At 39.2% G+C, this 72,089-nt stretch overlaps 1 protein-coding gene across 1 annotated transcript; it reads left to right on the plus strand.

Moving 5' to 3' along the window:
* The first annotated feature begins 8,918 nt into the window (after positions 1-8,918).
* Tmem26 (transmembrane protein 26) lies at positions 8,919-53,413 on the plus strand. Its single transcript, XM_051186856.1, has 6 exons — positions 8,919-9,270; positions 25,822-25,900; positions 31,125-31,238; positions 34,696-34,916; positions 49,484-49,560; positions 52,779-53,413. Exons 1-6 carry the CDS (start codon positions 9,059-9,061, stop codon positions 53,192-53,194), a joined length of 1,119 nt encoding a protein of 372 aa, XP_051042813.1. The 5' UTR covers positions 8,919-9,058; the 3' UTR covers positions 53,195-53,413.
* The last annotated feature ends 18,676 nt before the right edge of the window (positions 53,414-72,089 follow it).

Below are 72,089 nucleotides of genomic sequence, written 5' to 3' on the forward strand. Positions count from 1 at the left end.
TATTCTAGATACGGTATGACATTTACTAGCCGCTGCCCATGTGTCTTCAGTTTTAACTGGTTTTTTGGGGAGTCTCCCAGTCTGGTTTTTTTTTTTTTTTTTTTTTTTTTTTTTTTTTGTTGCTTTAAGAGCCTTATGGGTTTTGAGAAGGATACTCTTCAAGAAATCCCTCAATTTGACTCTGGTGTGTTTCTTACAGTGACACTCATTCAGCAGCATGGATGGCAGTATAACTAACCACCAATGCTATTAACCTTGACCTTGGTGTTCACAGAATTTTCTTATCTGTCCCTGGTTTGATTTCCTTAATGACTGTAAAAGGGACAAAACTATCACTTTCAGCTTTGTTTTACAACAAAGGACCGTGAGACAGCATCAAGTGCTTTGAAATACCAGTTGCCCCATAGATCTCTGACTACCTCCTTGAAGTTACATATAGGAGAATAGAAGCCAATATCATCCAGTGCTTTCCAGTGTGACTCATCCTCGTGCTCCTATAATTAGTTGCATTCATTGTTCAATGATCCATGCTTTCTTTATACTATAGTATAAGCATCTTCAGAAAAATCCACATCAGAATAGCCAACCAAGCAAGTAATAAGTGGTGAACTATATAACTGAATATCTTGATTTAAATACATGTTTAAAATGAAATTTCCTTCTTATAGCTGTTATTTTTGTGTACTCAAACCTTATGTGCCTCAAGATTATTTTTATTTTATATATGTGTTTTTTTTTTGCCTGCATGTATGTCTGTGTATCATGCATATAAAGTGTTCACAGATGCCAGAAGAGGAGGTTACACTTCCTAGAAATGGGATTACACATGGTTGTTACAGACTACATGGCCTACCTACCACTAACTCACTTCCCTGCATTCTGGAGGCTAAAGATCCCAGACTAAGGACTAAAGTCTGTCATGTTTGGTTTGTTATGATGTCTTTCTTCTTAGCATGCAGAGAGAGCTACATTCTTATTTTTACTTTCATGCTCTTTCTTTCTGAAGCTAATTCTTCTGGAATCTATGGGCCCCGATTTCCTTTTATCTTAAGGGTAATGGTGAGATTAGATTAATGCCTAGATTGTGGTGGCTCTGCCCTTATGGATGTGTTATTTTCCAAAATCTGGAATTACTTATGATGCTGTTTGAGCAGTGGGGCCCTACCTCATCTCCCTTGCATGGGTTTGGTGTGTTGTACAATGACTAGGCATGGGAATTTCTCTGTTTCACTCTCCTGCTATCTGTAATTCAATGATACCCTACCATATCCTTCAGAAAGTAGACAGCTTATTAGGCCTATGACCCTGCCACAGCTTGGGATTTTCTCAGCACCAAGAATTATAAGTCACAAATTCACCATTGTGTGAACTAACCAAGACAAGGTTTTGTTCTAACCTTGTCTTTAAGATGATTATATTTTTAAAGACTTTATATTTAAAACTGCTCCTGAAGAAACCACACGTAGGGAACTGAAACAAGGCACTGTTTCTCATCATGTACAAAGACATGAACATGAAGCCTGGGATTTTGATGTTATTGTAGAAAAACCTGGAAACACTTAAGCATGTAGACCCAGGCAAATACTTTTTGAGTAAGACACAAACACATTTTAAAAAATGGAAAAAATACTGACAAGAGATTGAGACAAATTTAAGTCTTTGCACAACAGAAGAAACGATATACAGAGAGTAAATGGGCTATAGAAAGGGTTTCTTCCAGATTCTCATCTAACATAGACTGAACATCCAGAATTTTTAAAGAACTCAAAATATTTAAAATGCAAAGAGCATACAACCCAACCAATAAAAAGGCAATGAACCAAACAGATAATTCGAAGGAAGTACAAATGGCCAATGAATAAATGAAAAAAAAAAATGTTAGTATCCTTAGCCATTAGGGAAAGGCAAATTGAAATTGCATCACAATTCCATATTACTTCAACCAGTAAAGTTTTCATGGGGAGAGTGAAAAAATAAGGAGTGCTAGTAAGGGTGGAGGAGAGGACCCTCATGCACTGTTGGTAGGAATGTTAACTAGCTTGGCCACCCTGAAAATCAATATTGAGGATTCTCAGTGTCCTAAAAAGAAGCCCTATTTTATCACTTCTGAGTATATATCTGAAACACCTACACTCGCTCTGCATCTGCAGATCATGACACTGGTAAGTGTAGCTCAGATGCCCTCCAACAGACTGCAGAGCTATGTTTACCATGAAGAAGAACTAATCAATGCCATTTGCAAGAAAAATCATGGAACTGGAGATCCATGGAAGCCATCCCCAGAAAAGACAATCATCGTTAAGTTTTCTCTTATGTGTTGAATGTAGGAAAGTAATAAAAGATGGCAATCAAGTAGGAAGAGAACTATTAGGAAGAGGAAGTAGGTAAAGGATGGGGGAGTGGGTAGAAAGAAGGGAGAGTAATGGCGTGTGTCCTCAACCATGTTGTACATGAGTCTGAAGGCATCACACTGAACCTACTATTGTGTATGATTGTTATAAGCTGAGCCAACACAAGGGCAAGGACAAAAGATGACTTATTTCTAAATAGAGTTACATTCTGAGACACTGGGAGCACTGAGATAAATATAACACAGGAGGGAGCACAATTCATCTATAACAGATCCAGGGTTCAAATGTAGCTATATGGATCTGGAAGCTAATTAAACCACTCAGCTGTTCTGGGATATATGTGTGTCCCTAGAGTAGCCAAAACCCCAGCAAGTTTAGGGTTCCTTATCACAAAAGATAGGGCAGGATTTTGTCTGAATGATGGTCTTGCTTTACTTGACAGAATGCAATATTAAGCTCCCATTCTCACAGGGAAGACACCCATTGGTCTATTATTTACCTCCCACAAGAAGCTGGCCTTACAAGAAAACTCAGCCATAAAGCCTTTGGGGAATGCATTATATGCATGCCTTGTGTGCTGTTTATTCAACCCTTTTGATAACTCTATTTGTTTATTTAGCAAATATTTGCTAAGCACTTATATTCTGAGCATGTTTTCTAAGCACCTCTTAAAATACTAACCTATTTAATCCTAACCATAGATAGGAAGGAGTCATCAGACATCTAGTGAAATATTGCTTCTGCCTCTGGAGTGGGTGTGCCACCAATGCCTAACTCAGGCACAACACTTAAGAAAGAGGAGATTCAAGAGTTGAAAAAGGCCAGCAGAAGTTAGACATATCTAGATACTTATCCAGATTTTAGATTTTTCTCCCTCACTAGCTTTTAGAGTGCCTAGGCCCTCCTCTATGTGTCTACCAAGCTACACATTTTAGGATAATAAATAAACATATGTGTTTTATGTTCTGGTTTGTGAACCAGGAACTAAGACTACCTTTAAAATGACAAAAATGTGTCTTAAACCTAGAAGAATAGAATAGAGACGATTCTGGAAAGCACAGGAGGTCGGGGAAGGGATTCTAAGGAATTTCGGGCAGGCACAAAAATGTGTAGGACCATTAAGCAGAGAAACCAGAGAAAACAAGACAGACTGGGACAGTGAAAGGGTCCAGCAACTCCTCTGAGAATCCTAGAGAAGCTGACCATACACTATAACTTGCAAAAGCACACAACAGTGGTGCTCAGTTTGCTCAGTGGCTCTATCAAGAGCAGTGGAAATGGCTGCCACTCATCTCTGCCTCCTTCCTCAAGGGTGCTGCCAGTGATTCCCTCAAAGTAATAGGAGCAGATCTCTAAAGGAGGGGGCAGGGGCTTGGTCTTTCATTAAGTTAAGCTGTATAAGAGACCAGATAGAAGTATCACAGGTGAGCAGATGCACATCTTCTCTGAAGCCACAGCCGGTATGAGGGGTGCGGGGAGAAACATGGCTTGGATCATATCTATGAAGCCCCTACTCTAGTCATTGTTGCCTGCCTCTCTTCATTGTATGCTGAAAGGAAGCGGATCTGACAAGTGTTTCATGCCCTTCTGTCTGGAACCACAGCTCATGCAAAGGGCAAACAGCAAATGGAGTGTACATGCACACGAGTGTGTGTGTGTGTGTGTGTGTGTGTGTGTGTGTGTGTGTGAATTATCTTTGTCATTGTTGTGGTAAAATATCTGACATAAGTTACTTAGGAAAGAAAAAGGTTGTTTTGGCTCACTGCTTAGGGGATAAGTGTATCAAATTGGGGGCCGGGGAGGGGGAGATCTGGCAGAAGGACAAAAGACAGCTGCCAGGAAGCAGAGAGAGAGAGAGGAAGGCCAGAGCTTGGCCATTCTCTTTCTTTTCCCTGTGTATTCAGTCTGGGATCTAAGTCTACAAGGTTGTGTGCCTAGTGTGTCATTATTCTCTCTTTTCTTATACAGCTTTGGAACTGCCTTAGCACACACACTCAAAGGTGTGTTTCTAGATGGTTTAAATTAATTACTTTAATTGTGAAAACTCATCATCATCACAACTTACTCCCGTCATAGATTTTCAAACGTGACAAGCAAGAGAACATCCTCAGATTGTTTGAGAATATATCAACTACAAAACACTGACAGTGAGACATTGGATTGAATAATGTGAGCAACCGAAGGAAATAAGGCTGTAAGTAACATTATTAAGGACAGTTTAAAAGGTGTTAGAATTCACCAAGCAAGAACAAGCCAGTGTTTAAAAAAATAAGATATCAATTCACAATTAATAACTTGACAAAATTCACTGCTGAAGTTTAATAATAATCAAAAAACAAACTTAGACACCCTGGAGATGAATTTTAGAAACACTGTCAGAATATAGATGAAAAAGACAAAAGGAAATGGAGAAGACATTTGTTCAGTTTACTTTTTGCTGCTATGAAAAAAAGAAAGAAAGCAAATTAAAAGAACCACTGACTGAAAACTACCAGAGGAGGAAAGGGAAGAAAGACACTCTTTGGCTCTGAGGTTATATATAGTCTGTAAAGAGAAGCCAAGTCAGGAACTCAAGGCAGGAACCTAGATGTAGGAACTGAAGCAGAGACCATGGAGGGATGCTGTTTACTGATGCCTCCTCTGGATTACTCAGCTGACTTTCTTTGACAGCCCAGGCCCACCTGCCCAGTGATGGCACTGCCCTCAGTGGGCTGGCCATCCAATCAGTAATCATGAACACATACTACAGACTAATCTGATGGCAGCAATTCCCTGACCCCCTCTTCTTAGGTATATCAATTTAAGAACTGACTCTAACTATGACCACATTCTAGAAGAAGGCAGTATATGCAATGGAGACATTACCTAAGAACTGTTAGGAGACTGGACCTAGCTAAAGTGGAGGAATGTAAAGTATGTTTGAGAAATGTGATTGTAGCCACCAGAAACAGCAACAGTAAAAGGTGTTGCTTGAGATTAATTCCTCTGGAAAATAGGTATACACTTCTATATAGTAATTGACTTTTTTCTATCATTGTCTAACACATGCAGACACACACTTATGTATCAAAATGATAACTGAATAGTATGAACAAGTAGTTAAGGGAAGAGTGGAGATTACCACCCCAGAGGAGTGTGACATCTGACACCAACCTCTCCCTTTGGTAACCTCTGGATGGAGAGGTTTCCTTGGACTGTATCTCCACTGCAAACACACAGATACCTTCACAATCATATACCAGGGTGTAGACAGCATGAGGCAGGGACACCTGTATCATGACAAGTATTCTATGTTAGCATGTAAACACAGATATGTAGGTTCTCCATGTGTTAGCCAACATACCTGCTATCCTCCCACTAAGCCCATGTTGGAGGACCCAGAATACTGCACTAAATATTGTGTAGGGATGGCCAGTAACTAAAGAGTAGCCAACTGGTAGTCTATGCAGTGCTGGAGATATAACCTGATTAGTAAGTTTTCCATCACTGTGACAAAATACTCAACCTGAATAATGGAAGGGAAGAATGATGAATTTTGGCTCATGGCTTCAGAGTTTTCATTAGTGGTTGGCACACTCCATTTATCTTGTCCCATGGCAAGGCAGATGCCATGTTAAAAACAGAATAGAGAAGATTCATGTTACCCATTTCAAAGATGGCAGGAAACAGAGGGCAGGCTGTCTGGAGACAAGATACACCTTCAAAATCCCAACTCCAGTGACAGTTCAAATCAGGCCCAAGTTTCTGCCATCTCCACAACCTCCCAATAGTCGATCCAGTTATGAGTCCATACACAGATTAACCCATCATTTAAGATGGAGCCACTCTCATCCATTCACTTATCAGCTATACCATCAACTAAGTACTGGACCTTTAAATACATGAACCTCTGCTGTAATATTCCAAATGTAATCAATAACTCCTGGTATCTAGAGTTAAAGGAAGTTCATAGAATCTCTTTCCAGCTTCAAATATTTGGCTGGAAACTAACACGGTCAGAGTTGCTGGGCAAAGATCCACAAACTGCAACTCTCAGATCTCTGGTGCCACTCAAGTCCACAGCTGGCCTCCAGCTCTCCTCGCCTGTTCTTGGTTTTCAGGGATTCTACTACCACTTTAGAGCATGCATTCCCTTCCAACGGCTTGGAACAGGCTTTCTTGAAACTCAAATGGCAGTAATAAAGAAAACAAAGCCTGAGAAAGATCAGGATTCACTTGGCATTCAGAAATGATGGGGGTGGTGGTGCCTGCTGGTGGATACAGTGGAGTGGATGGAAGCTGGCTGGCTGGTGTGTGTGTGTTGTGTGTGTAACAACAACGGGCACCAAAGGGGCTGGGTATTAACACTGAGAATTCCCACCCCCAATTATATGGAAATTTAAAACCGCTTAATGTTTTAATCACTTAAAAGGGTTATTGGAGAGCTCCACATATTTCTCAAAGTCTCTTCTCTATTTAGATGGTATTTGAGGGAAAAAAAAAAAAAAAAAAAAAAAAAAAAAAAAGGAAAGAGAAATTTTCAACTGTCTTTGATGACAGTTTTGTCTTTCAGATCCAGACAATGGACTGCACACAATTCAAACTTTCAAAATCAGAACCAATAAAATCTTTAGAAGACATTGCATGGATGTCCCTTGTTGCATGTCCCATCTGGAAAGCTCTTGTGGGACACATGTAGGACAGAGAAGTCCCTGTCACTAAGAGACTGACTGTTTCTGTCAGCCAGTGTTTGATTTCCCCCTCTTGAGCAAGGGAAACTTCACACCAGAGAAGGCCAACTCTGTAGATATGGATACAAACACTGCCCCTTTACACTCAAAAGGCCAACTCTGTGTTGCTGAGGATCAGGATACAGTATCCCTTTATGCTCAGGTGTGATCACAATTAAAACAAATTATTCAAGCTACAAATGACCAAACACTGTAGGACCCAAGCTAGGCTTAGGAAGAAAGCCAGTCATGTAATTAAATCCAACTCTTTGTAACATTGGATCTAAAGCCCCATGGTCTTTAAGCCCCAAGGTCACCTAAATTAAGTCCTGATGCTTTCTAATAAGTTATTCCTGACATTTAAAGACTTTTCTAACACTCTTGCTGATCTGGTCTAGTCTCCATGGAGTGTCTCTCTCCAGGAAGCCATAGTAAATACAATTTATTTGGCTCCAGGGAGATTATCTTGGTCTTTGCTGAATGGTTTGACAAGCCTCAGAATGCTGTGGCTCTCTCTATCCTTTCCAGTTTTCCTTGTCTCGATCCTTAAAGAGCAGTGACACCCTTAGTCTTGGCAGTACTCTCCACATTCACCATCTATGAAGAGATAGGTGCTTAGTATGGGTCTTTCTCTGATAACATCCTGTAGCCTTTTCTTTCCATGTCACTTGTATGGACAAGAGAGCACCCTTGCTTCACAGTACTGTGACTATCATTCTTGAAACCATCTTTGTAATCAAACAGAAGGAGTTAGCACCACAGAGCTTTGAAGGCCCTAGGTAAATCTGGCAAGCTTGCCAATAACCTCATTCATTTTATTATTCTTACAATTGTCTTCCAGCTGCATAGCCTTTCAATTTACAAACAACACAACTCTTCTACATCGATTTCAGCGAGATTTTGAATCCAATTAAAGGAAAAAAACCACTGCAAAATAAATAATAATAAAAGCTTGGAGGACATTAAATGAGGAAACAAAATTCATGCAGGGTTTTGGAGCCCTGACTTTAGTTCCCTTTCTTTATGATGCTTGGAATTTATTAACTTATAGATCTTCATCACAAGAGTTCTAGATCCCAAACAACTACTTCCCCTACCCCTCCTCCTTCTATCCCTCCTGCCTCCTCCCTTTCGCACCTCCCATCCCCCATGCATGGTAAGTGTTTCAAGACTAAGCTAAGGCTACAGCCTTCCCTTAATTTTTTCGATCATGGTTTCATACTGTAGACCAGGCTAGCCTAGAATTCGCAGCAATCCTCCTGCCTCCACCTCCTGGAGTACCAGCGCCACCAGCTTTGAATAAGTATGCCAAGGCACTGAATGAGATGCTGGGAAAGACCAGTCCTTCTGATTGTTTCTGGTCCCTGCAAGTTTCAATTCTTCAAACTGGGCAAACACTTCATTTCTAAAACTGCTTGGACAGCAGATTCTTTGGTTCTCCTGAGTCCCAGATTCGCGAGTCACCAAGAGGGCCGATTGTGCTCCGCTCAGTGCGGGAACTACCCAGAGAACAGTTGTGTAGGAAAGCAAAGAGAGAGTATGTGCTATGCCCCCCTCCCCTTTCAGCCCTAGAGCACCTTGACCCTTAGCTGAAATCCCTTTGCTCAGAGTGGAGTGGAGGGCGTTCCTGTTGACTCCCTGCTGTCCTGGGGGTGGGGAAGAGGACAAGGATGGAGGCTGGCCCCCAGCATCCGCAGGAGGATGGGCAGAGCAGCAGGCAGAAAGACGCCCGGTTGAGCCTGGGTAGTGCAGCCTCAGATGCCTAAGAGTCCAGCAGCCAGGGGAAACTGGATTTAGCTTCGCTCTTTGAAGAGTTCTCTGGAAGTTGGAGGGGCGGGGCGAGTAGCTCTCTTCTGTCCTACCGGAGTCCTGCGCGGGAGTGTGCGGAGGAACTCGGCCTGCAGTCTCAGTCCCAGTGCTGTCCAGCTTCTGTCCCGCTCCTGAGCAGGGGTGAACTCCGGGTGCTGCCTACGGGGTCGGCAGGGCGCAGGCTCCGGGATGGCAGAACGCACCGGCAGGATGCAGGGGCTGGTTTTGCTCAAGGCCCTGGTCACTAGGCTGCTGTTCGTCTTGCATTCTCTGGTTGCTGTCTGGAGAGTGACCTGGGTGAAGAAAGAGCACCGTTATTGGCTGCTGGCCCTGCTCAACCTCTTGCTGGTCCTGGAGACAGTGCTCACTCTCAAGTTCAAGCGTGGCAGAGGTTACAAATGGTGAGTGTCCTGGAAAAGGAGGGTGCACAGGGTCGCGGGCATTGTTCATCATGGTCCTAGCAGGTGACACCAAAGCCCTTGTCCCAGCAGTGTGTGGTTTCCCGGCTAGCATTAGGGCCGGTTGGTTCTCTGCTGAGCCTGCCAGCAGCACGTGGGACGTGGGTGCATCTTTTGGACAAGTCAGTGGTATGTTGGGCCCCAGCACAGCGCTGGGAAGGCTGATCCAGCTAAAACTGTCTTCATTAGAGGAGGGGAGGTAATCTCAGAGTGCACTGCTTTCTAAGTTCCAGTGTGAGACCGACCCTGGACCAGTCCAGCATGTACGTGCAAGAGTGGGGATACCTTGCCGGATGTGATGAACCTTGCAGAGCTGAGCGCTCCCAAGTGTCCATTGCACAGTGCCTTCCCCCGTCGCCCCCCCCCCAGCCTCCACCTTTGGTTTTAGCCTCTTCCTTTCTTTCTAGCCCTCAGTGTGCCTGTGGTTTTAGCCATTTCCAATTCCTTCCAACCCCAAACATCCCTGGTTCTCCAGGGTGATACTAGTGTCAGGTGTTTGGGTTTGGTGGCTTTGGAGCTTGGCAATCTACCTCACTAGGCATGGTTTGTGCTGGAGATTCTATAAGAAGGACCAGCAGTGGTTCATTCAGTCTTAACCTCAGCGTGGGAACTCAGGGTTCCGCTGGTGGTTGTATTTCCTCCTATAGGCTGAATGCAAGTGAAAAGGGTTGACACAAAAATTGCTTGGACATTTGCAGAGAGCACCCCCAGCCACCAACCCTTACCTTCCAGGACAGTTCCATCTCAAACTTCTCCAAGTTAGGCTTTTTTTCCTCAAGGAAGGAGATGGTGATAGGAGTTTATTATGAATTGCATGCATTTTGCGGTTGTATACTAAGTGCAGAGAGGTTGTATATTTCATAGTCACTGTGGAAAAAAATGGGCTACCTTTGAAGATGATGTGAACATGAAAGAATTGTCAATGCTCAAGTCCTTGGAGGGCCCAGGACAGCTAAGAGAGCATCCCCCTTCTCACCAACAGTTTGTTAAGCATGAGGCATTTGTGGTAATTTTGCATCTGACTTCTTGACATCACAAAGAAGAATGCTATTTTCTTCCTAATAGAAGTCTTATAAACGGGAGAAAGAAAAGGGGAGAAATGTTTTGTCACCCACATATCCTAATGATAGATAAATTTGAGGTGTTTTTGTCTTTTTCTTTTTCTTAGTTGTAATACACTAGAGTAGACATATCTTTCACTGCAGGAGGAAGTTCGAGCCACAAAACTGTCCAGTGTGAAATAGTCCTGACACCAACCATGAGCGCTTCTGGGACAAATGTAGATCTCAGAAAGGAGCCACCTCAGCAAAACCTGAAGTAACCCCTTCCTCCCCAAAAGTAGGCCACACCATTCTGACTGTATGGAAATACCAAAGCTGATAAATATAGTAGGCCTTTTGTATGTATTTGTGATTCAGTCTGTCATGGCGCTTAACAACAAAAAAGGGAAAAATAATCTGGGCAAAATGTACATGGGTCAATGAGTCACATTAAAGGGTAACCAGAGTCAAGGTGTGGGCTGCAGAATTGGCCTTACAAATAGGGTGGATTGTGGGCATTCCTTCTTACTTACTGTGTGACCTCAAGGGAGCTGCTTAGTGTCTCCAATCTTTAGTTTCAGATCTGCTATTATGTATTTCACAGGTTGTTGGAGAATTATGTGAACTGATATGCGTTGATAGTTAAAGAATCATAAGTGGCTTTCTTTATATCCCAAGCCTTTTCATTTCTTTCATATTAAAATATTCTATATTAAAATATAGACACATTTTATTCTTGTGTGAATCAAAAAACTTTAGCAGAGGGACTAGTTAATAAAACACAGGTTCAGAGTGTAAAAACAGGGGGTAGGGGGAAACTTCAATTCCAACTACAGACCTCGGCTGTGTGTTGAGTATTACATCGCTGGTTCAAGAGAAAGTTTGCTGGCTTGATTTCCCAACTAGTATTTGAAAGTAAGAAGGGAGAAAAAACTGATGCATTTCTTTACTACAAAAGTCCAGGGACAAATGAGTGTTTGCAAAGCGGTGCAAATGGTCTGCTCTTAGTTCTGCACACTCCCCAGGCTACACTTGGATGTCACAGTACATAAGCTGTAAGCCAGCCTGCAAAGATGGTCATTTGCACTGTAGATAAAAACCACAAACTAGTAAGAGAAAAGTAAAATAATGGGCTTCAAAAAATATAAATGAAATTATCCTTGAAATAACATGATGACAATGGGAAAGGTTTTGATTTGGGGCCTATTTCATTCTAGGTTGGAGTTTTCTGAGAAAAACATAGCATAATCATTTTCTCTTTGAGAGTGTTAAGAACCATTTTCTATTCCAAATTGCTAGCAGATACAATCAAAGAGAGAAAAACAAACACTACAGTAATATATATGCTAATTATATACAGCGAAATACAAGGCATATTATCTATATGGGAAAATGGTAATTTTATATAGTTGTATGTGTAGATTCACGTGAACTGAGATAGAAAAATAGATAGGTAAGGTTTTGAACCATGGGCATTATTTCTATTTTGCAATCTGCCCATAGAACCAAAAGTATCTCTATGTAAAGAAATAGGCAAAAACATTAACTCTCCAACATATGTGTGGAAAATAAAGGTGAAAACACCCTGGTTTATATCAAAAGGTGAGTGATAAAATTGTGGTTTATAAATGCTGATACTATTGAAAAGGATGAGATAGATGTTAACCACTGTGGTAGAGGGCTACCCATTGTGTATCATCAGGTCACTACAGTTACAGACTTCTTGGTTATGGTTCATTTGTAACAAGGGTGGATTTGGAGAACTATACCTTTTCCAATTGGGAACACTTGTTACACCCACCAAAGAAGAAGGTGGAGGAGGAGGAGGAGGAAAGGAAGTGGCTGAATGAGAACAACTACAGAAAAGAAGAAAGAGGAGGAAGGGGGGGGGAGAGAAAAAAATATCATTTAACTCAATGTTTTCTTGATTTTTATTTTTTCAGTTATCTGGGAAACAATTCAACTGATCTAAGAATTGTCATTTAGGTAAAGTCGAAGCATACAAGACAGTGTTTCAGTTGATTTACAGCAAACAATGCTAGGGAGGCCATCTCAGCAGTAGCAGTCCTCACATGTTAAGAGATCAATAGAATCCAGTAGAGTCCAATCAATGGCTATGATGGACGAGAGTGAAGCAGAACAGCTCAAACTCACAGGCGGAAGTAAGCATACACACAAGGTGTAGAAATCCCATTGTAATGACTATTACATCCATGAACTTCCTTTGGACTATTCTAGGCTAATCTGAATATTATTCATTTTCGTTAACATTTAAATCTGGACCCTGGAACACTAAACCAGGGCTGGCACAAATCCTGGTACTACGATGGACAGTGAGGATTCAATTTCTTGATGTAGCAAGTATTCACATGTCTCCAAGGATATCCTCCCAGTCCTTTGGAAGGGAAAAGTAGAACTAGATGCTGAGCTCAGCTGCCCAGGGACAAGGAACATTACAACATCTCGATTATCTTGCCAGCTGGAACAGTTAATGCTGGAATCCTATAGAACCCAAAGGGCAGACCCACCAGAGACACACCCATAAGGAGCACCAGCGGAGCTTGCATGTCAGTCCCTGGGTATTCACATTACCTGCATCTTCACTTGTGTTTCTCCAAGATGGTTTAATTTTTTTTTTAAATTTTCAGTTGTCTGGGCAAAGATCCAATGGATCTGTGAATTATCATTTAGGTAAAATCAAATACAAGACAATATTTCGATTGCCTCCCAGCCAGTAGTGATGAAGTACTCCTCAGGGGATAGAGCAATTACCCAAGTTTGTGACAAGTTTAAAGCCTGTTCGCTTGGAAAGACGTAGTATCTGAGAAAAAAAAATCCCAAGTTGAAATTACTGGCAATAGTACAGAATGTTAAACATGGACCTTTCTTCATCAGAACATTAATAATGCAAAGGTTTTTGTGAGCCTCAGTTAGCAGATAATGACCTTTGTCACCTCTCCTTCCTCTTTCCTTTACATTTGATTAGGCAAAATTTTTTGTTTTTGTTTTTTTTTCTAGACAGTCCTATGTAGTCCTGGTGGCCTCTAACCTGAGGCATTCTTTCTTCCTTCTGAGTATAAACACACACACACACACACACACACACACACACACACACACACGCCAGCAAACCAGGTTTGACAATTATTTGCCTGGGAAGTAACAACAATATTATGCAAAGTACTATGGCCTGACAAAAGTAACAGGAACCAAAAACATTTTTAAATAAAATGTAGCATTTTGATTAAGTGCTCTAAAGTGTGAAATGATAGCCACCGTGAATCTTTAGCATTTATCAAGTTCTGAGGTCTGCTGGATTCTACATTGGTGGTCCCATCTAATCCAACAACCACTGCATTTTTTTTTTCCTCTCGCTCTCTATTTTCCCCATTTTCATATGGGAAACTTAGGCACCTTTTCACTCAGGCTCACAGACTTGGAAAGGAGGAGTGGGGGAGGGGTGGAGTCATGAAGACTGCCAGCTCTCATCTTGTTTGCTGCACTAATCTTCAACATTTCAGAGGAGTCAGGATGGGTGAGCAACAGCAGGAAGGAAAAGGAATTTGAGCTGCAGCAGGGTAAAAGGGTGAGCCCTGAATCTGGAGGGAGGAATACAAAGCCCAGCTGGGAGGGAGGACACTCCCAGTTATCAGGGAATGGAGCCTTGAGCCTCACCCTACATCCAAGCATGGTGGAAGTCAGCACTCACTAGATGTAGTAGATATGCTAATGTGGAAAATACGGACATAAACAGAAATAAACTTCTTCCTCAGTCACCTCACAATTTTAATGAAGGGAATGAGAAGTGCATACTTAATAAACTAATGAGCTAATATATAGAGTGACCTACTGACTGATAAATAGTGGACACCTGTGTGATGTGGATTAGAGGGAGAAATAGGCAGGTTCTACTCAGTAGTTGGAGGGGTACTTGGGTAAGCAGAGGTTTTCTAAGCAAAATGGTCTATATTTATGACTGTTGCTTTAAAGAAACACATGCTAAGGCAACTTGAAGAGGAGTCTACTTTGTCTTCTGCCCCCAGAAGTGGTCACAAGGGTGGGAAGCATGGCAGGAGGCCATGAGCATACTGGCAGGAGCAGGAAGCTGCAAACTTACCTCTTGAACCACAAAGGCACATCAGATAAGTAAACTGGAAATATTGCAAGCCTTTTAATCTCAAAGCTCACCCTCACTGACACTCTTCCCTCATCAGGGACACACCTCTTTAACTTCCTCAAACAGCTGCCTTGAACACTGGGACTAAGTATGCAAATGCCTCAGACTATAGGAGGTGTTTCTCATTTAAACCACCATAAGGGCCGGACATATTAGAATCATCCAGGGAGAAGAAATAATCAAAAGGGCATAATCTTTATGTACCTTAAAATTCTAATGACATGTCCCCCAAATGTGAGTCATTTTATTGGTATGTTCCTTTGGCAAAACAATTGTATTTGGTTTTCCCCTTCGTCTATGGCCTATCTAGTCTCATGTTCTTGGCTAACCAAGCAATGTGATCATAGTCATGGTATCTTTTCACAACAATAGAAATCCTAAAATAGGTTCCATCTCATGGAATGGGCTTTAAGTACAATCAGATGATATTGTTTATTTTCAGTCTCACTAATCATTAGGACCATAGACAGGATGAAATAGAGACCTTGGAAGGGAGACCCAGTGACTTCCATGTGGCCAACTTAGCCATGAAAGTTCTCTCAGAAAATAGAATGTGCTCTGCCTAATCTCAATCTCACTTGCTGTTCATATTTCCTGAAAGTTCTCTGGATTTTTAGTTCTTTCAGTAAAATTTCCATTGTGAGTCAGGTTTTCCAAGCCTGTGTGCAGTGAATTGTGCAAGTGTATTGAAGTACATAAAATTATCTTCCATATTTTCTGTTTCTTCTGGTGTGCTTGTCAGAGTATGCATGCTCTATCCTGAGCTTCAATCTCAGTATAGAAAAATGACTTAAGGTTATAGTGATTTTGGAAGCACACATTGAATATTGCCCTTCCAGTGGCTTTGTGTGTAAGAAGTACGGTTTTTCTGCCCGCCGTCAGTCTTTTCTGGCCGCCTCGCCAGCCCCAATTAACACACCGAGACTCTGTATTTGATATAATTCTGTTGGCCTGTTGCTAGTTTCTTATCGGCTAGCTCTGTCTCAATTATTAACCCATTTCTATGTATTTCCACATGGTTTCACCTACCGGGGAGTGGAGCAGGCATCTTGTCTCCCCAGCCTCTCCATCTTGACTCCTCCTTCCTCCTTCCTATTTCCTCCTTGTCTCCTAGCCCCTCCTATCTTCCTTTCCTATTGGCCAACAGTGCTTTATTCATTAACCAGTATGAGAAACATATACAGAATGGCATCTCCCATTGTGTGTGTGTGTGTGTGTGTGATTCAGTTCATGTCGAGGCTCAATCCTTGTCTTCCCTTACACTACTTCTGTGGTGGACTGTCAAGGTAAATCCAGTGTTCTCTTCTGTTATTTTATGATGGAGCGGGGACAGATGTAATAATTACATTTGAATTAGAGTAGCATATCAAGGAAATTGAAACACTGGCTGATGTCCAAACTTCATCCATGAGAATATACAATTGATGACTGTTAGAGCTGGAATCAAGGTGACTGACATCTTTTGATTTACTTTCTTGCCTTAGAGCAAAACAAAGAAAAAAATCAATATGGGTAGCTCAAATACATCAACACAAAAATATTACTACTTTTACATGCCATATGTTTCTCCTCACAGCAGTGATGTTATTAGGTACATAGAATTAGGACAAATGTGAACTGCTTAAAATTTTTCTTTAGCAGTGAAGAATTCTCATTTACATCAAGGCTGTGCTCCTTGTGTGAGAACCACAACCTACTTTACAAATTCTCCTGAAGTGTTAGTATCAGGAGACTGAATACCCAGGTGCATCAACTGTGTTATTATGGAACCAGTGGTTTTTTTTTTTTTTAAATCATAATGTAGTACCATAAGAAGTTGTTGCCTAAAGGTCACATAGAAATGATATTTAAGATACAGGAAATTGCTCATGCAAAGTGGCAGGGATGGTACTGACCTGGTTCCTTTTTTTCTGAATGTAAACTTATTACCCACATATGTATGTTTATGTATCTCCACTATGCATTTCGTATATAGGAGTTACACACACACACACACACACACACACACACACACACACACACATATATATATATATTACACAAGGGGATTACATTTTAATTATGGTTTATACTTTGGGCCCCACACAGGTACACGACATGTAATTGGCTCAACTTATACATGTATTACAGTAAAGATTAGTCATTCTCAAGAGAATGAAATCCCTCCTTAACTTGGACTATTAGCCCTGGTTGAATTATTTTAAATCCTCCTGCTTTCTATTTTCCTAGATATCCGTTTTGTCTTATATATACTTTGGTTCACCTAAATCAGTCAACTGATAACTTGGCTGTGCTATTCTTGGGCAGTCTCTGTTGATGATGATGATGAAGCTGAAAATTATGGGGTGATAATGGAGGTTATAACAGTCACTAGTCATAGAACACTGAGGACATATCAAACTTTTCACATAGCCATTATCTTCTGTAACCCTCAAATGATATTATAAATTCATTTCCCTCTTTTTAATGCTGTCTTAGTGTGACTATACTTTTGCACAATAAAGTGACTTGTCTAAGATAGTGACAATAAGCCAAAATTTCCATTTCATTGTCTCTTCTTGCTGTCAGGTATAGGATGTTTTCCATAAGGCAGAAAAGTTCATGCTAAACACATAGCTCACACATTCGTATGCAAACAGATGTTCTTCTAAATACTAAATATGTTATGAAGGAAAAAAAGATGAAACAGAAGTCCTAGGTGGCTTCAGTTCAGATCTCCAGGCAGACTCAACCTTCTCTAGAGAAAAGAATAAATATATTATCTACATGTAGAATGAAATAAATTATAGCTTACATATATAACATTCATATTATATTGTATGCTATCAGAGATCCCCAAAATCCCTATAATCACGACCAACTTAACCACGTATGCATTATTAAACAAACATTTATTCTCAATAAAAAACATTCCTCTTACAAGATGTTATAATGTTCTTGAAGGAATATAAGGTTTGTGCAGTTGTATGCACATGCTTGCAAAGTGACATGTGAAGACACACACACAAAAGACTCTCCAACTAATTATGGCCAGGGTACAGAAAGGCTGGAGAGCCAAGATACATTGGCACAGTCAGCTGTTGTCTGAGGGAAAAGAGAGACATAATGACACAGGTTGAGAAACTGTTATGACAGTGATCCTCAAGGCTCTTCTCAGAGCCAGTTCATGTAGAAATGTCATGATTTCCTCCGCCCAGAAATATTTTATGTGAAGAATTATACATGGGTCCCCAAATCAATTCATACTCTTCCTGTCCCTGGTTCAATTGTGAGACAAGATCCCGGAGTTCAGATGTCAGATATCTTTTTGTAATAAAGCTGGCCTTGCTTCAAACATGCTCTTTGGAATTTTGAGACTGAGTGTAGTATGGAGAGCACAAGTTTCTTTTCACACTTACATCATGATTTGGGAGTATGGTTGTTACTTTAAAAAATATTAACAATTAAGAATTTTAATATTCACCTCCAAAATAGTATCTCTTGATAAAACCTATGTGTGAGTAGATCTCAAGGAATAAAAAGTACAATGAATGATTTTTTTTTGCAAGGTGTAGTCTAAATCCTTTCAAAAATTCCTCTTTCCTCTGTCACTAGTGTCTGTATAGTAGACTTATATGGGACAAATTAAAAAAATCTATCATATGATTGATAGTCATTAAACTATGCCCAGTTTGATTCTTTAGAGGTTGTCATGAGCTTATGAACATTCAGTAATGGTTTCCCTTGCCTGTCAAAGACACAGGTACAGAGATCTGTGAGTAGGGGTGGAGGAGAAGGGTTTTACTTTAAAAAAAAAAATAATGGATGGTTGCTGGTGTCAAGACAGTGTCTTTCCAGGAGTTTAGAGGCTATCGTCCTGCAAAAGAATTGGACTTATTTATGAGATGCTACAGAAAGGCAGGTAAAGTACTAAGGTGTTGACAACCATAGATCCCCTGACACATGGAAGTCACACAGTCTGAAATCCACCAGAGAAACTAGCCTAATGATAAAGATGTGAAGAAATTCTGAAAGCACAACTCAGGGCCTCAAAGAAGGGAGATTAGCATAATTTCTTAATTTCCAAGGAAACAGTATTTCCAGAAATCATACTGAGCATATTTAAAGGGCTTTAATATCATATTTTGAAATTTGAATGTATGACCCTTGCAACTCCATTCTGTTTTGTACAGTGTACCATGAAGCGAAATAAAAATTAAATCTGTATTCAGATAGAAGTAATTTTTTAATATTATTTTTTGCTTTATTTAAATATCACACCACGTTCACATTTGTATATATGATTGGAAAGCCAGAAAAAAAGGAAAACTAATGTAACAAGTGATATTATGGTTAATTTCCCTCTATACATGTGTATGTAATGTTATATGTCTAAAAATTAATGGGTGTTACATTTTTCAATATGAACAATAATTGTCATTTTTAGAAAGAGCAAAATTGAATCCTAATTCTAGGCTAATGCTGAATCGAAATAAATAAAATCCATCCCAGCACTAAAGTGCTAAATGTCATGACATAATCATTTTATGAAAAGCATTATAATTTCTTGAAATGATTACTTTGTATGATAAATAGCATTTTGGTTTTAGTACAAAAATGAAAGGAAAAATTTCAGCAAGTACATCCTTTGAAGAACTCAGTACAGAGCTGGATGTAGTAGTACTTGCCAACAACTCCAACACTAGCAAATGGAGGACAAAGAAGCCAGAGTTTATTGTCAGCCTGAGCTATCTGATACCCTGCCTTAAAGAATGAAAAGAAAACAGGAAGTAAGAGAGCTCAGAGCAGTGTTCAGCAAGGTATAGATGTGCATATGGTTAAAAAATAAAGCCAAGTAAATTAATTTAGTAATCACAAATAATTACATTAGTGTACATAGGAAAAGACTATGGGGCATTTCTATGGAGAGAACGGGTATGCGGGAAAGAATCGTAAAGGAAATTATAAGTTATAAAACACATCTGAGCAAAATAGTTTGGTGCTAAAATAGCAGAACCTGGCAACTTTAATTTTCTGACTGTAATTGAGATTATAATATGCTTTCTGAGCTGGTTAGGTTCTCTGGTAGCATTAGTCATTAAGCAAGTTCCTTGGAATCCTAATTATTCCCAAAGCCATCAACACACACACACACACACATACACACACACACACACACACACACACACACACACACACACACACACAAAGTGCTATTATCTGTAAGCTCTTAAGAAAAATCACATGGGTTGATTAATTACACAGCCAAACATGGGGAAAGATTCAATTTATTAATTTTAAAATCCAAACTCTCCTTGGTTCCAAAACTAAATAGCGTTGATGACACAAAATCAAGAATACAGACCTGGACAGTAACTTGGCTCAATGGGTAAAGGCACTTGCTGCCAAGTCCCAGGACCAGAGTTCAATCCTCAGAATCCAAATGGTGGAATAAGAACCAACTCCATAAAGTTATCCTCTGACCTGCATACATGTATTGTATAATGTGTATATGCAAATACACAGAATAAATAAATTATAAAAGCATTTTAAAGGATACGTCAATCCTTCAAACTAACACAAGACAACTATCTTCTCAGGGTAAGACACTAAACTTTCATAAGAGCAGAAGAGAACAAACATTAGTTTCACTCAATAAAGTTTCTAATAATTTATGGTTTATTTCAAGAAAATATTTCTAATCAAACCAGGATATTCATCAAATCACTAAATGTTTGTGGGGATCCCACATGTGCCAGGCACTCTAAAGAGCAGAGGGTATTGTTTAGTTATGGGCAGATAGTCAAAATTGTGTTGCATTAAAATTTAGTATTACTTGGGGGAAGATAGATAACTAAATGATATCTGACATGTGAGTACTCACTAACATAAAGATGGAGTTTTTGGGAAGATAGATAACTAAATGATATCTGACATGTGAGTATTCACTAACATAAAGATGGAGTTTTTGTCCCATCTGGTCCCACAGCCATTTAGGCCCAAATAAACACACAAAAGCTTATATTAACTATAAACTGTTTGGTCGATGGCTCCAGCTTCTTAATTGGCTAGCTCTCTCTTAATTATTAACCTATTTTCGTTAATCTAAGTATTTCCACGTGATTTGATCTTACCAGAGAATGCCTGCCATGTCCTATCTTCCGGTAGCTACATGGTGTCTCCTGGTGGCTTTTCTCTGTCTCATCTCCCCAGAATTCTCCTTGTTGGGTTGCTCTGCCTATACCTCCTGCCTAGCCAATTAAAGTTTTATTCACAAGCCAATAAGAGAAACATATATACAGAAGGACATCCCCCATCACTAACACACATATGTAATTTTACATTTTGAAAACATGTGGAGAAAATACATGAAAGGAAATCTTGAGACTTGAGTAACATGTGAAAGGTTTCTTTTCTGAGAGTCTCTATATCCTCCATTGTTGACATAAACCAAGAGAAGGAAATATTCAGGCTGCATTGGGGGAGAAAGAATCCCAGAGAGACAGACATATACATGAAGGTCTGAGTCAGGGAGGCTATATGTCATCTCTAGCATTGGAAGAATATTGCAGCAGCTTGGTGAAGAAGAAAAGTAACACAGAGCAAGGGCATGTGGGCCCAGAGTGAGCCACATCTTGCACCTTAGAGCCTAAAATGAACAAGTCCACACGCTTCCCCACTTTGTAAAGGTCAAATGTGAAGTCAGCGGTTGTGGTGTTCTCAGCTACCAGCACCCTCTGATTCAAGCAGTTTGAAATAGTTTAGTTGTGAGAATCATGGTTTAAAAACAGAACTAGTCTTAATATATCTGGGAAAACATTATACTAAAATGAACTAAGTAATTGTTATGCATAGTCACCAATATGTAGCCATGGGTAAAATTTCCGAGCTGAGCCCAGGCAAGGCAGAAGAAATGTAATTGAGCATCTGAATATTGGCCACATGGGTCACATTGTCTCTCCTAACACTTTTAACCAGCTTATGTTTCAAAAAGTTTAAATAAATAAATAGCGCACACACATAAGATACCAACATGAAGGAAAGGAAGAAGTGGTATTCCAATTCAGTCTTCCAATTGTGATCATTTATAATGACAATTCTGCCTTAGACATAATGAGTCACTGGACGAGAAAAGCAGCTCAGTAGTCAAGAGAACTTGCTGTTCTTCCAGAGGACCCAAATTCAGTCCCTAGCCTCCACTTCATGCAGCTGAAAATCACATGTAACTCCAGTTCCAGGAGATCTGATGCTGTCTGCTGGCCTCTGTGGACACCTGCAAAAATGTGATGTATACATGCACATATACATAAGAATGAATATTAATCTTTAAAAAAAATAAATGGTGAGTAATAATTCTTCCAAGGTCACAGCTCTAAGAACATATTTGTGCCGGACTTGCATAAATAAAAGATCCATGTGCAAGTTAGTAGTTTCAGACTTTTTAAAAATACATTCACTTATTCTTTATTAATAAATACAAGTGTTTAAACAGTTAAACATTTGCTTGCAAACATTAACTGAATGCAAGACAATGTGGTATCTTGGAGATGAGAATATGAACAATAGGAGAGAGGGAAAGGTTGAGAAATACAGGGTCTGCCTTCAGAATGTTTGAATTCAGAAAGCTAGTCTAACATTCACGTGGCTGCAAAATAGTGCTATGTTCTCCGCAGGAACAAAGCAGGTCTTAAACACTGCCTGCCACACCCTGCCAATACAAGTCCAAATCAAATAGGCAGACAGGTACAGAATGCGTTTTCATTGTTTGGGCGTGTGTACTCACATTTAAAGGCATTCACATCCTCTCTTCAAGCTCAGTCAAACTAGGATGCTGTTTTAAACAGGGACCCACCATTTGTTTTAAGGGGCTGTGTGGATAGAGTTGAGTGAATTAAGTCCTCAATTTGATTATTTCTTCTCATCTCCTTCTTTATGCCAGATAACTCTACTAAAGAAGGGATGAAGAAGGGTAACCTCTCCCAAACTGTTTTTGCTTGAGCAGTACTGAGGCTGGGACCCAAAGTTTCAGGAAAGCCCTATATCATTAACCTAGTCCACATTTCTGTTCAGTTTGTTTTGTTCTGTCTTAAAAACACAGTAAGTTGGGTTACTGAGTCACTGATTTGGATGGGCTGTGGTGGGGTAAAGTGACACTAAGACAGATCCTGGAGTCCCTGACTATGGGATGAGGGAGGTTAGACTTTCTTCATTACACTATACAGAAAATCCTGAATCTTGAGTGTGTGTGTGTATGTGTGTGTGTGTGTGTGTGTGTTTACAGAGCCAATCTCCTAATTAGGGGACATATACTGAAATGGATATTTTTTCTAATTATAGAAATGAATCTAGCACATCAAAGATACTAATGTCATTGTTTTATTCTCAACTTCCTTTGAGAGCTAGTGCACGCTCAGCCTAATATTTCCCCAGATTGTTATTGTAATGATATTACTAGGCACCAGTCTCAAAATTAGTTTCAGATTCACAGTCTTTTGCTTCAGCCAACATCACTGTTTCCAAACATAAACAACTGACATAGTGCAGCTTACCCTTTGACCAGAATTCGCTTCCTTCCCCTTGTCACACAATGGCTCTTTCTCACGTTTCCTGTGGTATATAAGGTCAAATGGTTGATGGTTTCTTTCTTTTAAGAACATGCTCAACATGGGTTTTTGACATTTCCACACAGCTCAGATATCTTCCGCAGCAGATTTTAATAATATCTTGACCCATAACCTTTTGCTTTAAAATTGGTTTGGGCAAGAAATCAAAAGTAGGATAGTGTCTATATTAAATATTGATTTTTTAAAGAAAGAACTCTTTTATTTCCTTGCCCTTTCTTCAAAGAAAGTAAAAGAAGACAATAAAGGGGTTAATAACCTTTTAAAACTTCACCCAAATTTTTTCCTTTATCTTTATTCTTTGGCTTGTAATAGTATAGTTTGGGCAATATTAAACTCACAACTAAATATGTACTAAAACATTTTTAGTAAAATGAATTAACTTACAAATTTGACTTTTAGATACTCTATCAAGGATGAGTTTAATCCAAAACAAAACATGCCAGATGGTGGTGGTACATGCCTTTAATCTCAGCACTCAGGAGGCAGAGGCAGGCAGATGTCTGTGAGTTCAAGACTGGCATGGCCTATAGTAAGTTCAAGGGCAGACAGGGATACACAGAGAAGCCCTGTTTTGAGACACCAAATCTAAAAGCAAAATACAATTTTAAGAAATAAACTTGGAAAGAACTTTTCTCTTATTTCAATTATTATCATTGTTCTTATTAATTATTGCTAATACTATTTTGTCTTAAAAGAAACTTTGCTATCTGTCACAAACTGGCCTCAAGTTTGCAATCCTCCTGCATGAACCCCCAGGGTACTGACATTACAGGTGTGCATCGCTGTGTCCAATTTATTATTTCAAAATTTTAAGGGTACATTTTCTTTGAACATTTTTCTAGTTTCATTTCTGTTGCTGTGGTGAAAATGTCCTGACCCCAAATCAACTTAGAGAAGAAAGAACTTATTTAATCTCTGATTTTAAGTTAAGATCCATTATTATGGGGAAGTCAAAGCAAGAACCGGATTCATCATCTCCACAGTCAGAACACAGAGTGACTAAATGCTTGGATCTCCGCATCTTTTATTGCTAGCTGTCTCCATGATGACACAGTTCAGAGATCAAGCTAGAGGATGGTGCTGCCCACCTTCAGAGTGGACCTTCCCAAGTCAATTAACTCAGTTAAGAAAATCTCTCTCATTGATGCCCTCGTGCAACCTAATTGAGACAATCCCTCTCTGGGACTGTATTCCCAGGTGATTCTAGATTGTGAAGATGAGGAACACAGGCATGATTCCACAATCAACAGGAGTGTAATCCACTTTCCGTTGAGCACTTTCCTTTGCCAGTTACGGGGCACAATGATCCCTACCAGGTCAATGCAACTACAGTGTGCTACTAGAGCTCCCCTCCAGATTTCACAAATGGGACAGGATATAGAGATTAAATTATATTACACAACTAGCTCCTAGTCCAATGAAACTACTTCAAAAACAGGGGAGTGTAAGGGCTCTTCCAACATGCACCGGAGACATGGCTATGCAAAGTCAACAGCCGAAAGCTCTCTGTAAGAGTCAGAATGGGAGCTGCACCCAAACCCCGTCATGCTGGCCCCCTTTGGTTAGCTTCCACTTCCAAAACTCTGAGAAAGTCAATTCCATTGGCAAAGTTTTGCAGATTGACCACTGACATTAACAGCTGGTGGTTACCATACTTGTCTCCATTGTGTGAGTTGGGAAACAAATTCGTAGGTTAACAGCACAGGACATTTGAACCTAAACGTGTCTCTATCAACTGGCTCTTTATCTGCCCCTTTGAATCATGATTTAACAAATACTGAACTAACTTCTCAATAATTCCCAAGCCTCTGGCTGTTGTTTTTCTTTTTAATTTTCTGGTTTTATTGAATACACAGGAAACCAGTGAATCATTCTCCCTCCTTGTCTCCATCATTTGGGTTTTATGTTTTAGCAAGAAGCTATCATCTCAGATGCAGAATTCTACATTGAGAATTGAAAGAAAAAAAATTATTGTCAATTTCCCTGAAATCAAAATAAACCCAGGATATGCTCTGGCTGCATTTGCTTTCTGTAAAACATCATAAACACAAAATAAGTAGTGTTGTGCCTGAAACTAATTGGCAGTGTCCCCGATGCCATATTACATCCAGCTTCTATTAATTGGATTAGGGATTCTGTGAGAATGGCAGCTGGTAGAGGCTTTGCAGTTACTGTGGCTCTCTGTAATCCCTGCTGCAGAAATCACCACGTAACAATATCAGAGAGTGACTGTGATTGGACTCAGGAACATTTGTTTCCTTTCCTTGGGGAAGGCACCAGTGTGTGTGTGTGTGTGTGTGTGTGTGTGTGCATGTGTGACACACATGTGTGTTCACATGGTGGAAACTCATGTGTTTCGGGGTGAACATGCACATGGAAGGCAAAGGGTTAACATTGGATGCCTTCCCTAGTTCTTCTTCACCTTCTATATCGAGGCAGGGTATCACACTTGAACCTATAATTTGCCCATTTTACTAGCCTAGACAGCTTGTCTAGGAGGTCCTTTGTTCCAGTTCCTGCATTTTGGGGGTTACTCAGCAGCACCTGGCATTTACATAGGTGCATAGGGTTCAGCAAGCACTATATATGCTCAGCCATCTCCTTGGCCCCTTCCTTAATTTTTTTCCTTGAAAACTTAAAAACAGGAAGCTAAACTTACTTTCTCCCCTTTCAGGCTTTCTCCAGCCATCTTTTTATACCTGATCAACATCATGCCGTCCTTGTGGCTCCTTGAAATGCACCATGGAAACCAGGTACAGCAACAGTCCACTTTCAGAATAGGACATGATTTGTTTTACTTATATGCTTTCCCAAGGGTTTGAAATTATCTAGTATTGAAGAAAAAAAGAAGCCAGGGACAAAAGACAGTGATGTCATAATCTATCAAAAATAAATGACATAATCACAATTACTTCTGAGTTATGCTTATTTAACTAGCATTTGTGGGTAATTATCTTAGTTGACTTTCTATTGCTGTGCTTAAAATCATGATCTAAAGCAACTTGGGAAGGAAAGAGTTTATTTGGCTTATATGCCTAATCACAGTCCATTGAGGAAAGCCAAAGCCCAAACACAAGCAAGTCAAGACTTGAAACTGAGGTCATGGAGGAGTGTTGCTTACTGGCTTACTGGCTTACTCATTATGGCTAGCTCAGACTGCTTTCTTAAGAACACAGGACCACCTGCCCAAGAGTTGCACTCCATAGTGAACAGGGCTCTTTTGCATCCATCACCAATTAAGAAAAATGTCTCACAAGCATGCCTACAGGCCAGCCAGATGTGACCATTTTTATTTTCAATTGAGTTTCCCTCTTCTCAGATGACCCCAGCTGATATCAGATTGACAATAAAATGAACCAACCAGCACAGTGATCTTTTTCTAAAACCCACCCTCCTTTTCCCACTACATGCTAGCTAGAGTTCACAGGGAGATGTGAAAATGACACTTATCTATTTATGTTTGTGTGTATATGTATGGATGTGGTGTATGCATATGTGTTTGGTGTATATGCATGTATATATCTGAAATGGTATTCTTCCTGCAGAAGTCAACAGAAGATATAGGATGTTCTCCTCTGTCACTCTCTGCCAAATTTCTTCAAAGCAAGATCCGTCACTGAATTCTGTCAGCAAAGCCAGGGATTCTCTTGTGCCTATCTCTGCCAGCTCTGGGGTCACAGGATCATGCAAAAAAGCCTAGCTTTCATATGGATGTTGGGAATTTGTACTCAGGTACTCATTTTTGCACAGCCAGTCCTTAACCACTAAACCATCTCCTTATCTCAGTGAATAAGATTTAACACGTGCAGCTCTAGGAGTTTCCAAGAAGTTATGCTAAGAGTGTCATTATCCTAAGACCTGTTCTGGCATTACTGGGAGGACAGTTTTTAAAGAAATACAAAAATAAAAATGAAACTACATTCAAATAAACTTTATCTGTGCTCACATGAATACATTCAAACTTCTGGGACTATTGAAAACACAAGGGAAACAGATTCCAGGAGAAACACTTTTGGAGCTTGCTGGGACATCATACTAAAACAGAAATCTGTGGGTTGAAGAGAAAACTCAGCAGTTAGAAGCATTTGCTACTCTTGCAGAGGACTGGAATTCAGATCCCAGCCCCCACTCTGGCTGCTCACAACTGCCTGTAACATTTCCAGGACATCTAATAATGCCCTTTCTTGGCCTCAACAGGAAACAGCATGCATGAGAGCACACACACACACACACACACACACACAGTTTAAAAATAGAATAAAATCTTCTAGGGCTCTGATATTAAAGATAAAAAAGTAATTTCCTGAAGTCCATCAAAGGTAAAGGTACCATGCACATCCAACCACTTATAAAATGACCACGGCTTCCAATCCAAACCCCATTTATAAAGCAGTTCCCATTACTCATGTTTGTTTTGCTATGTAACCCAGGCTAGCCCTGATTGAAGTAATCCTCCTGCCTCACCTTCTTGAGTTCAGATATTCCCTGACATACCTGACTTATACAGTGTTCTAAATATTGACCTACTTCCTCTGTGGACTTGTCTGGCTCATGGGCTCAAGAACGAGCCTGTCATTTGTTTTGTTAACTCTCCTGTAGGTGTTTTGGAGGCTTCAATGATAAAATGCTTCCGGCAAGATTTGCTCAAAATTGACCCTGTATAGATTTCTTTTCTACGGCTGTTATTTTATATCAAGGTTGAGTCTCCAATTTATATGTAACTCTATCTGAAAATGCTTCCTGCAAACTTGAAGCACAAAGAAGGTAATTTACCTTTGTGGATCGCTTTTGACAAAACTCCCAAGCAAATGTCAATCATGTAGCCATGAAGAAAACATTTCTCCTCCTCAAACCTCTTGCTGAAATTCATTAAAGTCCGAGACAACCTCAATGTCTGCTTTAAGGTATTTTTACAACTGTAGATTGGTTGATTCAAGTCACCATGGCTTTGATAAAAAGACCACAAGGAGCTAGAGGACCACTTGAGTCTACTTTCATGACTACGAAAATAAGCTGTGGTGATTTGAATCAATTTCCCCTCTACACATCCAATTCTATGACATAGCTATCATCCACAATAACAATTCATTTTCCCAAATGCTTTCATAATATAAATGTATTACACAGCTAATTTATATACAGGTCAAATCCCATTACAACCAATAGCATGTAACCCAAAACTCTTTTTTAGTGTGTGTGCATGAGAGAGAGACAGAGACAGAGAGATAGAGAGAGACATAGACAGAGAGATAGAGAGAGACATAGACAGAGAGACAGACAGAGTTTTGAGCCTTGGGCAGAACTTCTGTGGTTTTCATACTACAAAAGAAATCAAACCCTTATTGATGTGATTTGACACTGAAAATTAAAATGAATACCCAGAGACTGAGGCAGGTAGGGCAAGTGGAGATGGGAGTTGAAAAAGAAAGACAAAAATATTGGGATTATGTTTAGAGAAGTAAGTGACATTTCAGAATGGAGGGAGGTAGAGAAATCTCTGGTTGTTGTGAGTCACTTTTGTTTCATAGAACCTGACATTTCAAGGAGTTTTCAGATAGATTTTCTCACTTAGGGATTTAAGGACCCCATACATTAGGCATGGTGCAGATATTTCTATTTTATAGAAGAGAATCCTGGGGGTTAGAAGGCTTAAATTCAGAAACAACACCTGGTCTAGAAGAACACATTCTATAATGTCTCATGGAAGCTTGCATAAGGGTCATCTGAGTTTTTCCATGATGGAAAAGAATCATTTACTTTTCATTTATAAAGCTAGAGAGATGGATGGATCAGTGGTTAAGATCACCTGCTGCCCTTGTAAGAAACCCAAGTTCAGGTCTTGACACCCACTGGACCCACAACATCCTGTAACTCCAGTTTCTGGAAATCTGACACCCTTTTCTAGTCTCCTCAGTCACCTGCAAGCATGTGGCATAAAAACGCAGAGAGACATACACATATACATCATTAAAAGTAAAAATAAATAAATAAATAAATAAATAGATAAATAAATAAAATATTGATTTCCATTCACAGTTTCCATTTATTTACATACCAGTCATTCTAGATGACCTACTTCATACCTTTACTCCTGAAGTACTGTGGTCTACACACCTGTAAACAAAAATCTCCTAAGGATTTCAATTCCCATCACTGAAAGTGATACCTGGCTCCTCATGATGCCCTTGCTACCTTTGATTCAAAGGGGTATTTTAGGTTTTAATGCCATAGCCATAACTAAAGAACTTCACAGAATCCTTTGTATGATAATGCCTACTAAAAGAACAGACAGGAAAGCAGAGCCAACCCCCTGTTTGTGGCAGCCTTGATGTGCAAAGGAAGGTTCCTGGATCTAAAACTGAGTAACAAGGAGAGGAGAGGATCTCAGTTAGCACAGTGGGGCACTTGCAAAGTTGTTTCCACATCAGAAGGCACTACCTCCAAGGGTGTCATTCTCCTTTAATAGCAAGTTGTTTATGGAGTTTTAGAGATAAAGGTATCAGAACCTATCACCTCACCACTTTTAATACATTTTAATATATTTCCATGTCTTTTTTCTTTTTTTTTTTTTAGGTGGTCAAAATTTTGTCGATAGTGGCAATTGCATAGTTAGGCTTATAAAGTTACTCGTCAAAAGATGGTTTGGGGTTTGGATCAAAGATTAAGTGTTTTATCATCATTATTTCTTTTTAAAAGTTTGTGGCATGCATGTGTACACATGTGCACATGTGTGCATGTACACACAACATACACACACTTGCACATACACTCACATGAACAAACACACATGTACAAACATGCACATATGTGTGCATTCACATTCATATACATACACTAACTTGAACTTTCACTTGCATGTACACACACATACATGCACAAGCACATACACACATAGTGTGCATACTCATAATCATATTGTTTCCCTTACAACACTAGTCTCTCAGGTTAAGAGCAGAAAATAATGGCTTCTTGGCAGACATTACTGTCTACTTGTCAAATGGCTTATAGAATAAATGGCATGGTATTGAGAATAACAAAGAAAAAAATTTTCTTAGAGCTTTAGCTCTTTTTCCCCAATAATTTCTCTCTAAAGAAATATGTAATCATGGTAGTAATGGTGGTGATTGCAGTAATAGCGGTGGGGATGGCAGTGATAGCCAGGGGAAGTAGCTCTCTTTCTCTGTGTCTCCTGCCTCTCTTAGTCTCTCTCTTTGTGTCTCTTTCTCTGTCTTTGTCTCTGTCTTTCTATGTCTGTCTCTCAGCTGTGTCCGTGTAAGTGTTTATAAAACATACAAGCACTGCAGATGCTTAGAAAGGGTCAACCACTCTTGAAGCCAGCCAAGTGTCTCATAAATTTTTCCACCTCATATTCTTAGTTTTCCAATATCTGACTAGATAAGATTATAGACCATTCATTTCTAGAAATTCATGAATAGCATGATGAAAGTAAAGAAGAAAATCATCTCTCTCTCTCTTTTTTTTTTTTTTTTTTAGATCAATTACCAAATTTCCCACAGCCCTAGGTTGGCTCAGTAGCAGCACTGGTGTCTGGAACACTGGATGTACTGACTTATATGTGCCAAGCCTGGTCTGAAGTGTGAAAGTAATTGGATTATTTATTTAACTGAAATGTTATTTTTAGATAGAAAGCTTTCTTGGTAAGAAAACAGACTCATAAAATAATGTCTTCTTAGAGTTTGTATCACAATTGTTCCAATAAAGGTTCAAGAAAGAACTACACCATAGATTTACAGCATTCTAGGGTGGTTCAGGGTCTGTATCCTCCGTGCTATGGGAAAGGAGGTCTGGCAGTGAGCACTCTTCTCAGGTACCTTCCCCGTCATATTCTGGTCTCAGGTAATGTTTACACAGTCTCTGGAAATGCCCCCACGGTCTTCATCATCTCTTACACAGAGTGAAGCTGCTTTGCTGTTACTTTGTTGTGATAGTTTTTCCACACCTGCCCTCCATTCTTAGTATTGCAGTGCCCAGCCTGAAAAACCAGCACAGAACTTCAGCAAAAGAGGAGATGTCAATCAAACCCTGACGTCCCACAGACACACCAATGGAATGGGAAATATCCTTGAGCTGGTGAGGGCTTTCCCCCATTTATGATTAATTTCATAAAGTTGCAAGTATTAGGCACAAGAATTGTAAAAGAAGACATATGTCATTCATTAAACCTGTATCATCTATATGATCATGTACATTGGGAGCATAACTTTTACAACAAGTATACTGAAACATAAAGTGCATCATATTAGAGTGCACTAATTATATTGCCACAAATTTATGTGCTTTAATTATGTCTATATTTTATATATAGTTGTGTATATCAATATCTTCCTTTAATCAGATTTGCAGCACAACTGAGAGGGAGGTAACTGGATTATCCATATATGTCTTTCATACATACGCAATCTTCCCTCTTGTACCTTGGTGATATATTAGTCCAACATCTGTATAGATTTGAGGTAAGCTATCAATAGCCCAGGTTGTTTAAAGACTCACTATGTAGCTGAGAATGACTTTGAACTTCTAATCTTCCTGTCTACACCTTTCCCATGCTAGGATTGTAGGCATGCACCACCACATCACGTGAATGTGGTGCTGGGGATTAGGCCCAGGACCTCGTGTGTTCTAGGTACTCTACCAACTGAGCTATATCCATAGTCTGAATATTTTTAAGCAAAAATTGTTGATCCTACATGGATGTATCTTTGTCATTAAATGTCTTAAGTTTAGATAAGAGTTCACTTTAGGTATTGTATGTTCTATGGGTTTAGACACATGTATTACAGTATTGATCCAAAATGTGTGCTTGCCTATCAGTGACCACCCTTTTCAACACACCCTAACTATTTTAGACAAGGGGACTCCCCTCCCTCTCTTTGCTCTCCCTCTCCATCTCCCTCTATCCCAGTGGTTGCCACCTGTGGATCATGATTTCATTGGGAGTTGAACAACATTTTCACAGGGGTAGCCTAAGACCATCAGAAAACAGATATTTACATTACAATTCATAACTACCAAAATTATAATCATGAAGTAGCAACAAAAGTACCTTTATGGCTGGGGGTCACCACAACATGAGGGACTGTATTAAAGGGTCACAGCATTAGGAAAGTTGAGTACACTGCTCTATCCTTTCCTCCAGCCCTCCTTCTCTTCTTCCCCCCTTTTTCTTCTTCCACCTCTCCTTCTCTCTCTCTTTGTGATGAAAAAAGATCAAACCCATGATTCTACACATACTAAGCACATCCAGCCACTGAGCAGCATCCTCTAAATAGACCTACTTAAATATCTTGTTTGTTACCCTCTGGTTGAATTGTATGGGTCTTTATAGGTTTTGGGTAACAGCCCTTTCTATGTCTCTCTTGAAAATATTCCTTCCAGTGCTCATGGCTTATCCTTTAGTTCTCTTGCCTTTTGCAGAGTAGGAAAATAAAATTTCAGTGAGGGTCAGCTTACTTATTCTTTTTTAGATTTTAGATATTGCATCAAAAATCACCATCATAACACACATCATCTGATATATATGTATTAATAAATTAATTAATATATGCATTAACATATTAATACATTTTCTTAGATCTGCAACCAAGTGTTTTATTTTTCTCCATGACAATGTAAGTTATTCTGAATTTTAGCTTAAGTATCTTATGTCTTCACTAGTTTATAGAAAGAAGATTGACTCTTGAATATCAACCTTTATTCTACAATTAGTTTATTAGTTCCAGGAAAGCTTTTTTTTCTTCTTTCCCCCACCAATTCTTTAAGACTTTCTACGTATAAATGTAAGTGATATTTTAACAATGACAGTTTTTTCTTTTCCAGTGAGCATAACTCTTATTTTCTTTTCTTGTTTTATTATAGTAGCTGTGATTATATAAATACATATTCATTGTATGTAATATTCATATAATAGAAAGGGCCATTTGCCAAAATACAGTTACACAGTGGTTCTTTTTTCTTCACACATCTTGTATTTAGCAAGTTGATAATGACCTGTTTGAAAACAACTAACAGAAGGGACTCATGTAATTGTTATGTACCACCAAAAAAAAAAAAATTCTAAAATAAGATACACTATTGAGCCCCAGAGTAGAATAGAGTGATGCATGCATTATCAGGCAAGTTACAGTTAGAACTTAGCTATGTTACTGTGAGTAAATCACTCATTTTTTTTACATCTTAACTAAAATAGTAATATTTGTCCTGATAATATATTGTCCTGTGAGTTAAATGTGAAGTTGTATGTGAGTTGTATGTGAAGACTCACAGGAGAAACATCAAGAAGAAAATGACAAAAATCTCTTGATCTTCCTGCATGGATTCAATCAGGTCCTCTTCTTCAGTAGTCATTTCTCTTCTGTGGATTTAGTATCGACAACTGATCAAAAGGTGTACATCAATTTTGCATGGGGGTAACTATGCCAGTTTCAGAGGTCACCTGGAACCATTATCCTGTCTACTAGTGACCTAGATCTTTCAGTCTTTGAATATGTTAGCCTAAGCCAGTAGTAACATACTTTAAAATTTATTTAGAAATTAATAGAAAGGATACTTTCTCCAGGATATATTAGGGGATCTATGTTTTCCTCAAAACCTAAGAGTAAAGACAGACTAAATTTTTCTTGCTGAATTATGGATTATTGAATAATATGCTATGTATTCAGTGTAAAGATAGGAAATATTACAATTATTCTCTTCCATTAAGCAAGTGGATAAGCTGTTTTTTCCTGGTTAGAGTTTTAAGGCAACCCTGAACAAAAGGATTGTATTAGGCTAAAAATCCAATGTTAGTAAATTCAGATTTAAAATCAGCAAAATAAATAATATTTTTTTTATAATTCTAATATGGAACTCATCAAACTTTTCTTCATGTTATACTAAATTGTGGGATATTGTAAGGAGTAAGGTTTTTCCTCCCACTGCCGCACCAGCCTCAATTAACACCCCGAGACTCTGCATTTGATATAAATGCTGTTGGCCAGGTACTAGTTTCTTATCAGCTAGCTCTGTCTAATTATTAACCCATTTCTATTAATCTCAACGTGGTCTCCTCTTACCGGACAGCCGGCTGGCGTCCTATTCTCTCCAGACTCTCCATCTTGACTCCTCCCTACTACTTCCTCTTTCCTCCTTGTCTCCTAGTCCCTCTTATCTTCCTTTCCTATTGGCCAACAGTGCTTTATCCATTAACCAGTATGAGACACATATATACATAATGGCATCTCCCATCAGGATATAATAAAAATACATAATGGTCATTAAAACATTATTATGTTGGTCCTTTCACTATAACAAATTATCTTCTTATTAACAGTATAACGTTGAAAATGGCCACATGCTAAGTAAATCCTACCTTTTTATATTTCCTTTTAAGAGTGTTCATCTAAAAGGAGTGCTGTTTTCCTTAGTAAATGATGAATGACTGTTGGAAAATGCTGACAAAAGCACACTGTTGACTGAAAGCCATGTTTAAGTGGATGATCTACACACTGACGGTTCCTAATGATGTCTGTGGGACATCTCTGTTCAACAGGCCTTAGGGTTTGTAGATAACTTATCCATGGTATGCGAACCAATCTGGACCCTAGGACTCCATCAGACGCTGCTGTTAATATTGATCATTGGACGGTGGCTTCTGCCTATTGGAGGAACCATTACTAGAGACCAACTTTCAGAACTCCTTCTGATGTTTGTGGGGACAGCAGCAGACATACTTGAATTCACCACTGAGACTCTAAAGGAAAATGATGTCAGGTAAGATCTGATTCTAAGTCAGCACCACACTTCTGTCTCATTGTCTTTAGTCTTTACTTGTGTGAATAAAGTTTTTTTTAAAGATATCTTTATGTCAGGGCTAGAGAGATGACTTATTTAGTCAATTGTTTGACATGCAAGCATCAGGATCTGAGTTTGGACCCCCAGTTTCCATGTAAATACTAGGCATGGTGTTTTGTGTCTATGATCCCAGCACTGGAGATGTGGAGAATCTCAGTGGCTCACTGGCTAGCCATTCAAGCCAAATCAGTAAACTCCAGGTTCAGTGAGAGATCCAGAAAGTAAGGTGAAGACTGATAGGTGACCACACCCAACATCAAACCTCTGGGCTTCATGAGCACTTACACACACAAGCAGGCACATCATCACATGCACACCCATGAACATGTATTCACATATACACTGTATCTACCAACTATACACAACACACACACACACACACACACACACACGCACGCACATATATATATATATGTCCTAGATACATCCTAGGAACAATTCTTTATAGTAAAGAGAGAAATGGAGGAAGGAGGCTTTTCCTGAGAAAGGAACAGGCTATATGCAGTCTGGATTAGAACAGATCACCATATTTTGGCACCAGCAGTCCAGGAGAGCCAGGGAGGAAACACAGTGACTATAGGTATCTGAAGACACTCTGGTGTCTCCTTCATCTTCGGCCAGGAGTCGGGAGTATAGATAGCAACATTTTGTCTTAGATCACAGCATAGTTACAAAAGACAGAGAAATTGTCTCTTTCTGCAGCCTAAGAATTTACATTTCCCGGTGAGAAGGGAGAATGGAACAGATGAAGTTTTATTGTATGAAATTTTATATTTAGTCAGTTTTGTTCAAAGCGCCCAAAGGCTTTCTGGTGGAGATGCCTATAAATTAAAACTTATTGAGTTGGTACTTTTATTTTTGCCACAAGCAAATAAACTCAGAATCCATGATCACATCTGTTTATGGAGCCGCTTTTTTCCCATTAGGGATTTGAGTCCCCGCGCCTGAATGTACTTTAAGCTTGGGTTGTTTTGTATGATGCTATAAAAATAAATTGGAATGAGGCTGGCTTTTAATGCTACAGTTTACTTTATCCCGCACTCTTCAAACAACATAGCATAAAGCTTGAGCAAAACACACCAACTTATTGAATAAATTTAATTTCTCAATTATAGTCTGAATCATTATTTATAAGCAGGGGATTTTTTTTACAAGAATACTCATTGTTTTGCACATAATAATTTTTCTTTAAGTTTATTAAGTTGACATTCTTTTTTTTTTTTTTTTGAGGAGTCCAATATGAATCGAATCACTGTAGTCATAGTGTTTATTTTAGTCTCATAGTTTCAATGCCTTATGGTTGATCAGCACTTCACATTGCATAATGCTTTCAAATTTGTTTAAGATAATTATAATATGATGTCATTACTAGAAGAACATGAACGGATTATGATAGAGCATGTGAGATAATGAATGTGAATAGTTACAGAGACATGCCACCAAAATGATAACAGATTATCCCTATCTGGAAATGAATACATACATGCTAAATATCTACTGAGAACAGAGGCAACACAGGATAATAAAAGGACTAGTAGAGGGCTATGCTTTATGGAGCTAGTCATAAAATGAGACAAATGCCAAATCTAGTTATCTTAATGGGCTCTATAAGTCCCATCCTGAAGTATCATCAAAGAATAATGTATCCCATGTTTACCAATAAACGTTGATTATTAAATAAGTTTATTTAATTGCTTGATCCATAAAAAGAACCCTTGGAAGTCACTAGGCCTTGTTTAATTGACTAAGAACTGGTTTGCTATGTAACATGTGCCAGGTACTGTGTTGGACAGAGCCTGGGGAGCAAAATCATCACAAGCAAGTTATGAACCTAAGAGCAATTCAGCCAAAACGGGACAGCATGAATTTAGGGAGTACTTGATGTTTCAAAACACCATCAATCCCCAAATTTTTTCTGTCACTTACTGTTCAGTTTGAATACTTTCTGAGTATATATTTTGGAAAAATTGAACTTGCATTTCATGCAAGTGAATGCTTAATGGGGCTGAATAAATTATAGTTGGCCCTTGTATCTGCAGGCTTCTCATCCGTGGATAGAAAGTATTAAGTATTCTAGAGATGATTTCAAGTTTATCGTAGGAAGTGTGTGGATTATATATAATGTTATACAAAGTTTTATAAGAACCTGAGTGTCCTACAAACAGCCTCCCATGGATAGCATAGGAATTTTGTTAAGATGTTTATAAAACATATTTTTTCAATTGTATTTTCTAAACTTGAACTTAGAAGATTCCTGGAGTGTGCCAGTGACCTTTTGTAATCTCCCATATCCTTGCACCTCCATAACTCCAACGTACTTCATCCCATGGTCAAGTTCCAGAATGCATCTTGAGATTTTCCTCTCTTCAAACAACTTGCTTCCAAGTTCTTAGCTCCTGTTTCAGGTCTTATCTATATTGTAAGAAATGTTGCTCAAAATGGTGTGTGTGTGTGTGTGTGTGTGTGTGTGTGTGTGTGTGTCTGTGTGTCTGTGTGTCTGTGTGTCTGTCTGTCTGTCTGTCCTGAACAATGGGCTGGACCCATGGAACTGTAGTTACAGATGGTTGTTAGCCACTATGTGGTTCTAGTAACTGAACCCAAGTTCTCATCTGCTGAGCCATTTCTCTAGCCCCACAATGATGTCTTATGAATGACATAGTTTTGTGTAATATAATGCACTGATTTTTCTCTGATGAGTTATTTTTCTTGATGACACATATAAGTAAATCTACAATTAAAAATGTGTTTTCTTTTCTACCTATGGAACTTTTTTAGCTGGTGTGTGTGTGTGTGTGTGTGTGTGTGTGTGTTTGCTTTTTATTTAATTTTCTGTACACGTGAAGTAAACTTTCCAGTTTAGTATTTTTGGCATTGACTCAGAATTATTTGTTGTACCAGCTTGGACTAATTGTCTTGAAAATATGAGTTGAAAAAAATGCTCTTTCTGAGTTCTGCTGCCACATTTACTCAAAATCAATTGACTCCAGGTGTAAAAGCACCAAGAAAGCATGTGTTTGTCTTCATACCAACATCACATGATTGTCACTGTAGCTTATGGTAACTTTTGAGGTAGGGTAATCTAGACACTGTGTGTGGCACTGTTTTCTAAAAACATTGCTTCTAGTAACCTAAGTCCTTTGGATATCCACATGGCTGTGATTATCTTGAAAAGTTTTATTACACACACACACACACACACACACACACACACACACACACACACACACACACGGAAACACTTGTGATCTTGGTAGGAAGTGATGTGGCTTTAAGGCTCTCTGGGTTTTCTTTACATTATGAAGTCCTCTTATCAGTGAAGGTGAGAAGTCTGAGCTTAAATACTCTTCAATTCTCCTTTACCTTTCGAGTCTTTCTATGCTTTTTAAGTGGTTCTCCTGCACCTTTTGTTATTTCTTACAGTATTTCCAACGGAATTTATTTTTTACTTTGATTTTCTAATTTTTAGTTGTTTTGGTAAAAACATATTTACCTACATGATGATTTTGTAACTAGCAATAACACACAAAGTTTGCTTATTTTGTTTTATGTCTAGGTTTTACTATATGCACCCTGATCATTGCCATTGTATGTTCCATGAATTTCTTTTTCTTGTCTTATTCTACTACCCAGTAGTTTTTCTCTAAGTTGGACAGAAGTACTAGGATTATACATTTCAATATCCAGAGATTAGCATTCTGTCTGTCTCTGCTAAAGATGGTGCTGGCTTTAGACATGCAAGACTATCTTTGGTAACTTGAAGAAATGTCTTTCTTTAGATTATTGAGAATTTGTTCTTATGTGTATTGAATATCACAAAGTCTACCTTTATTAATGATTTTATTTTGGTTGCCCTTCATTATATTAAGGTTTTCAGATGTTAACCACTTTTGAGATCAGTATAAATTGAACTTAGTTATGCTGCATAATCCTCTATACTATGCTTTTTGCTCTGATTCACCGATATTTGTCCTTTGTTCTGTCTTGTATATGCGGCATGTTGTTTCCCAGTATATCTTCTAATGGTTCCTTGTTCTGGCTTTTGAATCAGTGTAACACCAGATTTTAAAAACATCTCATTATTTTCTGAAAATAATTTTTGTATAATTGATATTATTTCTTTAAAGATTTTGTAGAATTTGCCAAGGAAGCAATCTGGGTCAAGCCTTTCTAGAACCTGTTTCTATTTCCTTTTCTTTTTCCACTCTCTTCCTCATTTCTCTTTGTTTCTTCCTCATTTCATATAGTTGCTAATTCAATATCATTACTTCTGTAGGACTAATTAGATACTTTACATTTTTCTGAGTTTAAGTGTGTGTTATTCCTTCTATGACATTTTTGTTTCTCTTTCTTCTAAGTAGTTCATCTTTTTCCATGAAGTTATCATACTGTTAATATACATATGTTAATTTTTGTGGAGTCAGAGGAGAGCCCTCTATTTCATTCCCAGGTTTACGTGCTTGTTCATTCCCTTTACTTTTGCCCAATGGGAAATGGGCATGCTTACTTGTTGCATGAGAATTGTAGATTCTTTATTTTTTCTAAACAAACAGCTTAGGTTTTACTGACTTGATTAATATTCTATTTTTACATTTAATTCATTTCTGCTCTGATTATGAGTTTTCTTTCTTTCATGTGATTGCTTTGGACTATTTGCAGTTTTTCATTTCTTAATGAGACCTTAGATTACTAATCGTTCTCCTCTAGCATAAGCATCCAAAGACATATGTTTTCTTTTAACATCCTATAAATGTAAATGTGTTAGCCCTTTATTTAATATAATTCAAAATATTCTTCAGTTTTTCTTGATATCTCTCCTTGGCTTGTGATTACTTGTAAGTAAGTTGTTTTAATTTCTAAGTAAATGACAATTTGTCAAATTTCTTTCCTTTGTTTTTATTTTAATTCCATTGTAGTGTGTTATTATGATTTAAATTTGTTCAATATTATAAATTTTCTGTGTCTTATTTTATGGTTAAGTGTATGGTTGCCTCTAGAGCAGTGGTTTTCAACCTGTGGGTTGTGATCCCATTACGGAGTCAAATGACTTTTTCATGGGGGTCATCTAAGTCCATCCCAAAACACAAATATTTACAATAGGATTCATAATAGAATGGCAAAATTACCAGTATGAACTAGCAATGAAAATAATTTTATAGTTGTGGGTCACCACAATGTGAGTAACTGTATTAAAGCATCATCAGGAAGGTTGAGAAACAACTGTCCTGGAATGTTCTGATTGCTTAAGAAGGATGTGTTCTTGCTTCACTCTACAATAGTTTGATGCAGATGTGGTTACAGTAAAATACAACATCATCATTCCATCTCATCATCACCCACAGCTACATCTGCTTGGTGAAGGACCATAGCTCCATTTCAATCTCCTCCTTTGCTCTATTACAGCAAATCATACATTATTATAATACACAATGTGGTTTTTTCCTTTATAATACATTCATTTAAAAAAGGGTAAGAACCCCTCTCATCCTGCATGGAATCATTTAGGGTTTCTACTAAGATAAACTTAGCAAGAGACTTTCCAAGTCTTTCTTTCCATGTCTTCATTTTTCTTTGTGTTTGAAGAATAGCTTTGTTTTATGCAGAATACGTGGTCAACAAACTTTCCTTTATAGAATACATATATATGATACAAATATCTATGTTACATGTATGTGATTCAATCATCCAACTATTTTCTGACTGCTATTTTCTCCTACCAGATGTTAGTCCTTGTGTATTCAAGGTTGTGCTGCACATGGAGAATCAGTTTGCTTTTGTTAACTTCAAGGTTTCCTTTTCTCCCTCCACCAGCAGTTTGTCTGTGCTGCTAGGCACATACCCCCACCATCATTTCTAAATACATGATCTGTTTTCTTTGCTCCTCCCCTCCCTAACATTGCTGTTGAATGTGTGATTGAATGTTTCAGAGGTCTTGGTCTCTCCTTGTTCAAAACACATTTGACTCTCTGAGCTTCAGGTCAAATATTTCCTATGGCTCCATCTTCCAGATCACTCCTTCTTTCTTTTACTATCTCAGATCTAGATGTGAAACCAAAATGCAGAGTCTTTTTAGTTGGTTCCTTACATAAATCTCTGTACTGTTGACTCTGGGACTCTTTAAACTCATTTCATACAGTTACTCTATCTTCACTTAAATTGAGGATTTGATGAGTTTTTACATGCCATATTTCTTTAATTTGTGCACATAACCAGTTTTCATTTTTGAAAATATTAGCTGCTGTTTTGATGCATTATTATTATTATTAGCTTGCTAAATATTTTGATCTCTAGTTATAGGCTCTTCGTTTCTGCTCTTGACACGTCACATACGTTGTTAATAACTGGGCATTTTCCATACATATCTAACACCATCACAAGCTTCTTCATCTGTCACCATCAAAAATGCTTTATTTTATGTGTATGTGTTTGCTGGAATGCATGTATATGTTCCACATGTGTTCAGTGCCTGTGGAGACCAGAAGATGGTTCACAGAGTTGAAGTTATAGGTGGGTGCTAGGAACTAAACCTGAGTCCTCTAAGAGAGTAGGAAGTGCTTTTAAGCACTGAAAGATTTCTCCAGCCCTCCGCCTTTATTTTCTTAATCTGAGGAATCTACCAGTCTTTGGATGACGCTGCATGCTGTTGATGCCTTAGCTTATTGGTTGATTGATTAATTGATTATCAGTGTTACTTTTGGCTTGAATACTGCACAGCTCCAGTAAACTGATTTAGTTTGTAGTCAGTCTATAATTTAAGCAGAAATGATCAGAAACAGCTGTGCCCACTGAAAATATGTGATGCACTGAGAGGCACATTTAGGATCAGGAAATGTTCATGTGTTCATCTTTTCATTTAAGCAGGACACTGTTGTGTTTTTACTGAAGATGCTGGTAATTTCTTAATCAGCTGAGCACACAGAATTTATCACATCCCTCCATAACTTCCTTGTTTTTAAAAATTCTCTATTAAAGTTAAAATGTATTCATTACTCACAATTGTGCTTACAACCTTGAAGTAGTTGTACATTTTGCTTGTTTGCTTTCTCTCTTTCTTTCTCTCCCTCCTTTCTCTTTTCCTTCTTTCTTTCTTTGAGACAGAGTCTCTGTGTAGCTTTGCCTATACTATAACTCGCTATATAGACTGGATTGGTAATGAACTCACAAAGATCCATCTGCCTGTGCCTGGTCAATTCTGGGGTTAAAGGCACACACTAACATGCTTACCCCGGGTGTCAGTTTTTATACTGCATTCTAAGTTAGTTAAGTTTCTTCAAGACCAAGTCCTCTCCTGTAACATTCTACTCTGATTGACCTAGATGGCCTTAATATGTTTGCCATTTGCATAAGGTTTAGATTTGTGGCTCCCTCTTCCTTCCTTCCTCCCTAACTTCCTCCCTTCCTTCCTCCCTCCCTTCCTTCCTTCCTCCCTCCCTCCCTTTCTTCCTCCCTCCCCCTCCCTTTCTTCTTCCCTCCCTTTCTTCCTTCCTCCCTTCCTTCCTCCCTTTCTTCCTTCCTTCCTAACTTCCTTCCTTCCTAACTTCCTCCCTTTCTTCATTCCTCCCTCTCTCCCTTTTTTCCTCCCTCCCTCCCTTTCTTCCTTCCTCTCTTCCTTCCTAACTTCCTTCCTTCCTAGCTTCCCCCCTCCCTCCCTTCCTTCCTCCCTCCCTCCCTTTTTCTGTTGGTGTAGTACAATACCCAGACAGAAAGCCACTTAAGGACAAAAAAGATTTATTTAGCTTACAATTTCTATTGGAATATGTCCCATCATGCTGGGAAAGGCATGGCTTCAGAACAGGAAGCTGTCCTGGAAAACAGAAAGCAGAGAAGTGAGACCAAGGTATTAAATCCCCAGTGACTTCCTCTAGCTAGATTCCACCTCCCAAAGCTTCCACAAATTCTCCCACAATGCTACCAGCTGGAGACCAAGTGTTCAAATTCACTGGAGCCTAAGGGGAGTTGCGGGGTGGGGGGTGGGGTGGGGTGGAGGGAGTCGTATTCAAATCCTAGTCAGGCTTAGTTTTCTCTTCCTTGGAATACTTCTTTTAGAAAAATTAAACTGGATGCTTACTTCTCTGTCCTGTTGCGTTTTAGTCTTCTCCCAGCTCTTGACTTTCTCAAGGACCAAGAATGTAGGATCCGTGTCTTTCAAATGTATTACAGATAAGGAGGCAATGCCATAGATAAAAATGGGGCTCCACCTTGCAGTATTTTTGGGAACACTTTAAATCCCAATCAGCAAGCAGAAATCCTCCACCCATGTCAATCAACTGCCACCAAGGATCCTCCAGTGCTCTCTTTCTCAGGGTTTAAAACATCTCTCACCTTGTGTTGCAGAATATTGGAGTCAGTCTTCCCACCAATTACAGTCATCTGGAATAAATTCTTCTCTGCCCCTTTAACTCCATGCTAAACCACTTTTCTTTCATGGAGCTAAGCCATGAGTGTGGGCTCTGCAGACTCTCACTGCTCTTACCTGAGATTCTGCTGCATTAAGGAGAGTCTGTGTTACCGAATTTGTTGCTTGTTTCTGGTTAATTTCCACAGCATGGATGGTGATCTTTGATAGCGTGTCTAATACAAGCCATATTTGTTAAGAGGGAGAGGCATCTCTTGACCTTTTCATTTTCTGTAGCTTCTCTTCCAAAATGTTCATGAGTCTAAATTCAGCATCTTCAGGAGAAATAGTTCATCACCTCTGGGAAACACTCTGTATGGTTTCTGAACATGGATCATTTATTAAAAAAGAAAAAGTCTGTTCCACACCATTACTATATCTCAGAATATTGACAACATAGAGGAGCCCCTCCCTGAGATATTTTTGTGCTCAGTCTCTCTACTCTGCAGCTTTCGCAGTGAAATTTTCCCTCTGAAAGCTTTGTGCTTTGTACCCATCCTTCTCTCTCTTCCCCCCCTCTCCTTTATTATTTTAATGCATTTGTCACATTTAAATGTACATGAATCTCATTCACTGACAATTTTATATTAAAAACTTTATATTCCAAAAAGAGTTAGTTAAGGAAATAATAAAAGTGTGACTTCTTTTATACATTTTTTTCAAATTTACTTCTCTCTCTCTCTCTCTCTCTCTCTCTCTCTGTGTGTGTGTGTGTGTGTGTGTGTGTGTGTGTGTGTGTTCTGCTTGCATGCATATCTGTGCACCATTTGTGTGCCTGATGTCCATTTGGCCAGAATACAGTGCCACCTCCCCTGGGACTAGAGATATGGATGGTTGTGAGTCTCTATGTGGGTATTGGGAATCAAATCTGGATCCTCTGGAAGAATGGTCACTGATCTTCATCTCTGAGCCATCACTCCAACCCCTGTGCCTTCTTATTTTTAATTCTCACCTACTATATTGGTTTTGTTGATCCATCAAAGGCTGGTAACTTACCTTGCTGCTTATCAAAAAGAAAAAGTGTATACTCCACCTCAGTAATTTTACTTCTGAAGATCTTTTATTTTCAGGAAGAGAAGAACTAAAATTCAGGTACCATCCTGGATGTAGATGTAGTCCACTCTGTGGACTGAGATCTGACATTGAACAGGAAAGGAAAAAATGAGACAACAAGCAGAGTGATAGCATCCATTTGCCTGTTTCCTGACTGTGGATACAATGTGAAGCCCATTATAAGCAGTGCTTCTAAAGGTCACACGGCATTACAACAATAGTAGATAAATCCGGCCCACAGGCCTTTGAGATTATTGACTGCTGCTTAAGCTCAACAGCTTATTTACATTCCAACAGTAACATACATGGCTTCACCCTCTGATCTAGAAATTCATTATTTTTTTTTAGATGAATTTTTAGATGTGCTTTTCCAGAGTTATTTTTTGATAATTTTATTTCTTAGCACTCACATTCTTCATACTTCATGTGTAGACAAGTTATGTGTGCATATGTAGAAATTTGCAGTTGCTATTTGTGACTCTTAATATTGACTATCAACTTGATGGGATTTGAAGTCACCTAGGAGACAAGCTTTGGGTGTGTCTTTGAGAATCCTTCTGGAGAGGTTTAGCAGAGGAGGGAACACCCTTCCTGAATGTAGTGGCACCATCCCCTGGGCTGTTTCTGAGACTGGATAATAAAGAAAATTTGAAAAATTGAGCTCAGGACTAGCTTTCATCTCACTCTAAATCCTGACTGTGGATACCATATGGTCAGTCATCTCTCCCTCCAACCTCTGATATTCTCCACAATGGTGAACTACACCCTTAAATTGTGAGCTTAAACAAACCCTCATTTCCTTCCTTGATTGCTTTTGTCACAGCAATGGAAAAAGTAACTCATTTAGCTATGGCTACAATTGGACATGTTTAGGTCTAGGGCCAGTATACAATTTATCTCTATATAATAAGAAGATGAAATTGAGACATGAAGAATTTTAGAAGGTAGCATAAAAGCAACATATTCATTAAATAAACAACAGTCCTAGGTATTGCTTCTTCATCATAATATGTACCTGGAATTGTTCTAGGTTAGTGAATTAATTCAGTTTTGCACCCTTACTGAGGCAGACACTGTCAGGATTACATGTAATAAAACAGAAGTAATTAATGTGCTGTGGTGATATCTTGCTTGTACAAATAAAGCCTGTCTGAAGGTCAGAGAACGGAGCTTGCCAGAAGCTAACCATAGAGGTCTGGAGGTCTGTACAGACAGACAGGAAGTGAGATAACTGGGCATATAAGCATATAAGCACAGCATGAGTCAGGTGCTATATCTAGATATGTTTCACAGTAAAATAATACACAGTAAAATAATACTGAAGAAATCCTATGAAATCCAGTAGCTATTGTAATACTCAACCTCATGATGCAGAGGGATATGCAAAATCATACAGAAGTTAAATGGCATGTGGATATGATGTGGCCTGTAAGTGTCGGTTAGCATTAGAGACCGTATTTTGCTTCTCTGGAGGTAGTGGAACTGGTGTTTTCACTCCTGTCCCTAGGAACCAAAGTCTGTGCATGGCCATAGCACACAAATGTCAGTATTGAATTATTTAAGTTTGAGATTGCAATAAACCTCAAAAAAAAAAAAAAAAAAAAAAAAGGACCGTTTTATAAAAACTCACTTTGCTTTTACCTTTAAAAATCCTCTCTAAAATATCAACTATTTTCTTGCAAGTTAGGTGGAACTAATCCTAACGGAGGCTATCTGCCCAGGAAGTGACGTACTCTGTCGTTAGATGATTATTAGATATGATAGATGCATCTAAAATCCTTTGACCCTGTGCTTTCACTCTGAACTCACAAAGCCAAAGTTTACTTTATTTCCCTTAGCGGATCCCATTAAGCACAAAGTGGGATAAACATCCAGCCTCTTATCTGTTCTGTATCTAACATTGTTCTAAGTTTCCTGGCAGTTATAGGCACTGTTCTTTTGTGCGTATTAACTTATACATCTCTCCTCAAGCATAAAGCATGTTTCAGATGTGTGCTGAGCAGTCTGAAATTCAGTAGGGCTAACGCTTGCCAGTTAAGTCCTGGATCTTCTTCTGGAGGCTGGCGTGATGAATGCTCTCAATTGTCAACTGGGTGGGCTTTAGAGTCTCTCAGGAGACACACACATATCTGGGAATATCGGCGAGGATACTTCCGAACAAATTTAACTTAGAAAGAAGACATATTCGGGAGATGGGTGGCACAGTACAATCTCTAGTGAGTTACTTCATCTTTGCACGAGGTGTCAGGGGACTGGGATGAATAAGAGCAGAAAGAGCGTTTGTGCAGAGCACCAGAATTCACCTCTGTCTGTTTCCTGGTGCAGAATGCCTGCCCGCTATTATTGATGACATCACTCAAACCATGAACCAAGATAAATCTTTCCTGTCTAAACTTGCTTTGGTTATCTTTTTTTTTTCACAACCAGGAGAAAATTAACTATCACAACTAGCTAAAAGGTTGGACGTGGGCCGGAGAGATGGCTCAGAGTTAAGAGTGCATACTGCTCTTCCAAAGGGCTGGAGTTCTGTTCCTAGATCGGAAGTGAGACAGTTCACAACTGCCTGTGCCTCCAGCTCCAGGGGCTCTGGTGCCCCCTCGTGGCTTCCCTGGGAATCCGCATATACACATGTACATATGCACACAGATACACATACATAGAGAAAATTTTAAAAGTGAGAAACAACCCTCATTAGGAGGATTGATGTTTAAATCCACTATCGAGCTTTATTCTGCCAAGAAAATGGATTTGGACATATCTCCCCAACTCCCCATGTCCCCGTTTCCGTCGTGATCAAGTGTGAATAACACGTGTGCCTTCTTTGTCGAGTTACTAGAGGATTTAGTGTAATCACAGAGTTAGACATTGAAAAAACTGCCTGCTATGTAAGCCTGGAATCAGAGACCTATATGATATTAGTTAAAAATAGAGGGTTTGCTATGCATAGACATTGACACAGCAGAGAAGAGCTTTAGTCTACATTCTCAAAGGACTTCCACTTAAAATTCGATTTCATATTTCTTGTGAATTGACCTATGCTTGCATTTGACTCTGGAAAGCCATAAATCATGTCACGCCATGGGCGTATAATTAGATATCAAGGGAAAAGCCGAGAGCTGCTTCGGGGAAAGGGAATCTTTTCTATTCCGTTCCATCCCAATTTAGGCTATTCAGTCACATCTTTTGGACTCGTGATCGGGTTTTCTAGAGAAGCGCTCTCTGTCCCAACGTACTACGTGCGCATGAGGGACTTTCCCCCTGCATCATCAACAGGGCCATTGATGAAACACACGGTGGAGCGGAGTCATAGACAGCCTGTAGCCGTCAGTTAGAGTGCTCTGTTTTGGGAGTCACCTTGCCGTACTCACTTGCAATATTTCTTAATTTTCTTAATAAGACACGATGGGAGATATCCGAGGGAGGCTTATTTAGATCCAATGTCTGTTATCAATTTATAGCATTACCTGCCTGGTAATCTCAAGTCAGGTTTTGTAAGAGAAAAGAAATATGCTTACTGAAGAGCAGTTAGTCTCAGATAACCCACACGACTCTGGTAATTATCACCCTCTCTGAGGGCTCTCAGAAGCCTTCTGGAGACTCATATAATCCAAGGAGGCATTAATGGTAGTGTGCCTTCTGTACCTTAAGACCTGTCTCTAATTCGTTTTGAACGTGGAGCCTTCTTTTTTTTTTTTTTTTTTTTTTTTTTTTTGTTATCTGCCACATCAACTGCTGAGGCAGGTAAAGACAGCTTTGACATTTCCTTCACAAATTTAGAGTTTTGAGGTTTAATTTCTCAAGGTCAACACACATTTACTGACATCGTTTGAAACCACCTCATCTAGTTTGATATAGATCACACTTCCTGATGCCTCTCTAGCCTCTCCAGTCGAAGCTCTCACTTGGAAAAAGTCAGAAACAAAATCTGTTGTTATACCATGTGGTCTGTGTTTCTTTCTGTTTCTCTGCTTGTTCCTTCTCTAGTATCTTTGCATTTATGCCACTTTTATTCTTTCTAACTTTTCCAGATAGTTCTCCTACATCTGTGACATTTGGGGTTTCTACAAACATGTACCCTTCTTTTGAACATCAAAATTTCTATAAATATATACTGAATACCTATTAGTGCCAGGTACTGTTCCAGGCATTGAGGACACAATAGTGAAAGACACACAAATGGTCACATGAGTGCTCATGTACACACTCATGAGCACACACACACACACACACACACACACACACACACACATCCTACCCTTTGCCTCATGTGCTGCAAGTCCTTTTATAATGAAATAACCATTTCATGCTTTCCACCTAAGATGCTTTTCTTTTATTATGTTGAGCCTTGGGTAGATGAATGTCATTTCACCCTTCTGAGTTATTTCTTTGTAAGGATTTTCTAAAATTTTTATGTATGCAGGTGTTCCACCGTGATAATGTGTGTGTTTGGTAGTAGTGGTCAGAGGAGTCTGTCGGATCCCAGTGGATGTTTATGCATGGTTGTGAGTTACCCTATGGGTGCTAGAAACCCAAGACAGGTCCTCTGCAATAGCAGCAAGTGCTATTAAGCATGAACCCATCTTTTCAGCCTTTTGAATTATTTCTTAAATAGAGTCTTGGAGTCTTGGTGCTGGGGTATCATTATTGAAGTCTAGAGTCTGAATATTTATGCCTGCATCTAGATATTTATTAGAGCATTTCTCTCCTGTAATGTTTCTCCAGTGTTAACAGATTAGAAAAAGTATGAGATCAGTAGGCTGTGTCCTCATTTATCCTTATTATGATTCTTTTTTTTCTTTTTAGAGACAAGATCACATGTAGACAAGAAAGGCCTCAAACTTGCTATGTAGCCAAGGGTCATATCTTTTATATGTTTCCATTATTGGACTTGGTTATTTTTTCATGGACTTACCCACATGTGGGTTTCATGGAAAACCCACAAAACGTTTTGTTAGTGCATAACAAGCTGCAATTTAGCTGACCTCTCTCTTCTGCATGCAGTCATGTTTTATTGCTAATTTAAAATGCTATTGTCTTCTAGGAATAATCCTACTTTGGTCTCTGGCATCCTAGTGGTATGGACATGGAGCATGCTGCAATTTCCCCTGGACTTGGCAGGTAAATATATTTCTATTTGTGCAACGAAATTGTGACTCTTAAATATAAACTGTACTAGGATGAAGAAGGCAGTTGAGAAAACTCATGTTTTTATATCCTAGTGTTAGCTCTACTCCAACTTAGAAGGAGGGTAGGTTGAGACTCAGGAAAGCCAATGTGGACCACTTAGGCGTGTGCTTGAGCTTAAGATCCAGCAACTGAGCATAGCCTGTTATGGTGGTGGTTCTTTAATCCCAGCATGCTGGTAATGAGGCGGGAAGAGCAGGAGTTGAAAGCCATCCTTGGCTGTATACATAGCAAGTTTGAGGTCAGCCTGGTTTGTGTAAGATTTGGTTTCCAAAAAGACCCTTCCCCATAAACAGGGTTCTTAATTGGTCTAGATAATAAAAGACCAGAGTTAGATATACAGGAAAATGTTGAGAGATGAAAGAAAAGAGGCAAGCCACAGCACACCTTACCTCCTAAGCATCTCAGCAGAGGGGAGAGCAATTTCCTGTTTCTCCCTGCTTATATCCTGTTTCTCCTCAGCTAAGTCACTTCCAGGCCTCTATGGTTAGCTAGTGGCAAACTCCATTTTCTGACCCCCAGAAAGGCTTTGTACAAGAAAGATATCACCCCAACCCCCAAGTTTAATAATAATAATAATAAATACTTGATCACTTAACTACACTGCTTTATATTCAACTAATACTTTAATACTTATTATATATAATTCTGCCAAAATTAATTAAGAGGTATGTACCTCAGTGTCTCATCTGTGAAATGGGATGACACTCACAGCAGTTCAAATGATGTCTCAATTATATAGTGAGTACTTAGTGATCTCTTGATATGCAGTCTCCATATTTCCAGCCAGTTATGTTGTGAGACACCCCCCTTCATATAAAGTAAGAGGGGTAGTTTCAAGCCCCATGTGGAAAGTTAGTATTTCCAATAATGGCCACTTTTATTTCAACTTTAATGAATACATAAATCTTTAAGTGTTGGCAAGAAGTAAATAGTTTGGCTGGCATGCCATCATAATATTGATTTCCTATGACTGTGCTGTCCTACAGTGTGGTACCCACTAGCCACACACAGCTGGATGGATTTATATGAAATAAAACTTAAGGAACAACTCTTCAGTGACACTAGCCATATTTTACCTACTCCATGGCCATATGTAGCTCTCATGTTGGACAGCAAAATATGAAACAGTTTTGGCATCATAGAGTGTTCTATTGAATGGTTTCAGCTTGGAATCACATTGTAACTTTTTGGTCTGCTAGAAATGTGACTTGGCAATTCTTGTCCCTGGTTCTTTATTTCTGGAGGAGGCCCAGACTCTAATACTTCTTTTTCTTTATCTATTTTATTCTTTGTGAGACTCTTTCTGCTGGCTTCAGGGTGAGAATAAGAGAGAATACTTGAATTTGGGGGTCCATATTAGTAGACTCAGAGGTCTTGTAAACATTTTGGGTCTTAAGCACATAGTTTCTTAGATAAAATTGTTTCCTTAACAAATGGAAAGAGTTCCCTGCCTTTTTTCAAATTAGAAAAAAAAAAAAAAAAGAAAGAAAGAAAGAAAGATTGGCCATGGCAGTGCACTCCTTTAGTCCTAAAACTCTGAAGACAGAGACATGCAGATCTCTGGGTTTGAGGTCTGCCTGGTCTAATTTGTAAATTCCAGACCAGCCACAGCTACATATTCAGATCCTTTCTCAAACATAAATAAATAAATAATAAAATAAAAATAAAAAGGAAAATACTAATCCAATTACATATTAATAATCACAAACAAATATATGTGCAAATAAACTGCAGATGCCCTGCTGAAGTGTTCCTTAGGTACATGGTACTCGTTACCCAGCTAGAAGCCAGCCAGCTGCTGTTCTGCTAGACTTCTGGTCTCCATTCTTTAGATATTGACTAATACCCTTCTGGGAGGGGGTCTGCCAGCATGGTTCCCTGAGCATGGCTTCTCAAGAAAGGCACCCACTGAACTTATGTTTGTCTTTCCTTTGTCATTCACTCCCCCTTTCCTATCTTGTGGTTCACAGACTTGCTAAGAAAATTTTTATTTCAGAAAGAAATTGTGTAAACGTTCAGAGGTGATAATGCTATGCAGCTGTTTGAAAAACAAAGACCAAATGTCACTTCTGACTAAACCGCTATTGTATTCTCCAACAAGCAGTACATTATGTTCACCCCTATCAAAGCCACTTCGCGATATTTGCACGCCCTTGCTGTATTGAGACATTCTTTGTTGGAAAACTCCAAATGGAAGGCCTTATTATTACAAAACGGATTATTTTCTACCCTTGACCCTGAATTGAATTTACATCTTTGAAATTAAAACAAAAGTTTCATCTTTTGATAGACTCTCCTTTTTGTTCAACTAGCAAAAAAAAAAAAAAAAATCTGCAATTATTTTCAGTCTTGCTTATAAATTGGGAAACAAAAGCAGAAGGAATGAGGACAAAATAAAATAATGGCCTTTATTTGAGCTCCCACACCAGACACATACTGTCTCCAACATAGAAAAATATGTTTAATGTGAATTAAATTTGAATTTGAATCCTAAGCATTTGAGTGGTGTAGTAAGTAGAGACATGCTAAAGAAAGCATCTGGCATGGTCTGGAAGGGAACTCTGTTATTCATTTATTACACTTACCAGTCAAGCAAGTCACTCCTTCCCCCAAGAGGAAGACTGAAGGAAGAAACAAAGAACAGAAAGGGAAGTGCTATTCTAACAGAAAACACATAAGTCAAGGAATACAGACCCCGGCTCAGGATTCATTCTATCCTGGGTTTCAAGGGAGAACCTGAAGTGCCTGTAGTTTATGCATCATGGCCAGTGTCTCAATGTTAGAGAGTGAGGCAGCCAGGGGAAGTACCAGGCTACCTGACTTGAGGCCCCAGGACAGACAGGTTGCCTCCCCACTCTGCAGACCCCCAAACACACACACAACATTTTCCTTTACACATCATGCTCTGTAGTCCGTTTCATTGGTCATTTCCTACAGGGAGGCTGGAAGATGCAGAACCTTTAAACTGGATGGAACCATGTGGCCAGGATGTGGAGGCCTGAGGTGGAGAGAAAGCTCCTCTGTTCTCCCTGGGCTTAAACTGCAGTCATTCTCCATCCTTCACAGCCAGACTGCCACCAGTGACTTTTCAGATGTCTATCTCCATCTTGCATTTCCAAATGTTCATTGTTGTTTCTTTCATTTTTCAGTCCAGTTGAAACTGGTATGCCCCTCCTCTGTGAAACCCAGGGGCTTCCTCAGGCTGTTCCTGTGCCAGTACAGTGCAGATCTATGGGCCATTGGCCTCAGTTTCTTCATCCAAGATGGCCCCTTCCTTGTTGTGCGCCTTGTCCTGATGATCTATTTCAAAGTGATCAACCACATGCTGGTGTTCTTTGCTGTGAAGAATTCCCTGGTGATGGCACTGCACTTCTACCGGCTGGTGGCTTTGATCATGGCCACTCGTGCTTCCATGCAAGATCATCCAGAAAGTCCCCAAACACGGCACAGCAGCCCAGATCAACCCTCTGAGAGTAGTCCCAGTGAGTGGGAGGACACCTCCAAGGAGGCCCTGCCTTTGCAAACCTCACCTGTCACCTCTGAGGAATCCTACTCCATACCTTAGTTGTATGTTCCCTGCACAAAGCCTGAAGCTTGACTTGCTTTCTTCTTATAGACTGGTTCTCTTTTCACCCCACCCAATTTTCACATTTTCCACCAATTTCATATGAAAAGGTGATCTTGTATCAAAGCCTACATACTCTTCATTTTTTTTTTTCATCTGAATGGAAGAAACTTTGACAGGTACCTGTCCTTACAACCTCCTGCGATGGTAGCAGACATTACACCATTGTAAGAACTGCTCTAAGTGATTGGTTCTTATGGAACTGTTTGGAAAGTTGTAGACAGGACTGTCATAGCACACCCTCCAAAGATTTATGGCTGACAATTACCATCCCCACCCCCACCCCTCTAGGGTGACCTGGTTGTACAGAAGCCTTTAACTGTGGCTGGACTGTCACATTGTCTCATCTGATCTCTTCATTGTATCTCTGGCATTTTTTAAAAAAAGTATATTTAATGAATGCAGAATAAATGAAGGTAAAATGCTTTTTAAAATCAACTTGCCATGGGATGGAAGCTTGGAACTCATGCCATCTGGCTTCTTCAGTGCAAAAAAAAAAAAAAAAAAAAAAAAGCCATGGTCACTGCACAAACCCTCCCAGGAACAGGAACATCCTTCTTCTGGACCAAGGTGGTTTTCTGCCATGGTACATATATTCTTGAGAATAGTGACAACTTTGAGCTTTGGTAGCACGAAGTTGACAGCAGACCATTTCCGTTCAAATACCAAGTTAGTTAACTTTTTCTGCATTGTCAAAGTGCATTCTGGCTCCAGATCGGTTTCAGGAACAAGTTGTTGGAAGTTGGTGCCAGCCTCATACACCGGGCTTCCATCAATGTTGAGAGTCACCGGATACCACCCTATCAACTCCTGGGAATCATGGTGGCTTTGTTTTCCATGACATAAATAGTCTTCATCTTTCTTGACACATCTCTGTACATTCTGTGTGGATGATTCCAAACCTTTGAAAGCAGTTCTTGCTTATAAATGTGTGGTGAAAACTGGACTTGGCAACCTAGCAAACAACTCTAAAACTGGACTCTTAGAGTTCAAGACATCAATCAACTTACACTAGTATTCCCAGGAACTCAGAGACATTTATTCAGGGAGGTTCCTAAACTGGATGCGTGACCATTAGATGATCAACTCCCCAGGGTTTGCAATGCCCTCTTCTGGTCTCTATGGGCATTTGCTACAATAATGCATGAATGCATGTACACACACACACACACACACACACACACACACACACACACACACACAAATAAATAATAGAAATATTTTCAAATAAAATATTTAGCAGTGGGAAGCAAAATGGGAAAAATGATAAAACCTGATATTTGTCAAACTGCCTTAGCCTTCTCTTGCAATGGTGGTTGCTTTGCATTGCATACCTTTGCCCCCAACATGTATGTGCCACTCCTTATTGCCTGTTTGCTCACAGCATATTTTTCTCCAGAAAACAAACACTGGGCCTCTAAAAATAGAGCATAAAGTAGTATGACTGTTGCAAGGATATTTTTAAGTGCTTTCAAATCTGAGGCTTGGCTTGGTTTCATGAAAGACTTTCTAGTGTTTAAATAAAGTATTTTGTAATTAGGCCTCCTTCTCGGGACTGTCCAAAATCTGGCTTAACTTAGAATGCCAGGAAGTCAGTGAGCACCCAGGACCAGCTTGGTAATTAATGGATGGTCAAAAATAGACACACAGTCTTCAAGGCTTTTCCAGGAAAATCCGCTAAAGGCAACATTTAACCTAACTGCCAGTGTTTCCATTTCCTTATGCTGGCTGCTTTGATCATAGCAAAAATGTCTGTTGCTTAGTCTAGGTTTTATCTGTGATGAAAGTTAAAAATGTATTCAGTTAGTTGTATGTTTGTAATTATTACTATTATTTTACCCTTTAAAATTATGTGTTTTTGTTGTATACTGGTGCACGTTGTAATGTTTTTAGATCTCTAAGCACTCAGAGCATCACTCATCCCACATTTGTTGGCATCTTGAGACATGTTTACATTTTATTTGTAGTAAGATAGCTTACATCACTTAGGATGCAGACTCCACCCTCAGCCCCCCAGCTGTCATGCAGGGCAAGTCCCAATCCCTGAACAGGAGGGGACTTCACTTGCAGTTGTTGAAACCATTGCTTGTTGATTAAGACTCGATCAAATAGCCTTCCTGTAAACGTGTTTGTCCACTTGGGAGAAAGCCTAGTGTCCATGTTTACATGATGCTGTATGTGAACATACCTCAGGGTCCTCTTATGCATGATGCATATTGACAGAGCCTTAAATGCCACAATGCTGTGCTTAGGACAAACATACTGTGCTGTCTTTGGTTATTCTGCCAAGTTCTGTTGCAGTTGTAAGTGGCAGCATTGGAATGTGGTGGCTTGAACTGGTCAATGACATTAGATATCTAAGAGAATTCTGCCACTGGGTCTGTTGTTCCACCACAGACCCTTCAGCAGCCATGAAGATATGACCAGAGGACAGTGAGGCTGGCTACTATCAACGAGTCTCCTTATTCAATAGGAGCCTTTCAGAGTTCTGAAAAGGTGTGAACATGCGACGATTTCCATGGTTCTGAGTGGAGTGGACTCTACTCATCTTGGGTCTTTAGTATCAAGAACTCTTAGCCAGATTCTCCAGTTAAAAGAGAACTGTTGAGGTGAGGCCCATCGACCTCCATTCCACTCCTTAAAATAGATGGCAGAACCTCACAGATCAAACAGCCCTGAACTGTGAGATAAAAAGACACTGTTAGTTCCTTTGCTGTCTTCTAATTCTAGGGTTTGCTTTTCACATAAGGGGACTTTTGATCTGTTCTCAGATATATCTGATTAAGGCTGAGACTAGGCAGCTAGAGGTTCCATATAAATTTCAGGATGGGAAGAGCAGCTTGACAATGATGGAGGAATGAGCCACCATGGCCTTCTACCTTATCAGCTTTTATCTTTGAGGTCTTTTTTACTGAAATAACATGTGAGTGTATTTTCTGTGAATATTTCTATATGTTTGCTGTGACTGGCCTTTTTGTTTTATTATGGACATTAAATACTTGTGTACAGCTTTCCCCCAATGACTATTTTTGGTTTTTGCCTACTTTGTGTGCTTCTCTACTGTAATTCATTTCTTTCATGGGTTTAAAGCTCTGGCTTAATAAGTAATACTGATCTATTTAGAAGATGATTAAAGTGGCATTTCCAAACAGCTAGCAAAGAATGACCAATTTTATAAATGATGTTGGAAAATGTTGCTATCCATCTGGAAAACATAAAGTGGGATTTTTATCTCATGAAATCTATAGAAATAAATTCCAGATGGATTAAATCTCATTGTAAAATGAAAACTATAAATATTGGATGGAAATACAGACTGTGTCTTGAGCATGTGGGGGATGGGCAACTTTCTCTGAAACAAGACCTAAAACTCAGAAGCTATTAAATGGCAGGCTTTTCTACATGAATACTTCACATTTCTGAATGGCAAAGGATGTAATGAACATACAATTTGGAGAAAAAGAAACAAAAAAAAAACTGTTGCAGTCAAGAAAGAGAAGGGTAGGTATTGAGAAGGAAGAGCCAAAGGTATATTTATCCATAAATGTCTGAGCACCTAAAATTATTGACCTAAGTGACAATTCAATAACTTAAAAGTAAACAAATCCAATAGCATGTATGATCGATCAACATACAACAAACTTTTGAACAAACTTTTCTTATAATATGAATTAAGCCCTTAAAATGTGTAAGTTTAAACTTCAAAATTTTGAGGAATGTTTCAAATGATGCTGAGAGTCAAAAATAAGTACATTACCAAGTAGCCACATTCTACTGGGCAGTAATAAGAGGCACTGATAGTTTAGAAATACCAAGGTCTCCTAAATTCATCTATAGATCTAACATCATCTTCATCATGTTAGTAATAGGACTCTTTTTGCATGTATATATGAATGTACCATGCACATGTGTGTATAAATATGTGAACATGTGTGAAAGCCTTCACAGTTGTCATATGTTTTTTTCAGTTGCTTTACACATTTTAGTTGCTTTACACATTTTATTGACTAAGTCAGGATCTCTCTATGAACCCAGTACTAGCTAGTTAAGTAAGCCCAGCCAGCCACTTTGCTTGTTGCTGTCCCCCAGCATTGGGATTACCTGATGTTTAGGAAGGCATGTTCACATATCCTAAGGAATTAAATTCCGCTTCCTGCACTTATAGGGTGTGCCTTTCCCATTGGACCATCTCCCAGTTCCAGGTCTTTAATTTCTAGTGACTACTATTGATTTTAACAACAGATATTACATTCTAGTGACAACTTCTTATGCTAGAATATTTTATAATGAGATAAGCACAAAAGAACAGCTGGAACATGGATTTAAAAGACAAATGAAAGAGTGATTTCAGTATATTTAACTACATTACACAGTTACAATAGACAAGAGAATTTGGTTCTGTCATATGAATAGACAAGCCAAAAATTTGAATGGAATAAAGTCAATAAATATGCTGAACTACGTAAGGGATTTGGGTACATGATAAATCACAGGCCTGGAGTAGAATATTATGAATAGTTTAGGTTTTGTAAAATATTAAATTGGATCTTTACTTCAATCCATATGTTGAAAATACTTCCAGATGGATCAAGTGATTAAAGATTTAAAATAAAAAAGTAGAGAATGATGCTTTTGTACATAAAATGACAAGAATGACTTCTTAATAAGACATAAACAAGGATGCAGAGAAATTCACACAGCAGCTCATGGAAAATTACACATCATAAGCAAAGCAAGCTGAACAACAAACTAGGCCAACAGAATAATAAAATGAAAAATCGGGTGGATGGGCTTACAACAAGTATTCCTAAGTGTGAGTTTTCCTAAGGAATAAACAGCTCTCATAAATAAGAAAAGAAAAAAGTAAAATGCCACCAAAAGCCAGAAACATGAGTAAATGACAGCATATGATTCTATACAGAGGGAATAAAATATTGAAATAAACCACAACAAAATACCATTTGTCAAATGAAAACTAAGCTTGAGTAAGAACTTTTCACATGTGGTGCAGAAAAAGAGGACACATTTCTGATGGGAGATGTCATTCTGTATATGTTTCTCATACTGGTTAATGAATAAAGCACTGTTGGCCAATAGGAAAGGAAGATAGGAGAGACTAGGAGACAAGGAGGAAAGAGAAAGTAGATAGGAGGAGTCAGCATGGAGAGACTGGGGAGACGAGATGCCGCCCCACTGCCTGGTAAGAAGACCACGTGGAAATACATAGAAATGGGTTAATAATTAAGATAGAGCTAGCCGATAAGAAAATAGTAACTGGCCAACAGGATTATATCTAATACAGAGTCTCAGTGTGTTAATTGGGGCTGGCGCGGCGGTGGGACAAGACTAGGCAGCAGGAGGAAAAACCGTACTCCTTACACATTTCTTTGAAGATGCTACAGTAGGAAGAATCTAGGAGATGCAGGTACCACTGTTCGTGGGAAGTAAGCATACATACTGATTCACTTTGACCATAGAACTCAAAGATGAAAATTAACATTTGTGATCTGACTTAGCAACTCAACATCTAAGCAACCATTCTGTGTTTTCTGCAAAAAATGGTGAGATCAGTAATGAGTAAACAATGGGAATATGATACCTTATCAATTTTTTCTCTTTATTTCTTTATTAAAGATATATTTGTCTTTATTAAGTATATTTTTTTCTTTTTGTTTGCATGTATGTATGTGCACCATATGCATTCAGTGCCTATGGAACCTGAAGAGGGTGTCAGATCCCAGGAACTGGAGTTGCAGTTGGCAGCTGGGAACCAAACCTTGTCCTCTGAAGAGCAGTAAGGGCTCTTAGTATATGAGTCATCTCTTCATCTCTTATGCTTTTTATAGCTTGGATTTTAGAAATTGACAAATTGTTTTCCATACATTAAAAAGCAATTATTAGTAAAAGGAAATTTTGCTACTTTGTAAACTTTACAAGAATCTTCTATTATGGATAGAAACTTTGATATCATTTTACAAATACAGTTGCAAACATTGTTTTTAACCAAAGAAAATAAAGACCTCACCATTGTAACCAAGAAAAATCCCATAAAACACTAAGACACCTGACAAATCAAGGGCTTAGACCATGTCAAATTCTGCTTGCCTCGTGAAGTATTGAATACATGGAAAATGAAATTGTGAGTAGATCTATAATAGTCCAGAAAATCAAACTGACTAAAGGACTCACTGGGTCTTTACTGGAAAGCATCACAGAGATTGCATTGTAATTACTAGTCCGACAATTTCTGGAGCCACCAAAACAAACCATATAGAACTGTAACTTTGAATTACATAGCCAAACTTATTTTCTAAAGAGAGACAGAGAATTGAATGGAGCCTTGGGGGGAGTAGACTTCTGAAAGAATCAATGTGTGCATTTCCAAGTCCATTTTCACAGCTCATCTAATTTGAGTATGTAGCCATTCTAGATTTTGTCAAATATTTACAAAGCGTACAATGGGTTGTGGTGTATGATCTAATGGGTCATATGTAAATCTTATCAAATCATGGAGCAAAACCAAAATTCCTAAGCCAACCATATGTCAGATACCATATAGATTTCTTATCCAATGAAGAATCTGGGCCAAGGAAAATTGGAGCTATAAGACAAATATGTTTTCTCTGTGGAGACGATGCTCAGCTCCTGCCAATCATGTGGCTGGGAAATTCAGATGTCTGTGGTTCTGGTATTTTGGGGGTTGCTCCTACCTTCTGGCAAAGATTGCTTCTCTCCATTACTTATGGGTTCCCATATGACCTGAGTGACAGCTCATAGTAGGTCAAAAGCTGAAATTATGCCATAAGCTGTCTCAGTTTCAACTGGTTCTGATGACTAGTAGGTTTTACTGGTTTATCTGAGTCAATGTGTTTTACCAGTGCTGTGTTTGCTCTTTTCCCTGTGCCATAGATGCATATGCACATTCTGCAAAAAGAACTCACTGGCTCTTCTGCTCAGGCACACATGACAGAATCAGATGTACCCATAACCCTTTCTCTTTGTTCTTGCGTCTCCTTCCCAAACAGCCCTCAGTTTTGCAAGATGTCTTTGTGGTTGTTTCTGCTTTTATTTATCTTCCATCTTTATCCTGCAGCGGATAAAGCCAGGATTTTATAGAACAAAACTGAGTGAACAAACATGTATTACCAAAAGGATTTGTCAGATTGGCTTGCATAATATAGGTTGGAGGCTGGACAGTTCAACCATCATTAACTGCCCACCAGAGAGCCAGGAAACTGACAGCTACTCAGGACATGAGGCTTGATGTCTCAGCAATTGCAAAGTGATGCTAAAGGCAATGCCTTGAGAGTCCCTGGTCTTCAGTCTATATTGGAAGTATGAAGAAGCTGGGTTCCAGTGCTGGTGAGGGGTGGTGGCAGCACTGACAGTAACATAATAGATGCACTTACTGGCAAGGAATACAGGCATGCAAACAAAAGCAGTCCTGCCCTAGGCTCAGACGTATTTTTCTCTGGGCTGTTACCCCCATGAAGTTATTGCTTATTCTGGCCCCAGGTTGTGGGTTCTTCCTTATCCACTCATCCTTTCATGGAGTATCCTCCCAGAGGGAAGCTGCTTAGTTGATTCCAGATCCAATCACACATCCCTGAATTAACAAAATTAAAGTTCCTAAGACATTCATCAAGACATACTAGCCTGAACCCAATGGTTGAGCTCCCTTCACCAACCTGGCAGACTGCCCCTGCCTCTCACAAAGCAGCCACCACCTTGTGCCTGTCACCATCTTCTACACCACACACTTGTAAGTAGAGTTTTTCGGGGGGGTTGTTGTTGTTTTTCTCAGCAAATTCCCTACAACCCCCCATTTCACTAGTAGATTCATGTCTAATTGCTTTCTCCTCCCATGGACTGCCAAAGTACCCAAGAGAAGAAAGGACCACTGAAGCCATCCTTCCATCCTGGAACAGAGTCCCCACCCAGTCCTGACTCTTAATTTATGGATTTTGCATTAAATCAGCATTGCCAGGGAAGATAAAGTGAACACAGGGCTGTGACTGCTTATTTATCATGGGCCCCAGCTGCAGTTTCAGAAGGAGCAGCAAGCCCATGATCTCTGGAAGTTTTTTCTTGAGTCTAGAGAGATGTACATTTCCTCCTCTGCTGTTCACTAATCATGCAACTTCTACTTAGACAGCCATGGTTTTGCCCGCTCACTGACTCCTGATCCCTACAAAGATTTTGCTTCACTCTTCTGACAGCATTTCTCACTCAAGGTTTACTAGCCCGCTGGCACCACCCTCAACAAATGCTTTAAGAAGGCTAGCTTAAACATTTCACTTTTATACTTCCAGAACAGTTTGGCTCCCCCTCTTTAGTTGTGTTTTACAGCATGATGGACTTGCCTCCATCATGCTGTAAACCATCATCTGTATTGTGACAATCTGGTTATGACTCTATCTTTGCTGCCATTAGGCTTGCAGATGCTTTGGAGCCACAGGTTACAATTTATACTCCCTTATAATAACTACATTCATGCAACAAGAACATCTGTTCAACTATGTTCATAGCAACATTATTTGTAATAGCAAGAACCTGGAAGCAACCTAGATGCCCCTCAACTGAAGAATGGATACAGAAAATGTGGCACATTTATACAATGCAATACCACTCAGTGGAAAAAAACAATGTAATATTGAAATTTGCAGGCAAATGGATAGAACTTGAAGAAAGCATTCTGAGTGAGGTAACCCAGTCACAAAAAAGAGGAACATGGTATCTACTCACTCATATATGGATTTTAGACTTAGAGCAAAGGATCACCAGCCCATAATTCACACTGCCAGAGGAACTAGGCAGTGAATGGAAAGGGGAGGATAGGAGAGCATGTGGAACTATGGAACTAGGAAGATTGAGTCAGGGTAGGAATATACAAGAACAAAAAAAAAAAAAAAAAAAAAGAAAGAAAAGAAAGAAAGAAAAGAAAAGTAGAAAAGTAAAAAGGTATCTCTAGAGAGAGATACCATAAAAGAGGAAGTCATTATAAGTTTGAAGAGAAAACTGACTCTATAGAAATGTCCAGATACCTACAAGGATGACCCCAACTAACAATCTGAACAACAGTGGAAAGGCTACCTTAAACGTTCTTCCCTGATAATGAGATTGATGACTAACTTATCTACCATCATAGAGTCCTCATCTACTAGCTGATGGAATCAGAAGCAGACTCCCACAGCTAAACACTGAGCAGAACTGTAATCCAGACGCAGAGAGGGAGGAGTGATAAGAAAATGGGGATAAGACCAGGCTACAGAAACCCACAGAGACATGGCGGGGGATAAGATGGAAGGAGGGAGGGAGGGAGAGAGGAAGGGAGGGAGGGAGGGAGGGAGGGAGGAAGGGAGAGGGAACTGGGATCCATATGTAAAATAAGGGAAAAAAAAAGAACCATCACCTACCAACCATTCCTCATATTTTCTCGGAATCAGCATCAACCCCTCTGTCCCAATGGGTCTGGTTGTTCCTTCATTCTCAGAATACATATGTCTCATCTTAGCTACCTAAGTGAAGCTTTCCTTTTCTGACACTCCTCTCACTGTCTCACTGAAGAGCCATTCACCATCATCACCTGCTTTTTCCCGAACTTCTCTTCTATGTCTCTACATATATACCTCAGTTCATCATGTACAGATTCAAATCCTCTCCCAAATCCTCCCTTCCCTCCTATTTTGTCAATAAAAATCCCTTCTCCCAGTCATTTCAGCTCAATGTTGGGGCTCCTCGATGGTTAACTTTCTTCTTGTACTTGTTTGATTCAACAGTCCTAATTTTGTTTCATAGCTAGCACAGTACCTTGCTTTCTCAGATTCTGTAAGTCACACTTTTATTGCCAAGATTTCAGACATACACACAAGCATAAAGGAGAGAGAGAAAATGATCTCAAATCCCACTTTGTTACCATATTCATTATTGGAAATTTGGTGATAATTCTGTGAATTGTTAAAGACAAATGGTAACTGGAAAGACATCCAGAAATGAGATAATGTATTATTCTTTTTAAAGACAAAATTCCATCACACTGCAGTAATTGGAGAAAAGTAAGGCTTAAATTTATATTCTGGAAAAATGTTGGCTCTCAATCTTATTAATACTACTTATCTGAAAGACAAACATAAACTCATCGGGAAAAATAAAAAAAAGTCCTAAAACTTTGTGAATGTGAATCTGGAACTAAATGATATAGCTCAGTAGTAAATTGATGAATTGAGACTTCCTTTTATTCATGATCTATGTCCTGTGGACACTGTCATGTTACATGGAGAATATACACATATACTCTTTATGAATGATCAATGGCATCAACAAATATACATGAGTCATTGACCAACATGTGAGGAATGCACAAATGAATAAGACATTCATTGCCCTTTGTTTTGAGGAGACTTTTATCAGCACTATTTAAAAACAGGTACTATAACCACACACGATTTACTTTGTGTTACCCATCTTCATTCTCAGAAAGGGCTCCCTTTGGTCCTCTGTGGGTTTTGTATAGACTCTGAAGTTCCTGGCTTTGCTTCCATCATTCACTTTGAAACATAAGAAGGGAAGCAAACAGGAAAGGAGATCTGAGGAAGCTGGTTTGAAAGAGATGAAAGTTGTTTGTTTTTTTTTTTGAAAATGCATTTTTGTAGGTTGGTAGCAGTTGATTTCTGGAGGATGGCCACTGTTGGATCCCCAAATACTGAAGAATCTTCTCTTGGACCTGTCATAATTTGGACAATAATATGTAGTCTTCTTTTCAGAGGATACAGCTTTTCTGGAGGAGACTCTGTCTGAACTCAGCCATGTTTCCTCAGTCAAAGTCAAAAGACTATTCATGTGAAAACATAGTGGAAGAATTTAAAGCATCACATAACCTTCAGAAAAGTCCAAAGTGAGCTTCTGGGAGATTTCCAGTCTAGAAGATGCTGTTCTATCACAGGTGAGGGAGCAATGAAATTTATTTTCTTGAAGAGTTGTAGAAACCCTGAAAGAAGAACATGGTGACTACCAGAGTTCAGTATTCTCAATCATAACAAAACAATCTTATTTGAGGATTACAATTTCTTCCAGAATGCTCTCCAATCACTTTGCATAATGCTTACAAGTATACTTAAAAAACTTTTGAGATAGAAGCCTTAAAGGAATCACAACCTTAGGAAGCATGTCAGTCTGTGTAAGAGCAGGTGTCCATCAATGCACTCCACTTAAGCACATTCAACTGCATGCTGCTAAATTAGATATAAGAAAACAAATCACCAATTACTGTTAATTTTGCTTGGGAGTAAATAGCAGAAAAGACAATGGTTGTTGTTCCTGAGTCTACCTTGTTTCTTGACAAATTATCAAATTAGACTGGGTGAAAGGTACTTACATCTCTGATTCTGATGTGCCCATGACTCTACAGCCTGAGCACTTGTGACCCATTGCTTCATAACAATTTGGATTTTCAAATTGTATACCTGCTTGTAAGACAGCACTTACCAAAATAAACTGGCCATGGAATCTTTTTGTTCACTGATCTTCTGTAGAAGACTGAGTATCCAGGAGCTGATCCATTTATTATACTATACGTGGCATCTCCTGGGTGACAGCCACATTCATCAAAGCTCCAGTCCTTGCAAAGGGATAATGTTCAGGAAATATTTGAGCAGCTATCAGAGAATTCATTCTTGCCCCATGGCTCTTCTCAAACTTAATTTTAAAAAACCCTCCTTACGATCAGTCTTCCAAAGAATACAAATTTCTTGTCTCTCCAACTTCTTAGAAAAGCCAAAGTAAACATCAGCTATTATAACTTCTATTTTTTTTTTTTGCTACAGATCCCTCAAAGGGGCTCTTTGTTTTAGCATCATGCTTTGACTTCCTGTCAGGGGTAGCCTTCTAAGGAGTTTACCATCCAGACTTCATTTTCAAGATTTATTTTGAGCCATGAGCTCACAAAGTATTGAATTCAGAGCACAGAATTATATTTCCTTAGCTTTTAGAAAGCTGAGAGAAGGTACTTGGAAGTAGGCTCCCCAGTCATAGCCCAGTGAATGGCAAATTCAAGATCAAAATGGCCTGTATACAAAGGCAATTTTACAAAAATTAAGTTCCTTCAGTTTTTTCCTGTCACATCCTGTCTCTGGTGTTCTGGACATATTCTTATCTATGGTGTTAGAGTATAGGCATAATTTTATACTTTTACATTCACTGCTGTGACCACTCTGGAAGCAAGTTTAAATGAAAATAAGGACGAGAACAGGCAGACAAGAGGCTTATATGAAGCCAAGCCTTCTGAGTCTAAATATTCAGGCTTGTGAAGCAGTCCTGCCCCATCGGTGAGCAGAAGTGAGCACAAAACAAAATGAAATGTATTTGCCCTCCCTCTTGATCTGAGGTTTTCCAGGCTTAGGTTTGAATAGCAGAGTTGGTATGCTCTCCTCCTAATTGGGTCCAAATGCAGCCCATAAGGAGATGACTATGGCAACTAGGGAGATTGCTCAGTCAGTTAAGTGCGACCCTGAAAACAAAAGGAGCTAGGTTTGGATTATCATAATCATAAAACAGTACTTATCTGTAATCCCAAAGCTTGTGTTAGGGGTGAGGATAGGTGGATACTTGGAGGTCATTGGTAGATTAACTTGAAGTTCTGTGAGAGATCCTGTCTCAAAAATAGGATGGAGGGCAATGAAGAAAGATGTCCAAATTTAATTTCAACACACACACACACACACACACACACACACACACACACACACGTATGTATCTAAATACACATGTGCACAAAGCCGCACTAATATACACCATGCACGCACAAATGCATATACACACAAATGACAACTATGTCTATGGGTGCAATCAGAGTGGGGTTATATTCTATGTCCTTAAATCATTAACCTGTTTGCTACAAACAGTTTACACCTCCTAGAATATGCAAATGCTACTTTAAAAAAATGAGAAATAGTTCAATGGCCACTTTCAAAAAAGAAAAATGTTTGAATTGTGCACATTTGTTCAAAGAAAACTCCTGCCATTGCTTCTGTGGTCCTGGGATTAATTATGTCAGAACATTTTCTTTTGATTGTCTCCCTTTTCTGTATTTAATTAAGGTGGAAAAAGCAATAAAGCTAATTTTCCCTCCTTCACACGCTGGAGCCCTTACCACATTTGTAGGACAATTAAGAGCATTAAGAGCACATGAGATGGACACTGTGGCAAGAAGGACATGGAGCTCTGGTGACTGACCTTGAGAGCTTCCATGACACAGAAGTCCCCCTTGTCTCCCAACCCTTCCCCTCCTGCATATGTACTTAAAATTATCCTCACAGAAATGGGAACAGGAAACAGAGGCTTCCTTTCTCAGACTTCATTTGTATAAAATGTTCCTCAGCTGGCTTGTCTTTGCCACGGTGTTCTTCAATGCTTTTGTAGTAGTCTTGGCTCCTGCCTCATTCTGCTCTCAGCTTCCTGAAGTTTTCTCTCAACTTCCCCAGGCTTTCCCTCATCAATCCGGCACGATTTTTTCTGTGTAAGCTCAAGTGGTGACCTTGGGAAGTCAGAACAACGTCCAAATGGAATTCATTACTGTGTTGGGGTGACATTGGCTTTCATGAAAATGAACGCTCTGAAACAAACCTATCAGCTTTGGAAAATAATTCATTACTTTTTCTTTTGGTGGGGGGGGGGATAAAATGTTCTTGCTTAAAAGGCCTCTTGTGTGGGTATCCTGTGTGACCTGTCTGTCATGAAAGCAGTAGGACAGTCCGCTGTTTGGAAGCCTGGAACTCGGGAGCTTTCATGCTTTCAGGAGAATAAGGTGAATTGTGAAATACCCAATTTATCCTCCTGTGCTTCTGTTGAAATCTGAGTGTAATTGTTTCTGAGTGTGCACCTGGGAGACACTGTGTGCAGTGCAGAGGTAGGAGGTGCGGTTCCCAGGCTCTGTCCAGGCAGGGGGTGATGACGATGACACTTCTGATGATTCGCTCTCAGCCCACTCCTCTCATTGTCTGAGAAGGAATTGTCACAGTTTGCTTTTCACAAGGTGACAGAATACTTACCGACAGCCCAGGATTTGAAGGTTAACAAAATACCTTCAATGATATGTTTTCTTATTTTTAAAACACTACAGTAAAGTTATTTTTATTAAAGCCTAAGATTAATATGTCTAGCCTGCAAGAGAGCTTACTGGGTAAAGGCACTTGCTGCCAGACCTGATGGCCTGAGTTTGATCTGTAGAACCCACATGGTAGGAGAGAACTGATTCATGCAAGTTGTCCTCCGGCCTCCACATACTTGCCATAGCTCCAGCGTGTGCACGTGCACACACACACACACACACACACACACACATGCACACACACGTACACACACACACACGCACACACACACACACACCCCACGACAAAGTTAGAAAAAAATTCATCTATTTAATAGCCATAGTTATTATTAATATTACATCATATTTACTTTAGATGTTTTCTTATTTAAAAGAAGGTGGGGATTTTATTTTAGCATTAAAATATTTATATGTATGTGTGTCTGTGTGGACACATGCATATGAGTGTAGGTACCTGCAGTGACCAGAAGAGGGCACTGGATCCCCTAGAACTGGGGTTACAGATGATTATGAGCCATTATGTGAGTGCTGGGAATCAAACCCAGGTCCTCTGCAAGAATAGTAAATGCTGTCAACTTCTCCATTTCTTCTTGTCTCCCTGTTCCTCCTTCCTTCCCCCTTCCTTCTTTCTTATTACTGTATTTAAGTTTTAGTGATGTGGATGTGAGCACACTCACCAAGGTGTGCATGTGGAGGTCAGAGGACAACTTTGTGTAGTAATTTGTCTTTTTCCACCTTCCTTTGGTTACAGGAGTCCAACTCAGATCACCAGGCTTGTGCTGCAAGTACGTCTAAGTCAACTTGCCTGCCCCAGATGTTCTCTTCATAGGAACATAGAAATTATAGAAAGATTAAGTGAAAACCTTTGTACTCCTCAATTGCATTCCCCTCCTTCCCACCCTAGAGACAAATACTCATAAGTCTGGTATGCACCCTCTCATTCTCTGCCCATATAGTTTCATTGACCATCTTTGATATGTAGCATTTGAAACACATAACTCTACTCATGTATCTTGTCATTATGATTCCATTTTCCATTCTTTCAGAATCCTGGCATGCTCCAGAGAGTCCCATTCACTTCCCCTCCTCAGCTCTGTGGCCTCTAGTTAAAGATGGAGTGATGGGTAAGAAATGACAAAACTTAGTTTAGGCTGGGCACCTATAACAAAGGCGTGGAAGCTAGGATTCCCAGAAAGCCTGAGATTTTTTTTATATAAGGGTGTGGGTTCCAGATTCCATCTTCTGTTTTATGGTCTGAGTCTGGGTCTAAGCAAAGATGCCTTGTTTGGACTATTTATTATCTTATACTCTCAAGAATGAAAAGATGCCAGAGATGCAGCCGAATAAGCCATGAACCCTGTGTAAGAGACCCTGGCTGCTCATTGGAGTCTGTACAAATGATGGACCAATTAAACATTCCTACACATATTATGCCTGGTTCCTTTTGGAACCCAAGCAGTGTTAACTGCCTGAAAACCCAGTCTCACTTTGTGGGATCTGACTGGTTGCTGGCATCTACAAGTCACCTTTATGTAGACCACTTTCAGTTACACTAACAGAACATGAGTATAAACTGGTATTGCATTAGAACAGTGCTATTAATGTCTGTCTTTAAATTCAGCCAAGCACTCCTAACTGGTGATGTGTTACTTTGATTTTGGGAATTTTATAGAAATGCCACTATCCTAACATGTTGTTCTGAAACTTACTTTTTCCACTAAATATTTTGTTTGTCCTCCATCTACCATGATGTGTATGTAGGTGTGTAACGAGTATGGTTTTTCTGCCTGCCGCCGCTGGTCTTGTCCCGCCGCCATGCCACCAGCCCCAAATACTACACAGAGACTCTGTATTTGATACAATACTATTGGCCTGGTTACTTGTTTCTTATTGGCTAGCTCTGTCTTAATTATTAACCCATTTCTGCTGATCTATGTATTTCTCTTACCGGGGAGCCGGCGGCATACTGCTTTTTCCATACTCTCTATCTTGGCTCCTCCTTCCTACTTCCTATTTCCTCCTTGTCTCCTAGTCCCTCCTATCTTCCTTTCCTATTGGCCAACAGTGCTTTATTATTAACCAGTATGAGAAACATATATACATAATGGCATCTCCCATCATAGGTGTGTGTGTGTGTGTGTGTGTGTGTGTGTGTGTGTGTGTGTGTGTGTGTGTGTGCTGGTAACTGAATACAACACTCCATGAATGCTTGGAAGATACATTACCACTTGGATCTATCACCAGCCCTCTGTTTACTCTTGAGACAAGTTCACCAAGTTGTCTAAGCTGTCCTTGAATTCATTGGGTAGCTCAGGCCTTCCTTGAACACATTGCCTTCCTTCTGCCTCAACTTTTCTAGTACCTGGGATAACAGTCTACACCAGCATGCCTGGCTAGATCATATACTACTATATTTACTCTTGTGAGCCATTTCACTTCTTAAAAGTTTCTTTTAGGCTATATCAATTTTTTGGTTACCTGTTATACTGCCACAGGATCCTGTTCACTTTTACAGACAAGAGTTTATTTGAAACACACACACACCACACTTACACTCAATGTGAACTCTGGCAGTTTTGAGGTTCCTACTTGCTGCCAAGTGGCTTTTTATCCATAGTAATTGTGTCTTTATAGAGTATTATATGACGTTTGAGGACACATTTGTAATCAATTCAATATACTTATTTCTTCCTTTATATTGCATATGTAGCATTTGTTTGCAATGAGAATATTCAGTCAAGATCCTCTCTTGCAGCTCTTTTGAATTACTAAATATAATACTATTAATTGAACCATCCTCCTTTTAATGGCATTTCAGATATGATTCTGCCTGTCTGTGACGTTGTTCCCATTAGCCATTCTCTTCAAGTGGATTTCTAAAAGTCAAATTATTTGTGAACAATCATTCATCTGTACATGTTATAAATATTCATAGGAGCATAATGGTAGTTTTGGGCATCTTTAAACTCTACTGGGTCAAATTTTCTTGTTTTTCTTACTTCATTTGTTTCATTTGGGACAGGAGCTAGAAAGAGAATTACTTTTTAAAAAGGTGTTGACTTCCACAAGTGTCACATTTCCTTCTTTCATTCTCCCTGTAGAGCTAACATCCTCAAATGTTGCACCTTTGACCTTTGACGCCAAGTTAATTCTTGCTGTCAGGGCTGCCCTGTGATCTACAGAACGTGGAATGGTCTCAATGGCCTCCCTCCACTGACTAAAACCAGATCTGAGCACCAAAAGCAACTTTAGACATTGCCAAATGTTCCCATGGAGAATATGGCACAAAATAACCCCATGTTTATGATTCTAAATGAATACACTAAAGTAGAGGTTAAAAGTCATAGTCTTCTTGCATGGCAGTTGGGATGCACAACAAAGATGCTATGGTATTTAACTGGGAGACAGTGTGAATGTATGTAGATCAATCTATGAACATGATACAAATCAAGACTGGCATTTACTTATGGAGGCTATTTTGCATTACAGTCAATTAAATCTCTTAAGTAGAATATAATTACCTTTTAGAAGATAAATCTGTGAGAATTAGAGTCTATAATCCGCTGTAGAAAAAAAAAATGAGGTTTAAGCTTGAGCTTACAAATTTCAATTTTCTTCCTCTTTTTTCTCTTTCCCAACCTCCACACACTTTGGAAAGACCTAAGGTAGGCAGCCAGGCAGATATATAAAGGTAACCAAACACGATAAAACTTGGCGTTGAAACAGAAAGTAGATTTGGGAGCGATGAGAAAAACACTCACTGAAGGACCCGCACGCTGCTAGGAAAAGGCTGTAAATTAGCACTCTGACTTTCATGTCCAGCAGGAAAAAGGCAACCTAGTCAGTCATAATCCTCAGGGACCATCTGTCAGAGGCAATGCTGCTGGTCCTGAGGCCAAGGTCCGACAGGAAGTCATCCCACTGGGCCTGACAAAGTCACCCTTTACACCACCCATCAATCAGCATCCTCCACAAACACTGAAATAAGTTTCACAAGACTGGATGGGGGCTTTAATTGCCTTTTAAAATACCAATTGTAATTTACATCTCATGGGTACTTCTGAAGTCAGCAAAATACCAAATGATTAAGAATTTTCTACATAGTACTTTTAAAACAATTCTTTCAAGTATCTAGTTGAGGCTCTGCAAGTATTTTGATAAATTTATGTATTTTTGACCATACTCTTACAGGCTTTTAAAATTCTGTGATTTGTGTTTTGACCACCCCCTGCCCCCTCCTACAAATACTCAATGGAGCCATTGTAGGGTCACTGTGGCTTGTGCTACTAACTTAATAGCGATTGATGTAACTTCATTTCCCCAGTCTGCTCAGTCGCTCACACGCTGTAAGTCTCAGGGGCACCTTATAAATTAATAATTTTTTAAAAGCCTACAATAATAGCTGAGAAACCAGCAAAACCTACACTGGGCAGGTTTCACTTTCTGTTCCAAATTGCCAGCACAGGTCTATTAGCAAGCAGAGCCATCATAGGGTGGCTTTGCCTGCAATTCGCCCTTAAAAGAAGATTCTGCAGAACTGATCCAGGTGAAATAGCTGAAAATCTCAGCTCCTGTTGTAATTCAGAAAACACTGATATTTATCATCATCATCATCATTATTGTTGCTATTATTACAAATAGTGAAGGTTGGGATGCATAAAAAAAAGCCCGCTCCAGGGGCAGCCTGAAGCTATATCCCAGCAAGTAACTGTGCGATTGTATTAGGAGAAT

The sequence above is a fragment of the Phodopus roborovskii genome, unplaced genomic scaffold (assembly GCF_943737965.1).
Source record: "Phodopus roborovskii unplaced genomic scaffold, PHOROB, whole genome shotgun sequence".
Taxonomy (NCBI): Eukaryota; Metazoa; Chordata; class Mammalia; order Rodentia; family Cricetidae; genus Phodopus; species Phodopus roborovskii.

Coding starts and splice junctions, on each gene's coding strand:
- Tmem26 (XM_051186856.1), top strand. CDS start 9,059: ATGGCAGAACGCACCGGCAGGATGCAGGGGCTGGTTTTGCTCAAGGCC. Junction 25,901..31,124: donor AAATGCACCATGGAAACCAG/GTACAGCAACAG, acceptor CTCCATTCTTAG/TATTGCAGTGCCCAGCCTGA. Junction 31,239..34,695: donor TGGGAAATATCCTTGAGCTG/GTGAGGGCTTTC, acceptor TCTGTTCAACAG/GCCTTAGGGTTTGTAGATAA.